This window comes from Zingiber officinale, chromosome 2B, assembly GCF_018446385.1.
Source record: "Zingiber officinale cultivar Zhangliang chromosome 2B, Zo_v1.1, whole genome shotgun sequence".
Lineage (NCBI taxonomy): Eukaryota > Viridiplantae > Streptophyta > Magnoliopsida > Zingiberales > Zingiberaceae > Zingiber > Zingiber officinale.
In genome coordinates this window covers 82,304,271-82,376,359 of record NC_055989.1, presented here as the reverse complement: position 1 = coordinate 82,376,359, position 72,089 = coordinate 82,304,271, and the positions used below count along the sequence as shown (strand labels likewise).

The 72,089-nt window shown below is 36.3% G+C and overlaps 3 protein-coding genes across 6 annotated transcripts; 2 read left to right on the top strand and 1 right to left on the bottom strand.

Annotated features, from left to right (window-relative positions):
* The first annotated feature begins 12,053 nt into the window (after positions 1 to 12,053).
* Positions 12,054 to 12,962, top strand: LOC122046048. Its single transcript, XM_042606541.1, has one exon. The coding sequence runs from the start codon at positions 12,314 to 12,316 to the stop codon at positions 12,755 to 12,757; it is 444 nt and encodes a 147-aa protein (XP_042462475.1). The 5' UTR covers positions 12,054 to 12,313; the 3' UTR covers positions 12,758 to 12,962.
* Positions 12,963 to 14,692: 1,730 nt separating this feature from the next.
* LOC122046047 (vacuolar cation/proton exchanger 3-like) lies at positions 14,693 to 34,947 on the bottom strand. 2 transcript variants are annotated; one of them, XM_042606540.1, is made up of 13 exons: positions 34,640 to 34,947; positions 34,251 to 34,512; positions 33,446 to 33,706; positions 33,207 to 33,274; positions 33,110 to 33,138; positions 32,795 to 32,991; positions 32,493 to 32,705; positions 31,364 to 31,495; positions 30,278 to 30,394; positions 30,145 to 30,198; positions 29,481 to 29,597; positions 28,992 to 29,085; positions 14,693 to 15,042 (listed from the first exon to the last, which is right to left on the bottom strand). In XM_042606540.1, the coding sequence occupies exons 3-13, from the start codon at positions 33,704 to 33,706 to the stop codon at positions 15,035 to 15,037; spliced, it is 1,290 nt and encodes a 429-aa protein (XP_042462474.1). In that variant the 5' UTR covers positions 34,251 to 34,512; positions 34,640 to 34,947; the 3' UTR covers positions 14,693 to 15,034. The 2 variants fall into 2 exon arrangements, with proteins under 2 accessions (XP_042462474.1, XP_042462473.1); XM_042606539.1 differs by lacking the exon at positions 34,251 to 34,512 and having other exon boundaries at positions 34,640 to 34,945.
* Positions 34,948 to 43,852: 8,905 nt separating this feature from the next.
* On the top strand, positions 43,853 to 54,201 carry LOC122046046 (1-phosphatidylinositol-3-phosphate 5-kinase FAB1B-like). 3 transcript variants are annotated; one of them, XM_042606538.1, is made up of 12 exons: positions 43,853 to 43,999; positions 44,956 to 45,408; positions 46,809 to 47,534; positions 48,149 to 48,302; positions 48,382 to 48,738; positions 49,048 to 49,956; positions 50,053 to 50,384; positions 50,478 to 50,601; positions 50,690 to 50,833; positions 50,943 to 52,364; positions 52,747 to 53,013; positions 53,402 to 54,201. In XM_042606538.1, the coding sequence occupies exons 1-12, from the start codon at positions 43,890 to 43,892 to the stop codon at positions 53,723 to 53,725; spliced, it is 5,322 nt and encodes a 1,773-aa protein (XP_042462472.1). In that variant the 5' UTR covers positions 43,853 to 43,889; the 3' UTR covers positions 53,726 to 54,201. The 3 variants fall into 3 exon arrangements, with proteins under 3 accessions (XP_042462472.1, XP_042462471.1, XP_042462469.1); XM_042606537.1 differs by having other exon boundaries at positions 43,867 to 43,999; positions 44,404 to 45,408; XM_042606535.1 differs by lacking the exon at positions 43,853 to 43,999 and adding an exon at positions 44,098 to 44,246 and having other exon boundaries at positions 44,404 to 45,408.
* Positions 54,202 to 72,089: the final 17,888 nt, after the last annotated feature.

Here is a 72,089-nt window from a genome sequence, read left to right as displayed (position 1 = left end):
ATTATAATCTCTAAATCTATCCAACCTTTTAAATTTTCAATAAATTTATCCTCTTTTTTTTGTTTTTTTACTTTGAGCAAATATATAACATCACTTCTAGTTTCATAATAAATATGATATCCTCATGTTTTCACCAAATTCTTACGCAATTATTCATAATAGCATTATGTGATATTTTATATCTCATTAAATTTTTGTTGATCAAACATGTCATACAATTAAAAATTATTCAAACTATATCGAAGCTTAATTCTTTTTTTTTTAATTTTCAAACAAATTATCCTTAGAAATATTAAATCAATACAGCTAATACACCATGTGTACGAATTATATTCATGGCGTGGTCAATTCAATTTTACATTATTTATTATTGAAAGCAATGGCCACTTTGATAAGTTAGAGGCCACAAATCCTCCAAGAATGACATTTCTTGGCTTTTGATGCAATAATGATCAATTGTGAGACTTTAGGCTCCCAATATTTTAACATTTTCGTTAAATCCTCGTTGAATATCGAGACAATTTCTTCTTCTTTTTTTTTTGATTTTTTTTTATCAATGCTAGAGTGTCTCTATTATTTAAACGTAACCATAAAATTATATTGATGCAATGAATTTATTTATTTATACGGCCATCATATATGAATAGGTATAAATTAGTACTTCAAACCTATAATTAGATTTGGTGAGGGTGTGTCAGAACAAAAAATTAAAATTATCGGCTAAATCTAACTTTGAACAATAAAATATTTAAATTTACCGGTAAAATTTAACTTTGGTCAATCAAATTTTAAAATTATAGGCCAAATATAATTTTGACCTATAAAAAATTAAATTAAAGTTACTGGCCAAATTTGACTTTGGCCATTAAAAAATTAAAATTACCAACCAAAAATTAAACATTGTTGGTCAAACTTAACTTTGGCTAGTAATTATAATTATTTACCAACAAAAAATTATTTTAGCCGGTAATATAAAATTATAATTGCATCTTAACTAACAAGTTGAGAAGGATATACTTTCTAATATTACTAGCCTAAGATATTTATAGAAATTTCTTCACTTATGATTTATCAATCTTAAAATGTAGAAATAAAGAAAATTATAATAGTACATACTTTTTTATATATAAAACAACTGAAAAAAATTCCTGTTTAAAATTATTTTCAATATGAAAAATAAAACGAATATTAATGTAATTTTATTTTAAGGTTCATCAAAAATAATTATTAAACGGTCATATTCTAAATAAAATAGTAAAATAGTAAGATTCTAGTGAGGATTTGGTATTTATAAAAAACTTTAAATTTTATAATGGTGTATTTGCAAAGCCAAAATTTGAAAGGGTATATGGGTAAAACATGTTTAAAAGATGCATATAAAACCTTATAAAATCATGTCGAAATTAATGATATACGTGTATTTTGATGATTTATTTACGATGGAAAAAAAAAAGAAATATTATTACATGGCTTGCGTTTTGTACCTCAATCATTGTACCACGCTTTATTTTTAAATAAGAAAACTAAAGAATTAATCAAATAAAAAGAAAAAGAAATACTCATATCGGAAATCACAGTTTGGCTCATACGTCATGCCATGTCATAAGTGATGCATGTTCTGGTGTAAAATTGATCTATATGAATTGAGGATCTAAAATAGTTTGTCAGTGCCCTGCTGATGAAAATTGAGAAGACGAGATTGATGTGTCCCCAGCGGGCCTGTAGAATTGAATTGTCGTGTTGCGCCCTCCTTTCGCATTCCATGAGTCATTGAAAGAAGTTAAACATAAGTGTGTTCATGCCACTGCTCCCCTCCGACGTCCTATTGTATGTGCCTAATCTACCCGTGTAAAGTAAAAGGCGGTTGTGTTTAGGTAAATGCCCCATGATTTATCTATTTTCAAAATCTATGAGACCGTAGAAGAACTGGTAAGATGAATCAATATACTTTTAAAAACATCTTTAATAAATTTATGTTCTCAAATGTACAAATTTAGATAATGAATTTTTAAATTTGTAAAGGCTGAATAAAATTTGTTACAAACTCATTATAAGACTTAAGTCAATAATACTCAGGAGGCGGTCTACAGGTTAACAACTTGCACATATATACATTAAAAAAAATTGGGAATACCAACAGAATATTCGGTGGTAATTCCGTCAGTATATTGATTTAGTGACGGAATTACGATGACAAAATGGTTGTCGGGAGATAATGTGTAGGAAACAATTTTATCGACGGAATTTATATTCTATCGGTATATACCGACAGAAATTAAAATTCTATCGATATTTCTACCTATAGAATACAGTATCTATTGGTATTTATATTAATGGAATTACAAATTCTATCGGTATTTGCCAAATAGAAATCCGACATGTAACGGTGTTTATCGATGGAAACAGGATTTCGTTGATGTTTATCAATGGAATAGAAGTTCCCATCAGTAAACACTAAACACTGACGGAAATGTAGATTTTTGTCAGTGTTTACAAACGGAATCTTATTTCCGTCTGTGTTTACTAATGGAATATAGTGTTTTTGTTGATAAACACCAATAGAAATCCATATTTTTGTCGGTGTTTACCGATAGAAATATATTTCCGTCGGTAAACACCGACATAAAGCCGATATTGATATTTACCAACAAAAATAGTGTTTCCATTTCATCGGTAATAAAAAAATTACTAAGAAAATTTTATATTCAGAATATGTCATGTTTATAATTTTCATATCTATATAAAATCATTACAGACGATGACAATACAAACACAATCTATACATACGATCACATTTCATATAAACACAATTCATATATACAAACAAACACAATTCATCTAAACTAATCACAATCTAAATAAATCACAAACACAATCATATAAACAAACTAAATTATTCAAATGTCCATAATAAAGTATATATATATCCAAATTTGATAGAATTGGATATCTAAATCTATATCATGATAAAAAAAAAATACCCTAAATAACACATCCAAGTATAAGATAGTAATATAAAATCATGCAGAAAGTCAAATATAATAAATTATGATAAGAATGATGTATAATTAAAAAAAAATGTATCATATGTATAATTAAAATATATATATATATATATATATATATATATATATAAAACTAATTTTACATGTAATAAAAAAAAATCATAATAGAATATCATATGATGAGGATAATGATCAAAGAAATCAATAGGGACTCTTGAAACATATAGTAATACAATATTTAGAAATGAATAGATTATAATATCAAAATAGAATAAATATATTTTACATAGGTTATGTAAGATAAATAAAAAAAACTAAGTTACAGTTGAATAAACCTTAAAAAAAAGTTAATCAACACTATTTGATGGGTCTTGAGTCTCCTATAACTGAAAATCATGTAGTGTCGGGGTCCAAGAGATAATGGCCACTCACATATGGGCCAAAAGAGCATCTTGATTCACGTCCCATTTGGCCCTCCTCTGCTCATCATTGACCCTCCTCTGCTCCTCAGTGGCTATTTTCTAATCCATTGCGGTCATCCTTTGATCCATTGAGGTCAGTTGAGTGTATAGTTCTTGATTTTTGCATCTTAAAAGACTCTACCTCAGTAGCAAAAAAACTAGTACGGCCCTTAGGAGTCCTCAAACAATCAAATGCCACTTTGTCATGTGAGCTAAGACCGTAGAGGGTGGAGTTTTTTATCCTTCGATCGATAACATTATATTATATCTCATTTATTTCCTCGATGGATAGAAGTTGTGACTCCTCCTCTACTGGTGGCTGAGATTCCTGAGTCATCCTATTTGTCATTTCCTCTTGTGTGAAAAAAATAATATAATTAATATTCAATTTGATTATAATATTACTAAAGTTAATCAAGAAAAAATGATTAAATGTAATAAAATTAATTATTTTATGTGTATGGCCTAGGATCAAGGATCAACAAATATGTCATCATTTTTCTTGTGAGACTTAAGAAAGACCTTCATACAAGTGGATTGTCGTACTAGATCACTGATAAGTAACTATTTAATACATTATTTTGGGTTGATAGTTGGTATTTTCTATCCATTTGTATACTTAAAGTACACCTTAAATCATGTTTATGAGTTGAAGATTATTTTGAACATCATTGTATTTTCTTCCTTGATTTATGACAATAGTCCTTACAATTTAAATTTGGTCTTGTAGGACATTGAAATTAATACATGATTCAAGTGAAGTCAAACCAATTCAAGAGGAGACTTGGTTCATTCAACCAAGTGAAGAAGCCCAGAACCCTACTTGGGTTTGATTCAATCCAACACATCTCAAGGAGCAAAGCCATTGAGCTCAACCCAAGTCCAATCCCCTAACAAATCCCTAAAACCTCACTTGAACCAAACCCAATTCCATAATTGAACCCGGTTCAAAAGAAGGGTTAAAACCCAAATTTCTCGCCGATGAACAATGGCTCGAGTTATTGTTCATCCGCAGCCCCTAATTCCACCTCCAATCATCTTCTCAAGCGTCGATGTTAGAGAGGGAGCTTTAAGGCAGCTACTAGACCATTTTCCGACCAGCTGGAAGTTCGCCGACGAGAGGTTTCGATAGCAAATGTGTTGTTATCCGAATTCTCTATTTTCGCCACTGATGGAGCCGTTCCTCCCATCCAGTGATTCCACCTCACATCAGAAAGTATCGGCGGCAGTCCTCTAATGTTACTGAGTCCATTCTGACGTCCTTTCACCCATCATCAAATCCCCCCTGGAGTAGAAGTTCAAATTGGCAGATTCCAGTCTTGCATTTTCAAGTTTGATTTAATTCTTGCATTCATCATTGGAGCAGTTTGTGTGGTAAAGATTGCAAACTTTGGATTGATTCCAGAGTTCAGAAGCTACTTGTTCATCTTTTTCGATGACCAGAGTTGGATGTTTTCGTCTCCGACCTCTTGTTTGACGGCAAGAGTGTAACGTTTGTGTACTTTGGTTGCGAGTTTGGATCAGTTCCTTTTATTTATTATTTTTGTAGCTTAGAACAGATTTCGTTTGATGTTTATTGAATTTAATTCCATAGTTAGACTTCTTATATGTCTTGCTCTTTCTTTTCTTAGCTTATTCATTGCTTTAGATAAGATTTCATTTATGACTTGCTATTTCATACCGTAATTTAATTATGTTGATGGTGAAACTCATTGCGTAGAGTGACAATGCATTGTAGATTAATTGTTGGCACTTAGTTAGATTTCATTCTAGCATATTAGATTAGTTTCCTACTTGTTCTGCTTTTAATTTATTAGGTTTAGAATCAAAATCCAAAACCCCCCATTTCTATATCAAAAATCTAAAAACATAAATAACAAACAATCTTAGATTACCATCCTATCGTTAGATTCATTAGAAAACGACCTGAGTCATTTTTATACTGCATTAGTGTAGTTAGAGGGTTCAGTACTTAAATTCTTTTGGTATCATTTCATGACAAAACAACTTTACCAATCATGCTCCTACATACATAAATAAGTTGGGTTAAAATTATATAAGTTTGGTAATAAATATAAAATTTAGTTGTATAACTTTAAATTAAACTCGCCAAATCCATGACATGCTCAACAATAGAACTGGATCCTAATGTATGTCGAGCGATTTCAATGCTTGGGCCACCTGACTATGTATTTCTATTTGCTTTTGTTTTTTTAGAATTTGACTACCACCTTTATACAACCCATATGGTCGTTCATGCACCCCATATCTTGTTTGAAATATATGCTGGTTTGTGCCCTTCTTTCTCATATAGTAAAGAAGGTCTCTGTACAGTTTTGCACAATATATATTCCAAGTGTCTGAAATTGTGCCTCATGACCTTCCTCCCATGTACATTTTTTCTACAATTATAAGTTAAAAATTTAGTACATCAAAGAATAAATATATTATACAATACCAAATATATTAAATTTACTTACTACAAATTCATCATAATAAAAAGTCTTCGTCTCTTGGTCTACATGCCTCCATGTAGTACCAAAAGCGTAAAATTTGCTCTTTCTTTAAATTTTCTTATGATAGATGTCACTACTAGGTGGCCATCAAGAGTAAAAACTGCATGGAAAATATTAAGGTATGAGAAATATATTATAGATAAAGTTATATATAAACTTGAATTACTAAAAAAAACTGACGTGTCCCCAACAACCCAAGTAGGGATGGCAATGGGTCGGGTTCGGGTCGGATTCTATATCCTCCGTCCCCATACCCATCGGGTATAGGATCTCCGATGGGTATACTCATACCCATTAAATAATCGGATATCTTCTATAGTTATAATTTTTCTTCTTTCTATCCAACTATTATCATTCAATAAAAATATATTAAAATTAACCACCTATTAAAATATATATATATATATATATATATATATATATATATATATATATATATATAATTAAAAAAATAAACATCTATATAGTCTCCTCCTAATATCAACAAAAATAGTAAGTTGATTTTGGAAAAAGAAAATTTTCTTTAATATATGTATATATATTATTTAATCGGGTATTCAGGTCAGGTATCGGGTATTGATAGTCCCTCCATATCCTCCTCCATTCGGATCGGATGTCGGATCCTCCATCGGGTTCGGGTGAAATTGTCATCCCTAAACCCAAGCACTTTATAGCCATGGAGTGGTATAATATCTACAAAATAACATTACAACACATCATAATAAATTTTACTAACATAATAATATAAGCACAAAATACTATAGAAGCATAACTTAATTGATTAACAATAATACAAATATTTAATCATCATTAACATCTAACTAATCAACATTAACAGTTTGTAAGTCTTCATCGGTAAACTCTGTTAGTTCAACAAGATCCTCACTGCTAGATATCTCTCCATCATCTATCTCCTCGTAAATGACATTAACATATACAAGTAATTGAAATGTAGATTAGACTTGTGAATCAACTGAATGTCTCTCCACTTCACCACTCTAAAATGCACCATGGTTTTGAGCAGTGATGGTGTTCAATATTTCTATGGTTAAGAGAGACTTCATTCGATAAACAGATAATCATTTATTAGATCTTCTTCTGTTCATAGAATATTCAAGATAGAAAATTTGATCCGCTTGTATCCAAAAATGAAATGTTCAAACTTATTGAACCTTTTATTTGCACCTCAACTAAATTGTAGTTTAGATGTATTTCGTTATCTGTTATTGAGGTCGGATCATACCATGAATATTTGAACATCACATATCTTTTTTACTAGTATGCAAGATATTCAACCTCTATGATTTCATCAAGTCTATCATAGTAATCAAACTCAGTGCTACTGTTGTCCATAAATACTTTGACACAAACACAAGAATTACAAGTTAATTGTCGTGAATCTCGTTGTGCCACATGAAATTTAAGGTCATTAACATAGTAATTAAAGTACACCATTATTTTATGGAGGAGTCATAATGTAAAATTCATTATCCTATCATCTTACACATTTGATATTCTACAGTCTTTCACCTATAAAAATAGTTATGATATCCAATTAGGACCGGACTTAATACACTTGAACTAAAAAATTTTAAAAATTCTCTAAATTACATACATTTGAAACTATAATGTAAATTCGACTTCTAACTTTTTAGCTACTTCACTTGCACACATTAATGGATTTTGTAGATATAGTTATTGTTCGTACAAGCTACAAAAAAAGACAATTGGGATATCAAACAAACAAATTAAATGAGATAAATATTTGATTAGATAATTCAACTTAGTTTATGTAGGGTTTAACCTCATCATAGTTTAAGAGTATCTATGTTCTTGTAACATAGTATTCTTGTTGAGTTAGCCATCTAGAAACAGATGCACCCATTGATTTACCAAAAAACTCAAAAATAGAAAGCATCGATGGGTCTATCGGCTCAGCATCATCAGAATTTCTAGTACACTTACAATGTCTGATTTTCACATTATTAGAAAAACAACATAAGCAGAAAGAAGATGTTTCTTCAACTAGATAAATATTACATATTGATCCCTCAACTTTTGCTTTATTACGAACATTATTCTTTAATTTCCTCAAAAACTGTTTGAATAGATACATCCATCTATACTACACAAGAATAATTTGTACCTCGTATGGTAAATATACTAATAGATGTTCCATTGAATTAAAAAAATTAAGTGGAAATATGCACTCCAACTTACATAGTTTGAAAAGAATGTCTATTTCTAGCTGAAACATATCAACTGTCATAATACACCTCACTGTCAAATCTCTAAAAAACAGACTCAATTCCGTAAGTGTTTGGCAAACATTATTGGAAAGTAAATCATGAAAAGCTATTGGAATAAGTCTTTATATGAATACGTGACAATCATGATTCTTCATTTTAAACATCTTTAACCTGTTCATATCTATGTATCGAGTTATATATATTTGATGCATATCCATCTAGAAATTTGATTTCTTTCAACCAACTACATAAGGCTTGTTTACCATCTTTGTCTAATATATAACAAGCCTTTTGCAATTTATTGGTTGTTTTTACTTTGATACGATCTAGTTTGTTGACTAGTTATTTTAATTTCTCACATGATTTTGTAGTGTTTTTAATTTTTCTAGACACATTCATCAAAGTATTGAAAATATTATCGAAGAAATTTTTCTCAACATACATCACATTTAAATTATGTATAATGAGTAGATACTTTCAATATGATAGCTCCCCAAAAATGCTCCTTTTCTTCCAACTACACTTGAATATCCTAACAATGTATTTATTTATCTCATCAGAATTTGCTGAGATACTTGTAGAAATACATATTTGTTTATTTGTCCATTGATTTCTTCACTTGTAGCATAGACTGTTGGAGGAAGTTTTCTGACTACAACATTCTTTAGATTTTTTTTATTTTGCCTAAAAGGGCAATCAACTAGTAAAAATTTATGGTGATTATCAAACCAAGATACATTCCCATTACAAGGTAATGAAATACATCAAACTCTGTCATGCAATGTAGGAAAGCTAATTTACCAACCGTGTTCCATCCCAATAATATTGAGTATGCTGAAAAATCATTGATCGTCCATAATAATGCAACATGCAATCTAAAATTAGTTTTTTTTTTACAATATCATAAGTCACCTACCCTACACTCCATAATTCATTTAACTCGACAATCAGAGGTTGTAAGAAAATATCTATCTTTTCTTTAGGATTGGTTAGACTACGAATAAGCACATCTATGGTAGTAAATTGTGCGGTGTTAATATAACTAGTCAAGATGAATATTGTTGTCCCGACCAAATGGCTAAAATCCATCTACAGAAAGTCTCAATCTCGCATTACGTGGTTCAATTGCAAAGGGGAGAAATACAGTATCAAAATGTTTCCATGCAGAAGAACCATAAGGATAACACATTATATCTCTTTCATACTCATGCCTATGATATCACATCATGTGGCAAGTTGTAGGGACAGATTTATACAAGTGTTAAAGTCTAGCAGTTAACAAAAAGTAATACATCACTTTCCAAGTAATATTTTCTTCTTCTTCTTTAGTATGTGAGTATGATGCTTATAACGAGGGTGAATATAAATTCTACGTTCAATCAGTTTGTTATCTTCATTTCAAAATATCATACAATTATTTATACAACAATTAATTTTCTCTATAGATAAACTAAACCTCTAACTATTTTTTTTTGTATTGTAGAATCTATCAATCATTATGTTATCAACATTGAGCAACTCTGACATCAATTGACATATGTCATCATAATATTTTTCTAAAAAATGATGTTCTACTTTCATATTCAATAACTTTACAATAGCTGATAGTTAAGAATGACTAGAAGGAATATCTTACCACATTCCTTTTTTATTAGTCTTTTAACATTTTATATAATTGCTAATATTCAAATGTTGGTATTTCATCTATATTGGAATAATCAACTTGCATTCATCGCATCGTGAACCATTTATTACATTGTAATATCATTAATTGATGATTCATGCGTAGTAATAGTTGTGCCAGATGATGAACCACCATAATGTCCAATTGGTTCATACAAATAAGACTCTTAGTGATAGTATCAATTGTAGTATTTTGGCATAAAACTATTTCTACATATATGTACTTTCACGGTATCTTCATCACGGAATATTATATTTCTACATTTGTAATGATTACATGAACACTATAACTCAACATCATTCATACATTATGGATAAATCTTAGTAAAATTCACAAACTGTTTAAGTTCAATAATAAAATCATCTCTAATAAATTCATTTTCTAATTGATTGTACATCCAAGCTTTGTTTATATACATTGTTACCTAATGAGAATATAATTTCATACAATTTGTTATAAAGTATATGGGCTGCTAAAACTATTAAATTGAGAATTAAAAATATAATTTGTTTTCCTATATATTGAACTTGTAGTATGTATCAACCTAAATCACAAAAAACCTAGATACCAAGATTTCAAATAAGACACTATCTTTCATGTTTCAACTAAAGATAATGAGCTCTAAAATTAACATAGATGTAAATATACCGACACTAAAATAACAAAATGACTATATCATATTATAGATCAAAATAATAATTTAACTAACATCTAATTCAACTATGTCAAATAACATATATGTATTGTTTAATAAATTATACATGAAGATGAGTTGTCCAGCCGGAGAAGAGCAATAAATACAGTATACTACAAAATAAAAAAATAACTAAAATGAATCATAAACAATCACAACAAAGGAACAGCTAAGCTTGTGGTGGACCGAACTTGTAGCCCTGAGCTGGCGGTAGGCCGAGCTTATAATTGCAAGTTGGTGGGCAATAGGACCAAGCTAGTGGCAGCAGGCTCACAGCCGGCCAAGCTGTCGGTTGCATGCTAGCGGTTGGCCACGCTGCTAGCCGCAAACAAGCTCGCGGCCAACAGTTGGTGGTCGCCCAAGCTACAATCGGCCAAGCTACCGATCGCAAGCTGGCAGTCGGCCAAGCCGCCACCTATGTTGCCAGCGGCGACCATGTTACCAACTGCAACCAAGCTCGCTGTCGACAATTGTGAGCTAGCAGTCGATCAAGAAGTCGTGCACATAAGAAAAATCAAGATTGTATCCTAATTTTTCAATTGGACTTATCAACGAAATGTGGTTTCGTCAATATTTCCCGACAGAAATATAATTCTATCAAAAAAAATACCTATGGAAATAACATTCCATCAGTAGAGCTCCTTAATTATCCACCTAGCTATGATAATTTCTCAATGGAATCCCATTTCCATTGCAAAATACCGACGGAATACGATTCCGTCAGTATATTCTAACGAAAATAAGATTCTGTCGATAAATACCGATGGAAAATTTTTATGTCAATATATTCTATGGATATTCAAGGTATATACACACACATTCAGAAAGGTTTAAAAGAATATAATAATTTAGAGTTCTATAATTTTGTTAACTAGTTTCGTTCAAAGTTCCTTATTGATCATCGAGAAAGAGGGGAGTATTTTAGAGATATGATAAGTGATTTGAATAATATAAAAGTAGAATTTCTGATTTCGATAATATCGAAACTTGCGTATGTTTAGTAAAATGTTAAAATTTTTGTATATATAAAACTCTCATTTTCTCAAGTGAGTAACTTGTAATTTATCATTTTTTTTTACACAAAAATGATTAATCAGAGTCAATTTATTACCGTGTGGGATCCGTACAGATATGTCCAGCTGGATCGGTCAGCTGACGTGTACCCATCCCGCCGTGTGGGCCCAATGCATTGCCCCCAATCATTGGCCTCTCCTCTCTCTTCGTCATCCCACGTAATTAACAAACCGAGAAAATTTTACTACGCCCCCTGAAATTCAGAATTTCTCAATGTAACTGCATCTTAACCCTCCAAATTAACGAATGAAAAAATGTGATTTTTGAACGTCTAGGGCAGAAGTTGAAAAGGTTTGAAAAGTTTAGGAGCAAAGTGAAATTTTGTATAGCAAATAAAATGCCCTATTCCTTTCACATATTACCTACGCTTCTTCAATCCCCGCTTCCGGATTCTAATAAGGTCTCCTCCTTCCGGCGAGGCGGCGCCGCCATCGGAGGCGGCACCGTTCTCGAGCAGCCACCTCCCTCGGGCGAGGAGAGCGGCATCGTAATCGCCGGCTTCCTGTTTGCTTCGTCTTCCAATAAAGTTCCCACCTTATACCTTTTCCCCCTGGATATTTTCCGATTCCGATCGCCGGTTTCTCTTGTTCCGGGGTTCTCGATTCGTGGTCAAAGGTCGGATTTTTAGGGATGTCGGACAAGTCGTGGCCCGGAGGAGGCGAGGCGGAGACGCGGACGGAGGTCATCTCGGCGGCGTGCGCGTGCTGCGGGCTGACGGAGGACTGCACGCCGGAGTACGTCGAGTCGGTCCGGGAGCGGTTCGGCGGGCGTTGGGTGTGCGGTCTCTGCGGCGAGGCGGTCGAGGACGAAATCGGCCGCGCCGGGAGGTGGATCTCCACCGAGGAGGCGCTCAGCCGCCACATGAGCTTCTCCGAGAGCTTCCGCGCCGCCGGTCCGCCTGTCGACACCGCGGAGCCCATGATCGCCGCCATGCGTCAGCTCCTCCGCCGGAGCCTCGACTCGCCGCGGGCCACGCCGAGCAGCCCTCGCCGGGATGTGGAAGAGGGCGGCGGCACCCCCAGCCGCCGGTCACTCGCGCGGCAGAGCAGCTACCTCTCCACAGCGGCCCGGTGAAGCTCCGCCACCGCAAATAAAACACGAAGGTGAGCGAAGGTAAGCGTAAGAAGGAGTCGCCGGAACCCAAGCTTCAACCTTTGTACTCAAATAAGACTAGCCATTGTTTAGCAACCATTTTGCTTCTTAATCAACTTTCGCAAGAAATAAATGAATCAATATTCAGATCAAAAAAATTTATAAAAAAAGAAAGAAATTTTGACCAGTTATGAGATCTTATGCTAGTTCTTTCTCTCCATAATACAAGCAATGTTCTAAGTCATTGTTCTGTTCACTCATCAATGATTTCAACCCTTAATTAAAGTATATCATGATCTAGTTCAAAATCACCCAAGGCACTGTTTGTGTGTTGATTGCATTCCAAAAATGTTGTTTTGTTTTCCAAATTGTCTGAACAGGTGTGGAGGCATGAGTTGGACTTGGAGATTATTAATGGGATTGCTTCAATTATAGAGGACAGACAAGAAGGGAAAACCCTTCCAATTAAGTTTGGTGAATAGTATTAATATTTAGAGCTTTCCAAATCGATTAATCCTCGAGATAACCGATCCAGTCGGTCAATTAAGTTTGGAAAATAGGGTAAATCTTGAAGTGCCTGAAGTGATCAGTGTTTGTAGATCTACTTTTTACTGGAGGAAAAATCCTCAACAGTGTTCCGTATCTTAGATTCAACCTTAAATTTATCCTTTGATTACCGGGGCAGTTTGGAGAATTGTATTGTTGCAGCGTTTGGTGGTTGAATGCTAATAATGATGATTAGATTCTTAGTCAATAATCCAATTAGCCAGCTGTTGCCATCAATGCTTCCTACCATTATGTTGTCTTGTAGTTGTAGCCAAGGCTTTGCCTATTCCAAAGCTAATGGCTTATCTTGAGTTTAACCTTGCTAGGGTTCGTGATGGAGCACGAGATGAAGTTGTGTCTTTGTCGGCGTGCATGGTTGTGTGCAACCGAGTCTTATGAATCCAGTTAAGAGGATTTCACTTGAGCCAACATATCCTTACTAATCACACTATACATCGTACCATTGCAATGTCATGTTGTAGTTTGGTAAATCATGAAGTGGCTAAAGTGATCATTGAGAATAGTTAGTTTATAATGAATGCAACGCTCTATGAACTCAGAGATGCACCATGAACTTGCAAATTTGTAAGCTTGAGTTTGGATCGAACGGGTTAGCTCGTCCGAGCTCCATAAGTCGTCGAGCATTCTTAAGTGCCTAGCAATACAATCATTTTTATAAATCTGTTATTTCTTTGTATATCCAAATTTTTAAACAAATAAAAAAATTAAGTGTGCTCATCTGATTTAGACTCGATAAATTGGATCCCGAGGAAATTGATTAATCAAATTGTATTAAATTAAACTACAACTGAAATTTAAACTGAATTATAAAAATGATTTAATTCGTTTTGAGCTGAATTGAATTTACATTAAAATATTATAAATTTATTAGCTTAAAGATTAGATTCTAATCATATAAATTTGAATATCCTATTATTATCTTGGATTAACCAATATGCTTTCTGTAAAACTAATCTAATTTAGATTAATTTGAATTTTATTCAAATAGAGCATAATTGAACTAAATAAATCAAATTGAATTTCTTATAAGCACATATCAAAAAGAACATAAACATATTTACATCAATAAGACACAATTTTCTAAATAAAAATCATTTTAGTGGATTGAGTCTATCTTTTGGTATTTTATTTTTATATAATTAAATAAAAAATTACATTAGCTCTGTATAGGCAGCATTCTTCTGCCAATAATTATAAAAATTAAATAAAAAACAGAATCACTAATTTACTATTCAGATTAATGAAAAATAATTGGGCAAACTACATATCAAATGAAATTAATCCTAATTAAACAGCCTAACTACTTAAATAAATAAAACTGTAGAGGTAAATGAAATTCGCTAAACCGTCTAGAGAGAGAAGGATTAAAAATCCCTTAATTTTAGTCACAGTAAGGTCTTTCCACATGAACAGAATCAAACATAAATCCCATACAAATGGTACTTACATGGCATCAGGCAAAGAAGAAAATATGAGGGAGAAGAGACATAATCTGCTGACTGATTTCTTCAAATGAGTTTATGGGAGAATATATATCTTTTGATAAATGGTAACCCAAACATGAACTGATAAAGATTGAGTGAGCAATAGAATTTACCTCTATCATACTCTCGGTTCAGCAGCAAATGACTTGGCCTCCAGTGTGATGCAATTAGTTGGTTAACTGTGTAATTAGATTAGCTTCTCTTCCGATTAGTCACCTGAAAATGTAGTCAAATTGTGAACTTGGTGCCTTAATATCGCGATTTTGTTGATTGAATTGTAAAAGCATTTGTTGTTAAATGTCTCTATAATCCGCTAATCTGTTAGGATTTATTTTCCTAAAGTTATATGAGAACTATGAGCAAAAAGTAGGGAAGCTTGGTTCATGGAAAGGGGGGTTAAATCTGTTTGGATTTGTTTTCTCAGTTGTATAAGAACTAAAGGCCAAAGGGTTTAGATTGATAGTGCAGATGTCTCTTTACTTCAATGGACAAGGAAGTTGTGGGCTCTTATTTTTGGTGGAAGGTAGAGACGGAGCAGAAACAATGTCGAAGAGTTGATTTTGCATCAGGCACTTTGCCTTCCCAGCGCCATCCTCTCCCTTGAAGTGGTGCACAATTGCATCCTTAAATCTCGAGGAGGCTTGTATCGCTGGTTTACAGATGCTAAGGGCAGCACGCCTTGCTGCTGAGCTTGCCATCCATGTCAATGTCAAGATCAACTAGAACTGTCCCAACAGGCGCTTAAGCATGTAGAGGTCACAGATACTGGATTATGATGCCTGAGTGCCCAACACCAGTGGCAACAAAAAAGGAGAAGTAGAAGGGGTGGCAGAGGTGACTTGAGTGGTCGTTAAAAGATGATTAGCCTCAAAGCCGTGCATTGGTGGCCTAGTGAGAAGGAAAGGGAGGAGATGAAAAAGAAGATGAATGGATAATTTAGTCATTTCTCTTCCTCCCACTTTTCCCCCTCTTTCTCTTCACATTACCAAATAGACAAATATTGTTCCTATCTCCCCCTACACTTCTCCAAAGAAAAAGGAGCACAAATACTCACGACACTTTTCTCTCCAAACATATTCTCTCTCTCTCTCTCTCTCTCTCTCTCTCTCTCCTGTGTAAATTTTCTCATTTGACATCAAATATCACTTCTCTGCTCCGGCATCTCCTTTCCTTTAAAAAGTAAATATCAAAATTCTATTTCATACTTCTTATATTTTGTTGCCTCTTTCCTCACTTTTAGGCATGAATCTGTAAAGCCATAATTTCTACCTTTCAAAATCGACCTTCATCCGTACATCAATCAATTTCACTATTCATGCCTAGGGTGCTCTTCAATTTCACTATTCATGCCTAGGGTGCTCTAAAGTTATAAAAGGACAGCCCGGCGTACGAAGCTCCCGCTATGCGAAGTCCCAGGAAAAGATCCATTGTACGCAGCCTTACCCTGCTTTTTACAAGAGGTTATTTCCAGCTTCATATCTAAAGTTGTCATCTAATTTTTTTTTAACTCAATTAAACTTTTTTATGTTGAATCGGGTGATGGTACAATCTGAGCGCGGACAAAATAACAGTATAACACCACTTTGATGAAGTCGATGCTAGAGTTGGATTCTATCTCTTTAAGACAAATTTGTCCTACACGTGGTGCTCACGGAATACGACAATTGTCTCCCAAGATACAACAACTTTATCTTATGATAACAGCATTGCAAATCACAAGACCTCCGAACTGAAGAAACTTCTCGAACTATCCAAATGCAAGTATAGAATGCAATGCTTGCCTTGCTTTGAAATGGAATAAAATGAGAATGTGAGGATCAAATGAGGGGGTAGAAGAACCTCTTGATTCAATTAGATTTCATTCACATCAATTTTTCAACAATACTCACGTGAATAAAAATTAATGATGCATGTATGCTAACATCAAATGAGAGTTGAATCGAAAGATTATTGTTTCAAAAGAGGTAGCTTGTGGCTTTGAACCTTCCTTAGTAAAATACCATCAAATTTACTAGGCTATTTAATGAACGTGATATCTTGAACTACTCAATCGTTTCGGTAAACAAAGACAATGGTGTCTACACAATAACATTTCTCATTTCTTAATAATTCTTATTGTTTTGGCCATTTTGGTCATGGACAACTTGGATTCATAAGTGTTTTATTGAAGCGGCCCTCTTCACTCTTATATAGGTGACCTCCTATAAAGAATATTCTACCATATTCTATTTTTTCAAGTATAGGAGTCGGTAAAAGTTTATAGCTTAACCCCATTACAGATCGTAGACAGCATTTTTTCATCCTAGGAATGAGAGGGAAACTAGTCGAACTTTCATAACTTTGTTGTCCCATTGAACTAATATCTTGGGATCTCCAATTAACATGATTGGGTTACCACTATAAATATTCTTGTTTGTAAATTTTTAATTTCATTCCTTTTAATGTGTAGTATATTTGATCTCTATTCAAACTTTTTATAAACGAATCTACTAAGCTATCTTTCGATTTGACATTTGACATAGTTGATAGAGATAACTCCATTAGAGATCAACTGCCTAATAGTATTGTATCATCAACAAATATGTCGTCACTTACCATTGTAAGTGCTATTTTGTGCCCTTGCAATTACCAATTGATTATCACAATGTATCATCATGGCAGGCGTTGGCTTTGCCCAACATGGGATATCCTCTAAAAAGTTATGAAGTCATTCAACTTCTTCGCTTTATCTAAGGCTATAAACTCAAATTTCATAGTTGATCGACTTATACATGTTTATTTCATGGATTTCCATGACACCACTCCACCACCAATGCTATATACATATCCACTAGTTGATTTAAAGTCGTTTGTATCAGATATCTGATTTGCATCACAATAGCCTTCTAATATCACTGGATATCTTGTATAATGTAATTCATACTCTAAAGTGTATTTTAAATATTTAAGAACCCTTATTAATGTCTTCCAATAGTCATCATTTGATTTACTTATAAATATACTTAATTTGTAACCGCATAAGTAATATTCGGACATGCAGTTAGTGACATATATCAAACTGTCGATTATTCTCGAATATTCCAATTGTGATATAGGTTCACCATGGTTCTTCTTAGTCAAATGCAAGCTTAAGTCCATTGGTATTTTTACACGAGGAAGATTATATATATTAAATTTCTTTAGCAATGTCTCAATATAATGAGATTGCGAAAGGACAATTCCTTCTATTGTCTTAGTAATCTTAATCCTGAGTATAACATTTGCTATATTCATATCTTTCATATCAAAGCTCTTGGTCAACATCTTAGTAGTCGTGATTATATCATGATTACTCCCCATGATGAACATATCATCTACATATAAACACATGATGACAATGAGCCAGGTGTGCCTTTAACATATATGCATTTGTCACACTTGTTTATTTTATAACATCATAATTTTATCAAATTTCTCGTGCCACTATTTTGGTACTTATTTTAACCCATATAGTGGCTTCACGAGTCGACATACCTTATTTCCTTGTCCTGGAGCCACAAACCCTTCAGATTGCTCCATATGTGTATATTTCTTCATCTAATTCACCATTTAGAAAGGTTGTTTTCACATCCACTTGATGTATGATATCTCAAGGTTATGTATTGCAACAATATAAATGGGTATTTGAATGGATGTGATCCTTATTACTAGTGAATAGATATCAAAGAAGTCAAAACTTTCTCTTTATTTGAATCCCTTTGCCACTAGTCTTATCTTCTACTCATCAATAGTTTCATCAGTCTTATATTTCTTCTTTAGAATCCATCTAAATCCTAAAGGCTTAATTCCATGTAGAATATCCATCAATTCCCAAACATAGTTTTGCATGTTGGAATTTATTTCACTATTGATGGCTTCTTTCCAAAAGAAAGGACTTGATAAGGCTTCGCTTATTGTCCTTAGTTCATTTTCCATCATACAAGTCATGAAATCAGGACCAAATGAATTTACTATTTTAGTTCATTATTTCTAAGATTATCCATATTCGCAGTTTTATAAGTTCTTTTATTTAAACTTTCTTCTTTCTTCTCTTTGCAAGGAAAGATATCTTCAAAAAATACAACATTTCTAGATTCAATTGTTGTTCCAGCATGTACATCAAAAATTGTTGATTTGTGCATCAAAAATCGATATGCACTACTATTATTGGCATATCCAATAAAAATGCAATCGATTATCTTTGGTTCTATTTTGGTTTGCTTTGGCTTAGGCACTTCTACCTTAGTCAAACATCCTCACACTTTCTGATATTTATAAGAAGGTTTATGACCCTTCCATAACTCATAAGGAATTTTATCTTTCTTTTTGTAAGGGATTTTATAGAAAAAATGATTTGTCGATAAAATAGATTCCTGACACTGTTGGTGCAATATTCCCTAGGTCAAGGTTGACCTGATTGACTGAGCTTGAATTGGGTCAAGCTCGAGTCTTGATGTTTGGGTTTCGATGTTTGACAATACATGGAGACGAGACATGGAGATTGCAGGTGCAATTGTTCATGTGGTGAGATTGTGAAGGAGAGTCAAGTAGATCAAGGGATTGACCGGATACTTAACTGGAAAAGTCCTGGGAGAAGTCAGGCAGAAGGGAAATCCTAGTGAGTGAAGCTAGGCAGAAGGAAAGTCCTGGTGAGTGAAGCCAGGTGAAAGACCTAGTGAGTGAAGCTAGGCAGAAGAGAAGTCCTAGTGAGTGAAGCTAGGTAGAAGGAAAGTCCTGGTGAGTGAAGCCAGGTAAAAGACCTAATGCGTGAAGCTAGGCAGAAGGGAAGTCCTGGTGAGTGAAGCCAGGCACAAGGAAATTCAGATGTATCAAGATTGATCGGACATCTGGTGCTGGGAAGTCCAAGTAGGTCAAAGGGATTGACCGGATACTTGGCACAAAGAAATCCAGATGGGTCAAGGTTGACCAGACATCTGGTGGAAGTCCAAGTGGGTCAAAGGGATTGACCGGGCACTTGGTGAGGGCGTCCTAGCAAGCTAAGGGTGACCGGATGCTAGGCATGATGAACCAACAGGTCATGGTTGACCGGATGTTGGTGTAGGGGACTTTGGACTTGTTTTTGGGCAAAAACAGAAGCTGAATCGATCAGCCGATCGATTGGCTCATGCCCAATCGATCGGTTGATCGATTGGGTGAGTCCCCGCGACAAGGCTCCTCCCAATCGATCGGTGGATCGATTGGGGAGAAGTGTCGCGCAAACAGAAAGCCTCACAATCGATCGGACGATCGATTGGGAGCTGCGATTTTGTGCGATAAGCCCTGGATCGATCAGCCGATCGATCCAGGCAATTCCCAGGAGCACAGAGGCGCTCTAGATCGATCGGCCGATCGATCCAAAGCCTCCCCAATCGATTGGGAGTAATCTGATCGATTGGGATTTGACCGTTGGCGCAGGATATAGCTGTTGGCGAGCGTTTCTCTCGGAAAAACTTCCTCGATTCTTCTCCACGCGACACGGTTATCCTCTCCTGCTCTCTTCGCCAGATCTTGAAGGATCTTGGAGGCTAGTGCTAGTGCACATCCAAGTCAAGAGGCGAATTTCAACAAGAAGAATAAGCTAGGGTTAGGATTTTCTTGTGCATCTTGTAAGCTTTTGCTTGTATTGTATTTCCCTTCTCTTTCTTCTTGTACTGTGAGCTAATAGGGCTTCTCCGCCTTCGGTAGTTACCGAAAAGGAGTGTTTACATATTGAAGAGTGCATGAGTGTGTGGATCCTTGGATTAGTCACCTTTTCTTGAGGTGGATACCAAGTAAATCTCTAGTGTTAGCGTTGAGTGTTGTTTCTTTGTATTTTCCGTTGCACATCATCTCAAGAAACAAGCAACGACGAGCACGAGATCGCGCCGAGCTATTCACCCCCCCCCTCTAGCTACATTTCAGTCCCAACAAGTGGTATCAGAGCAAGGCTGCTCTTCACTGGAATCATCGCCGGAAGGGACAACAAGGCTAGAGGGTGTAGAAGTTGAAGCAAATTCATCAAAGTCAAAGATTTCATCAAGCTCAACTTCAAGATGGAATTCCAAGACGGACTTAGATTTGATACAAGGGTGCCTCCACCGTTCACAATGATGAGCTTCGATCTTTGGAAATCAAGGATCGAAAATTTCTTGATGGTGGAGATAGAGCAATGGTTTGCTCTTATGGAAGACTTCGAAGCTCCAAAGAATTCAAAGGGCAAAATTCTCAAGAGGAGCAAGTGGAGCCAAGAACAAATCCAAAGGTGTGAGGCTAATGACAAAGTGACCAAGCTTTTGGTCAATCTATTGCCGAGCAACATCTTGGAGAAAATTGGAGAATTTGAAGATGCCAAAGAGCTTTGGAGCAAATTGGCCAAGCTTCATGAAGGCCCCTCCACTATATCAAATCAAGACAAATTCAAAAAGGGCAACTCATTGGGGCAAGACCAAGAGCAAGAGGACTCCGAAGTTGAGAGATGCTCAACTTCCGAAGAAGAAGAAGTCCAAGAAGCCTCATCTTCAAAGGAATACAATGAAAAGGGCAAAAAGGGAGCATACTCTTTGTTCCATATACAAGATGAAGATGAAGAAGCCTCTACCTCTAGGATTGAGGGGGAGCGACTTTCAGTGACGCCGGATCAAGAAGAAGGAGAAGCTTCTACATCCGAGTCAAAAGAAGAAGAAGATGATATATCCTCCAAAAATCAAGAGACATCAAATGGAGGATCAAGTGTCATCCCTATATGTGAAGGTATAAATATTTCATCTAAAAATAAAGATCATATCATATGTTTTGAATGTAGGGGACATGGGCACTACAAAAACAAGTGCCCTAAATTGACCAAGAAAAAGGGCCAAGTGGCACCAAAGGGCAAGGAGAAGCCCAAAGAGACCGCTCCCGGAACAAAGAAGAGCAAGGGGCACATTGTGTGTTTTTCTTGCAATCAAAGGGGACACTATCGGAGTCAATGTCCCAAGGGGAAGAAAGCGGTCAAGGCTCAAGGAGGAAGCACAACTCAGGGGGAAGCCTCCAAGGTAAAACGCAAGGTATCATTTGTTGAGCCTAACCCTTTAAATAATGGTAAAAAGCATGCTAATACCAACTTTTATCATTTTAATGCTATTTACCATAAAAATAGGAAGCATGATAGCATTAAAGAAAAACATATAGCTCTCTATGCTAAGACTACCACACCTAGGGTTAGGAAGGTAGGCAAAAGTTTAGGCAATAATACTAAGGACCATAGTTATAAGCCTAGAAATAAAAATGCTCAAGGATTTAAGGAAAAATCAAAGTCTAGGGATTTATGGAAAGAAAATCAAGTCTTGAGGTCAAGGCTTGATAAAATAGAAAAGACCCTAAAAAGGATGGAAAATATCCTAAAAGGGCAAAAAGAGCAAAACCTAGGTTTAGCACAATAAGGGTCATCCAATGGCCATAGAGGTTTGGGATACAAACCTAAAACTAAAAAGGATGTGTCTTCTTACCATATGGTTCCATATAATTATGGAACCAACCCTAGGTCGAATGGTCAAGTCAAAAATACAAGAGAAGTTATCCCTAGAAGTATTTTTGCAACAACAAACGTGACTAAGACTTCTAAGAAGTCCAAGAAAGTCACTAAGAAGGTCACAAGGGAGGCAATTCCTAGAGTTGACCTAGAAAATGTGACCAAGTCCCCTAAGAAGCCTAACAAGGACACTAGGAAGGTATCTAGGGAGGCTATTCCTAGTGAGTACCTAGAGCATCCAAGGAGCACCAATAGGTTTTGGGTTCCTAGGAGCATTTTCTCTACTCCTTAGATGGGATAGAGAGTGTCAACTCCTATTAGAAGGGTAGTTAACCCAACTTTGATGAAGTTGACACTCGGAGAGCATTTTTAAGGTTATTATTAACCTTTGAAAATGAAAAGGATGAACGGTTACTCTTGGAGAGAGTAAAATGTGTCATATTTTGATAAATTGGATATAATTTTAAGTGACACAAATTGAGAAAATCATAAGAACTACCAAGTTGGGATTTTGGTATGTTTTTTAGGGAATTAAAGGCAATCTAGGTCTTAACTCAAATTGTTATTTTTTTTAGAAGAGTAAATTGTGTCAAAATTTGAGGAATATGCTTAATTTAAATTGGCACAAAATTTATAAAAGTGTAAAGAAATGTCAAGATGGGATTTTGGTATTTTTCTTGGGAAATATTGGGCAACCTAGGTTTAAAATTTGAGTTAGCTAAGGTTTAAGGATACTTAGATAGCTATTCTAGGTATTTTATTTATGCTAATTTATCATGCGTTGTTTGCCCATCATATGTCATGACATCATATTTAGCATTCATGTTTTATTATGAAAAACACAAAAATACCATGTCATGTCATACATACATCATGTAGTTATAGGAAATTTTCTTTTGAAAATTATTTATCGTTGATGTATGCCATAACACATCATGCATTGTTTTTAATTCCTTGCAAACTAAGGACAAATGGCATTTATTAACAAGTAACATCCTTGGTGGATGTTCATAACCTCAAAATGCCTAGATAGATGTGCATGACCCTTAGATTAGGGCAAAACCAAAGTTTACATCTCACTAAGAACTATAAGGTGACTTGTATGTGGTTTCGTACACATTAAATACAAGTGAGATGTTAGGATGATGAACAAAACTCAAGATGTTGATTTAGTGCATTTTTATGAGTTTTAGGTTCATCAAAACACATAGTTATGTGTTTTCCAATCATTGGGAAAGCTAATGTATAAGTCATGTGCATTAAGCCCAAAGAACATGGTTGGAAATTGGTTTTGAAAATGGTTTTAAAATATTTTTGGAAACCCTTGGTGAAGACTATCTTTTGATAGTAATCATCATTGAAAAGTTAAACACAAACTAAAAGAAAACACTAAAGTTTTTACAAGTTTTCAAGTTTGTGTCAATTTTGGAAAATAGAAAGTATTTTCGTAGAAAACTATTTTTCCTTGATAATATATGCCCTAAGGATTGTCTACATGAATTTTCATGATTTTTCGATTTTTGTAGAATTTTAGGGGAGTTTCTGAAATTCACTGAAATAAATTTTCATTTTTTCAGAGCTCCAATCGATCACCCGATCGATTGGAGTGCCTCAATCGATCGATTGAGAGGAGTTTCCCGCGAGCAGAAGCTCGCTGGATCGATCAGCCGATCGATCCACGTAGTCTGAATCGATCAGTGGATCAATTCAGCAGGGTTCAATCGATTGGGACCCAACTCATGTCTTTAGGGGGAGTTACTCTTTAAGGACATGAAAATCTATTTTTCATACACCTTGGAAGGTGGTTAACCTTCTTTAGCAAAAATACTCAAGGTTGGGCATTTGAATATAATGGAGAGTGAATATCTTCATTATTCAAGTGATGTATGCTCACGGATGAGCATTTGATGACAATGAAGGGTATGGGACCTTCATTTGAATCATGTGTGAATATACCAGGTCGTATATGCTCAAGGAGGAGCGTTAAGAATAATGAAGGGTATGGGACCTTCGTTATTGTGTTGTGAACAACGAGTTAAGTTGTAAACAACGTTGGGTAACTCTTCAGGGGGAGAGTTTTTGATGTGTGCCAATAAGGGGAGAATGTGTGGTTAAGTTAGGCCTTCATTACTTGAAGAGGGATTTTGCCCTCTAGAAAAGGAGGAGAATGAAGGAAACCATCATTCTTACATTGGCATGAAGGAGAGTTGAGGCTATGAGATTAGCCTAACTTAAAGGTATTGTCAAACATCAAAAAGGGAGAGATTGTTGGTGCAATATTCCCTGGGTCAAGGTTGACCTGGTTGACTGAGCTTGAATTGGGTCAAGCTCGAGTCTTGATGTTTGGGTTTCGATGTTTGACAATACATGGAGACGAGACATAGAGATTGCAGGTGCAATTGTTCATGTGGTGAGATTGTGAAGGAGAGTCAAGTAGGTCAAGGGATTGACCGGATACTTGACTGGAAAAGTCCTGGTGAGTGAAGCCAGGCAGAAGGGAAGTCCTAGTGAGTGAAGCTAGGCAGAAGGAAAGTCCTGGTGAGTGAAGCCAGGTGAAAGACCTAGTGAGTGAAGCTAGGCAGAAGAGAAGTCCTAGTGAGTGAAGTTAGGCAGAAGGAAAGTCCTGGTGAGTGAAGTCAGGTAAAAGACCTAGTGCGTGAAGCTAGGCAGAAAGGAAGTCCTGGTGAGTGAAGCCAGGCACAAGGAAATTCAGATGGATCAAGATTGATCGGACATCTGGTGTTGGGAAGTCCAAGTAAGTCAAAGGGATTGACCGGATACTTGGCACAAAGAAATCCAGATGGGTCAAGGTTGACCAGACATCTGGTGGAAGTCCAAGTGGGTCAAAGGGATTGACCGGACACTTGGTGAGGGAGTCCTAGCAAGCCAAGGGTGACCGGATGCTAGGCATGATGAACCAACAGGTCATGGTTGACCGGATGTTGGTGTAGGGGACTTTGAACTTGTTTTTGGGCAAAAACAGGAGTTGAATTGATCAGCCGATCGATTGGCTCATGCCCAATCGATCGGCTGATCGATTGGGTGAGTCCCCGCGACAAGGCTCCTCCCAATCGATCGGTGGATCGATTGGGGAGAAGTGTCGCGCAAACAGAAAGCCTCTCAATCGATCGGTCGATCGATTGGGAGCCTCCAATCGATCGGGCGATCGATTGGGAGCTGCGATTTTGCGCGATAAGCCCTGGATCGATCAGCCGATCGATCCAGGCAATTCTCAGGAGCACAGAGGCGCTCTGGATCGATCGACCGATCGATCCAAAGTCTCCCCAATCGATTGGGAGTAATCCGATCGATTGGGATTTGACCATTGGCGCAGGATATAGCTGTTGGCGAGCGTTTCTCTCGAAAAACTTCCTCGATTGGGAGTAATCCGATCGATTGGGATTTGACCGTTGGCGCAGGATATAGCTGTTGGCGAGCGTTTCTCTCGAAAAACTTCCTCGATTGGGAGTAATCCGATCGATTGGGATTTGATCGTTGGCGCAGGATATAGCTGTTGGCGAGCGTTTCTCTCGGAAAAACTTCCTCGATTCTTCTCCACGCGACACAGCGATCCTCTCCTGCTCTCTTCGCCAGATCTTGAAGGATCTTGGAGGCTAGTGCTGGTGAACGTCCAAGTCAAGAGGCGAATTTCAACAAGAAGAAGAAGCTAGGGTTAGGGTTTTCTTATGCATATCTTGTAAGTTTTTGCTTATATTGTATTTCCCTTCTCTTTCTTCTTGTACTGTGAGCTTGTAGGGCTTCTCCGCCTTCGGTAGTTACCGAAAAGGAGTGTTTACATATTGGAGAGTGCGTTAGTGTGTGGATCCTTGGATTAGTCACCTTTTCTTGAGGTGGATACCAAGTAAATCCCTAGTGTTAGCGTTGAGTGTTGTTTCTTTGTATTTTCCGCTGCACATCATCTCAAGAAACAAGCAACGACGAGTACAAGATCGCGCCGAGCTATTCCCCCCCCCCCCCCCCCCCCTCCTCTAGCTACATTTCGGTCCCAACAGACACAAATTCTGAGGTAAGCTTGAACTTATCAACATAGCATTCATCATTTCTTTAAGAGTTCGGTTTATACACTCGGCAATCCCATTTGATTGAGGAGAGTAAAGAGTTATCGTTTGATAAATAATGTCAGATTCTGCACAAAATTCATCAAATAAATCATCATATTCTCCTCCTAGATTACTTTGAATTCTTTTAATTCGTTAACCAATTTGATTCTCAACTTCATTCTTATAATTTTTTAATGCTTCAAGACTTCATCTGTGCCATTCAATAGATACACAAAACAATATCTAGTGCAGTCATCAATAAAAGTAACAAAGTACTTTTTGTCTCCTCTAGCTTGCACGAATTTTAAATCACATCATTATGAATTAACTATAGATGGATCGTGCTTCTTTCCACTAAATGGAAAGATAACCTTAACATTTCCGCTTCAACATTTATTTCACATTTAGATGTTGAATCAATATTAAATATTAGCAATAAATTTAAATTCACAAGTCATCACAAAGTGTTATAATTTACATGTGTAAGTCTAACATATCATAAATTCGAACACTCAATCAAATAAGCAAAATTTATAATTTTATTGTCATTGAAGTCACGGTGTACAACCATTACATTCATTTTGAATAAATTGTTCTCCATGAACCCTCTTCCCATAATTGACCATTTTTTGTCGATACATATTTATTCGACTCAAACACTAGCCTAAAATCAGCTTTGACAAGAGTCAACTTGACACTAAATTCTTCCGAATTTTGGAACATGATGCATATCAATTTGTGTCACTTCTTTGCCTAATGTCATCTTCAATACCACCTTGCCAAGACACCAACAATATTGAAAGTTGCAGAATTGTCCATGATTAATTTTCTCCCATTAATTTGGGCATAAGTTACACCAACAATATTGAAAGTTGCAGAATTATCCATGATTAATTTTCTCCCATTAATTTGGGCATAAGTTGAAAGCTTAGCCTTTTCAGAGCAAATATGTCATGTAGCACAAGTATTGACCCACAAGTGTCTTCTATTGTCCACCAAGTTGTCTTTAAATACAACGACAGTCGAGTCTAATGCTGACACTAACTTATCTTCGATCATGTGCACTTGAGTGACTTTCTTTGAAAATCGATAGTCTTTGGCCTTGTAATTCAGTTTGCCACAATTGTGATAAATTTCTTGGAACTTCTTAGCCCTCCCTTGACTCTGCCCTTTGTCGGGATACTTTCTCTTCTTGCCCGTGTTTGGTTCCATTAGATTTGCCTTTGCAAATATATGTATTTTTGTTGATTCTGTTTGCTTGCGATTATCTTCTTCAATCCACAGTCTTATCCTTAAGTCTCATCTCCTTTCGTTTGTGCTTTAAATAATTTTTAAATTCCCTCCACAAAGATGGGAGTTTCTCGATTATCACAGCAACTTGAAAGGACTTATTCATTGTCATGCCCTCGGCATGCAGACTATGTAGGATCAATTGCAACTCTTAAGCTTGAGTCGTACGATTTTGAAATCGATTATTTTGACGTCTAAGAATTTGCCGATAATAAATTTCTTTAGTTCGGCATCTTCTATTTTGTACTTCTTTTCAAAAGATTCCATAATTTCTTTGCAGTTGTCATTGGAATATACATATTATATAGCGTATTGTCCAAGTCATTGAGGATATAATTTCGACATAAAAAGTCACTATATCCTCAAGTATCATATGTCGTCCTTTTTTCTTTATGAGTCTCACCTTGAGATATGGAAGGGGCATCTTCACATAAGAACCTCGCAAGATTCAACGTTGTTAGGTAGAACAACATCTGTTGCTGTCACTTCTTGAAATCAGTACCTATAAATTTCTCAATTTCTCGCCATGCGCCGGTGGAAGAGTCGTCGATGATGAATCCATCATGATTGCAAGAAAATTCATCTTAAACTTGTTGCATCTGGTGGTGATGCAATTTGAACGCGAGCAAATAATGATATAACACCACTTTGGCAAAGTCGAGGTTAGAGTTGGACTCTATCTCTTTAAGACGAATGTGCCCTGCACACGGTGCTCACAGACATGGCAATCTCCCAAGATACGACTTTATCTTGCAATAGTAGCACTATAAATCGAAGAAGCTTCTCGAACTCTCCAAATATAAGTATGGAATGCAATACTTGTTTTGCTTTGAAATGGAATGAAATGGGAATGTGCGGGATCTTATTTATTTCAAATGAAGGGATAAAAAAACCTCTTGGTTCAATTAGATCTCATCCATCCAACTTGAATTAGATGATCTAAATTGCATCCCTTCCCGAGGAACACAATGCCTCTGCATTTGGATGCCTTCCATTTTGAAATCGATGTTGTGATTGGGTCGAGCTAGATTTGTTCATCTTAATCCAACGATCTATATTTAATTTCTCATGCACACCAGTTTTCCAACATTTTCTGTATACAACTGTTTCTCATACTCTGTGCCTAGGGTCAGTGTTGAATTCAATAATGTAGACCCACATTACTATTTAGTCAAAGTTGGAGTCCTATATAAGGTTGCACTATTCCTTTTAGTATCAAATAATAATATTATTATTATTTTCAATTCTTGCAAAACAAACAAAAAAAAGTGTTATATGAAGCATATGTCGAGCTTCCTTTCACTTACTTTCTGTTGGATCAGTGTGGAAATAGAAGCTAGCAGCGACAATGAAGTAGCAGAGTATCAACATTAAACCTTTGAAATAGTTTGCCGTGCCCTCCTGAAAAAGCAAAACAAGCATTAACGGACCTAAAATTGGTATATTGAACTCACAGCAAGGTCAGAAAATATTACCAATTACAAGTCTCGACACAAAGTGCGAGAAGAAGCATACATTGACTACTGAAACTATGGCAGTGAAAAACATTTTCTTGGTGCAAGGATTGCAAAAAATAGATGCATAACAATTATACAAAGTAGGAGGAGTGTTAAACTCTTCCTACTTAGAATTTTTTTTCAGAATCTTAGCACAGTGCAAGAAGATGCATATATGTACTGAATGTTTGGCAGTGAAAGATATTTAATCAGTGCAAGGATTGCATAAAAATATATAAGAAAAGTTGACGCCGCATCTACACAACTTAAATAAAAAATATGCTTGATTTGAGAACCAACCTGTAGCATAAATGCCACAACCAACACTGTTATAAAAAGAGTTGCAGTCTCAAATAACTGAAAATTTAGGTCCATCTGTGTCCCCATAACCCAACCAACAACCACAGTGAAAGGAATCTGCAATTGCCACCACAAACAAGATGGTAATCCACATCAGTAATATAGTATAAAAGGAGAAAACATGAATGTCTAATTGGAAACCACAGGCAGGTAACTGGAGTGTAAAGGTCCAGAAGTACTTGAATTAGAAATCTGTTATTGGTGTGAAACTATAAAAATGTTTTACTTTTGACTCTGAACATGGGAAGTTTAGAGAGTTTTAAGACCATAGTGCAAAAATTATAGCATATTAGACTTGAAACTTTTCCATACTTCTCAAATCTTACTGCAAAGCCTGCAGCTACAACTTTTATCAGACAATTTGTGCTATTCCATTTGGAATCAATTGATAGAAAAGTGAGATTGATTTATTAAAGTACATAAATGATTATTTTGGATGAATGTTGTTTTGTCAAGATTTTCAGGAGAATTGCTCTCGTGGATGTTGCAATAAAATTCGTGATAATTACATGGGACTCTATATATGGATAATTGGCTAACATATGTCCTTGTAATAAAATAACTAAAGGAACAAATGCAAATAGATAGGTTGTCGAAGCATTACCACAAACATGGATATTTGAGTTGATGATCCAATGGCAACTCCCAGAGAAATATCCTACAAGAGAGAAGAAAACAATAACCTGATTGCATGTGGCATAAGGAAATCAACATTAATCAATGTTCTCCAGATTTACAAGCTTATCCTTCATGGCAAACATAATTGCACTAGCGTGTTCAGCAGCATTTCCAACAATAGGAAGTAAAATGACACTGATAAAGGCCAGTGGAAGGTTCAATGCATCTGAAGCTCCCTAAACAATAATAGCAGATAGGAAGATAATAAAGTTAGTATAATTTTTGCCATATGAAATTTGGCAAATCTTACAACATTTAAAATGCGGAATAATTAATAAACAATAGTTTTTCACCAAATACTGTAGATTAGAACTCCACAACTTGCAGAAACACATTAAACTAGGGATTGACACAGCGCAGCAAGGTAAATCAGTAATCCTTACATGATAGCTATTCATATCAAGCCCTTTAGTTTATCCTCATCATTACCTCCAGTGTGTCAATACTAAAGTCCATCAAGACTAGGATTCATTTTTTACTACAGATTGGTACAAAAGAAGGAATCAGTAATGGTTACATGATAGAATCAAGATTTTTTGTTTTGCCCTCATATTAAACTAGGATTTACTTGTTACTAGGGATTTGCACAAGAAGGCAAATCAGTAACAGTTACATGACAGAATCAAGATTTTTCATTTTTTTTCCCCTCATCATCGATCCCTTCAGTGAACCAGTACTAAAATCAGTCAAAACATGTGGATCTTAGTGAAAGCATCAATATGCCAAATCTCACTCTGACGTGCCACCCAAACCCAACACCAGAACTAGATCTTAGGCCTTGACCAAATCCCTTGCTTTTGGTATTTCAAATAGTTTTGAAAGAATAGGAAATTCATCATCTCATATGGTTAAAATGACCGCCAACACATGGCAGTTAATTTGTTGCAAGATACAACAGCGTGCGTAGCATTTGTATGGGAAATTTTTACACTTGGATAATCCACAAGGTGAAACATTCTCACAGGAAGTTATCAATTACCAACCACAGAAGTGTGGCTAAGAGCCACACAGCCAATCAAGGACTGTTTGACCTCATGCATTGTGCAGTTACACATTTACACAATATTACAGAAAACACAGCCAGAACAAAATACTTTCAGAGGAAAAAAAAAATGTTCAATATAATGAATAAGAGATTAGTATACCTCTATGACATCAACAAGGTACTCAGAAAGAATGGAAATCCAAAGTGTTAAAACTGCAAGCCATGATATTGATTCCCATTGGCTCAACTCTGGAGGCTCATCTTCATCAGAGTCCTCAATATGCCCCTCTCCCTAGAAGATATAACACTACTTTATAATTAAAATAACATAAAGTGCACAAGTCAAGTAAAAAAAGAATGAAGCAAACAAGAAGACATGTGCCATTAGTTGGTAACATAAAATCTCATTTGACCCTTTGCTCTAAAAAAACACAGAAAGAGATCAAAGACACAATTACCATTTTAAGTTACAAAATAATACGGAACAAAAAAGGGGCATGAGATTTGTGGTAAATCAGGACAGGAAAGCATGGAAGAGTTGAATCTATTTATTAAAGATAGTATGCGTGCAGAACTTCACTTCTGATAATCAGCTTACTACAGGGAAAAAATAGTTTGGGAAAAGAAGTAGGAGGAAATGGACTGGAAAAGATTTCCTTTGTGATTCGTTGAGTGGGAAAAAAGGAGAGAAAAAAATAATTTCCTAATATTCATAGCTCAAAAACACACAAATGTTCGAAAATAAATATCTACAAAAGATTTGGATCCACAATAAAGCAGATATACAATTTAGGTGGAAACAAAATAGGTGAAAATAAGATAGCATTTCCCTAGTTGCTTTCTTCCATCCGGTGCATTTCCCTAGTTGCTTTCTTCCATCCGGTCATTTCCAATGAAGGAAACAATAGGAAATAGTGCTTGAGGAAGTTTTTCCACAGATATTTTTCCTTCTGCCAAAGGAAATTTGACCCTTAATCTCAAATCTCCAAATGAGGGATCTTAAATTGTGCTTAAATGCCAGAAGCCCCCCACTATAGAAGTCCCCACCTAAGGACCTTGGCATTTTTTGTTGGATTGAGCTCCCTCTTGTACTTTAAAACTACTACACACTGTTTCTTTGTCAATTTTCTACACCAGTCAGGAGAAGCATATGACACGGATGCAGAATTCATAGGCTTACTACTGGTGTAAGATCAATTATTCATTGTCCTACACATCAATCAGGGGAAAATATGACAAACAAAATAATAAGTTAGCTGTGCGATCATTTATGTTGCCTAGTAACTCACATCTGAAATTGGATGGTAACTGTTTTGATGACTCCTGAGTTGGAAAAAAAGGTAACTAGCATATGCCACAAGCATAACGCCACTGCTAAACCTTGAAAGGGCAACCTCTGACTTTCCATAGTGCACCTCTGATCTTGTAAAGTGGAGGACAGCAGGAAATGTTAAACCCATAACAGCCATCAACAGCAACCCCGAATTCACAACAGCAGCAGCCTAGGTGGATTTGGTATAACATGTGTCAGCTATCATACTGCAACCATCCTAATTTTGCAAAATGCAAACATTCTCAACCAAAAGAATACCTTATTGAAGAATTGATCTTTTTTGTTGTGAACAACCCCACCGGCAAAAAAAGCACAACCAAGAACTAGTAGCATATTTGATAAAATAGAGCCCAAGAGTGATTGTTGTACAACACGGATCATTCCACTTTTTAATGCATATATTGCTATTATCATTTCAGTTGCATTACCAAAGGTTGCGTTCAGCAATCCACCAACTGCAATTTCAAAGCAAAAGAACAGTTAACGTGATACATCCATCCGGCCCAAAAAGACATTTATAGAGAAACTGGAACATATTTGATGGCTGGATAACATATAATTAGATCAGCTCACCTGTATGACCAGTGTAAGTAGCAAGTTGCCTGAAAAATAGAAATATTCAGAATAAATTGAAGATAGGAAACAATATTATAAATACGGATTAACTTACTCTGTTGCATATCCTAAACGTTCAGCTAAAGGAATAATACCTACCAAATTGAAGAAGAAAACTAACCCCTGAAACGAGCAGAAGAGAATAATCAGAAATGACATTCATTTTGTCGAAATGGTAATCCTATAGTTGACTGTCAGTTCAACATAAGCTTGTCAAGAATTGCATAGGACAGAAATAAAAAGTCAAAAAGTAAACAGAAGTATCAGGTACATACTGTTTCAACTTTGACTTACATGATTTTTAGTAAGAAAGTGGAGAATGATTGACAGAGGTCCAAATGGTAGTAGAATATTAATTTTTGCACTGAAAATGACAACTTTAATGCTCTTTGAAAATCCTTTGAGTATTCCCCAGGGGATCCTCGAATAGGCAACATTCGAAAGAGACCTACTATGAAGTAACTCAGATGAGACAATCTTTGTGGACGGTGATGATGGACTAGCAATTGTCTCCATCTCCATTGCAAAACCTTCCCTTTCATCCGCAGGTCTCATCTGTATAATTATCATATCAAATTCAATAAAATTTTGGCAGCTTAAGGAATACAATTCACTAACAAAGATTGTTCATGTAAAAAAGAAAATATGTACAAATGTTTTCTTAGGAAGTGAAAGTTGGTTCGGGTAGTTCTGAAAAGAAAGCAGTCCAATAGTGCAACCAGACACTGCAAAGTCACATTATCTCAAGATAGGATTAGCCGACTTTGTGAAGCATGGTCACAAAGTGTATACTTCTATCATACTAGGATTAGTATCAAGTGGATGTAAGTCCAATTATGATATCACTGATGGAAATAAATCATTGACTATGCACTAACACATTCCCAAAATCAAAACTTAGGTCGAGACAACTAGCTCAGGGTATCAACTATCAACTCAAAATGAGTCAAATGAAAGATGGAGTTATCCAGCAAACAACCACTCCACGATGCAAAATGCTCAAAAAGAAGAAAGAGAAAAAAAAATAGAATGGTAACATAATTAACCACATTATTTAACAATTAACGCAGGTCGTGACTAGCTAGGCACAAGCAGAGACCTTTGTAAACAGAAAACCTCATCCTCACAGTTAAGGCTTGAATTCTCTGAGGCTACTGCTTAAGCTCGGAATCTGCAACCGGCAAGACCTCGGAATGCCTTAATTACTAAGGTGTAAAAAATTGACCTCATCCGCAAACAATCTCTAACTGAGGCCCAAGATATTGAGTTGAGATCTACATTCTTAGTGTCAACGTAGTCCGATATCTTGCACCAGGTTTCGGCCATCCAAATAATACTTGCAAAATTCAAAGGTCGTAACGCTGTACATCAATATCAAAGATGATCTTAAATACTAAGGAATCCTTATCCAGAAGTGATCAATTCAAGTCCAACAGAGATCTACAACAACGTGGAGACAGAGATCGGAAACAGAATGAGACAAGTTACCATTTTTTCACTCCTTGCGTCGAGAACGAAAGGGATTGAAGATAAGGTACAGCAATCGAAGCGAGAGGCAAATCGATAAAACTAAGACGAAGCTTGATCTCCTCCTCCTTTGCTGCTCATCTAGAATTTTGCCCTTTCGTATCTACAAATCCGAAGATTTTTTGGAACGTCGCCTTCCTTTTAGGGATTCGATTCAACTCCATGAAGACGGCGGAGATCGATGCCTCACCAAGTTAAAGCTTCTAGGAAGCTTCGCAGTGAACCCTATGGCTATGGTCGTCTCGGCCGCAAGTCGGTCCGTGTCAGATCAGCTGCCGTTGACTCAACTAGGCTCTATGTGTTTCGGCCAAGTCTGACTACAGCAGAGTGCGTCGATTAACAATACCGATCTGCCATTCGCTGAAAACAGGGTTTCGTACTAAAAATATACAGCGGATGGAAATTTCTGTTCGCGTCCGGTTAGCGTACGGTGACATCTATTTATGGAATTGGTGCGTTGAAATAGGATGCTTTTAACCAAATATTCAAATAGGTCCCTATCAATTCTAGAAAATACTCGGGCACAATTTTCATTGAGCACTATCACTATGAAATACACGCCCTCCAGGGCTCCACCTACGACCACCTCTTCGACATCGATCTGCTCCCGGGGCCGGCTCCCCCCGGGCAACCTCGGATACTGCAAGGACAATCTCGGCGTTGTCTCCACCTCACCTCCTCTCCTAAGAACACCGCGCTCCGCGAGGTTGAGTTATAGTCGAAGGAGGCTGCTGCAGCGGTTCCTCATGGAGGGGCGAATCCGAAGATAATTTCTGACGAATGCTAACATATTTTTTTTTTAACATAATAAATATATTTGATAATAAAAAATTTAATTCAATTACTATTAGACTATTCTTTATTGAAGTATTGATTAACACTTGATAATCTCATGATTATAAATAAGAAAGAGGAGGTAATTACATCATATGATCTGGTATCTTTTGAAAATATTATAATATTTATTCATTTTTAATTGTTAAAAAAATATCCTTGTCGAGATATACGACTAGACTGTCATTCATCCACTCGTTTCTTATTTTATTATGTAAATCAATCTTTATTTTTTTTATCGTAAAAAATATTCTTTCAATAGATACAGTCACAACTGGTAAAACTAATTTCATCTCAATCAGACTATAAATCAATGGATAAGTTTTATTTTTTAAAGTTTTAGTAATTTTCTGAGCAAGACTTCCCAACTCTTCAATTCTAGAAAAATTTAAATTTTGTCGTATATTATGAATAAAATTCTTAAGTTGTTGCTCAATAACTATATAATTATTTGTTAAGAAGTCCAAATCACAAAATTGAACTAGTTTTTGAACATTAAATTCAGAACAAAAAAATTTTGGATGAAGACATGTATATAACAAAGTAATTTTGTGTCAACTTATGAAAAACGAGTATTCATCTCTGGTATAACTTAATTAACAACCTTAATTTGTAACAATAATAATTAATAAATAAATAAATCTTATTGGGGAATATAATAGAAATAAAATAAATTTTTTAGAAATAATATGTGATAGAAAATCTCACGATAATAAAAATTAGTGATGATTTACCTTCTATGCCTACTATGACCACCACTCAAACAAATTGTATTATATTCCATATCCAACACTGAGATCTAATTCAACTCACAAAATGTATTGACTTTACTTGTAATTGTATACCATCTTTCTTCCCTAAATATTTGAAATTGATCTTTCACACTTTCAATCGAACTTATGGCTTAGACAATATTTTTATTCTTTTGTTGTAAGACAAGTGACAACTCATGTGTCGTTTCCTATATCGTCTTCATCAAATGCAACATGAAAACAAACTCATAATTCCCCATTTTCTTATTCAAACTTTTGGCAATCCCTCTACTATCATAAGAACTATAATCATCACAAATATTCCCCAACACTTGTATCACTGAAGGTCACGTGGATAATAGATGAGCCAATGTCAAGTAGTATGATCTCCAATGAGTATCTCCTTACCTTACTAAATTAGTCTTGATTTTTGCCACTACTAGTATTCATCTCTCCACTCTCCAACATTGCAACAACCCGATCATGTTCAATTTGAGTTGATCTCTCCTTTTGCCTGATGCTCTAGCCATATTCACAATCATAAAGACATAGTTAAAAAAAAATCATTTACATCGAGATTACTCTTGACAACATCAATAAAAGTAACTGTAATTGGTGAGAAAAATAATGAATATATTTTGCATATGAATTTTCTTGCAAAATGAGAGATTTTAACCCATTGAATTCACCATGCATATTTAAAACTCTATTATATCCTTGACCTCTCAGTCTGGATAATGATAATCCATGTTTCACAAATAAAACATCGATAGCATCATTTAAATAATGAGAGCTAGTGGTAGATACATGTACAATTGCAAGTAATCGTTCAATTGCATGCCCTCTTTTGTTTACATATCCCAAAATAATTTTCATTTTCTCCTTCACTAAAATGTCTCAAGACTCATCAATCATTAAGGAGAAAACATTGTTTCCAATATCTTCAATTATGAAAAGTGTGATCTCAGAGGTACAAGCACGTGTAAGATCTTTTTGAATTGCTAGAGAAATCATTGCAACCTTAGAAATTACCTAATTTCATTGACTATACCATTGAAGCAATTCAAGAAAGTTTCCTATATTTAAAGACCTAGTTGACTCATCATGTCCACCGAAAGATAGTCTTTGCTTCAAAAGAAATTGTGTAATATCCAACATTGTTGTTAAATGAGTGTGATAAGAAACCTCCATATCTCACTCATGTGCTCGTAATATATTTGAAACGCTATGTTTTTTATCTTGAAAAGATTCAAATTGTACTCTAGTATGATTGTGACAACTATCCACAATACCAATATGCAAATTAAATATTTCTAATGTATTTTTCCAATTAATGAATCTCATTTTTACAAAGGCACCCTCTTTATATCAACCTCCTTTATTTGATGATTTAAAAAGATAACACTATAAGTAAAATGCCGCATCTTTTGAAATGTTATATTTTAGCCATGTATATATTTTATACTGGCTATCTTGGAAACTCCTTTCTTGATTACCAAAAGATCTTTTTGGATACATATGCTCAATTGGTTGACAAAGTGTCCTAGTCAAGTACTCTCTTCAGACTTTATCTCGAATAGAAACATCAAACTCTTAAATTGATTTTTATAATCCTGAATCACTAACAATATTATTTAAATCTAATTCCACACGAGATTGACTTTCCACAGCTTCACTAATATAAGGATCATTACAAGAACCCTCACTACGAAAATGTTTAGATTTTCAAAACCTCTCTTTAATCTATATAAATAAATAATTAAAAATAAATTCATGTACATTATGTAATTAAATCAATATTCACAATTAATTTAAAATTGAATTAAATAAATAATATATAATGGTCTAAATTATACTTCCCTAATTTCAAATTTAAATTTTTTCAAATACAACAACTAAAAATTTATATATTTTAAATTTTAATTTCTATATTGTAGAATTCAACCCCTATTTAAATTGAAATAAAAAAATAAAAAATTAATACTAAATTTCTAATAACCATATATCCTAAATACTCAAATACCCAAATTGATTATTCTCGGAGCTATAGTGTCATAGTAGGGCATTCAAGTTATCACCCAATTATCTACGATTCGATCCTCAACTATGACGTATTTGTATGAATTTTTTCTCCAAATTATGGGGGAGGGGGCATAATAAAAAGATACTAGGCTTCTGGGTTGGTCGCGCAGGTACACTTTCTGATTTATCCTGATGACCGATGAAAAATTTTCATAGAATTAGATCGGTCATCCCAAGAACAGTCAATAACGCTAACTAAGATTATCATTTTTTTCCAAATACCCAAATTGATTTTATGTTTTTTTAAATTTAAATACACAATACAATTATTTAATTAACAATATCAAAATGATAAGAATGGTACAACAATGGCCAATGGGAAATAAATATGTTATTTTTTTTTACTACTGATTGTATCTAGGTAGACTGAGCACTGAGTAGTCTAAGCAGCGATAATTGGGGCCGTTAGGCAATGGATAGAGTTGAGAAGCGAAGAGGGAGAGCACCGGAGAGCAGTTGAGTAGGGGTTCTTAAATTTGTTTTTGGAATGATAAATCAGTCAAATATGGAAAGGAGAGATTCATAGAAGAATTGAATTGTTAGCTTGTTGGACTTGGGTTGTAGCCTGTCAGCTACCAAATTAATAAGATGGCCCCTTTTTTATATAAGAAGTTAGTGGAACTAGAGATGATAATTTTTCTCGTGGATTCAGTGTCTCGCGGGGAAAATATGAAATGGGGACGAAGATCCCCGATTTATTTGGGGATGGGGGCAGGTTCGGGGATTTTTTTCAGGGATGAAGCAGATTCGGGGTGAGTATGGGGATATTGTCCTCATCCCCGAACTCACCTCGAAAATAATAATAATAATAATAATAATAATAATAATAATATTATTATTATTATTATATTTTTTAAAAATACTAATAATACTATTGATAATAATATTATTATTAAAAAATTTTAAATATTAATAATAAAATTATTATTATTATTAATATAAAATTAATTTGGGAATTAAAGCGGGAATGAGGTGAGGATGGGGATTTGATCCCTGATGATTCGGGTTCGGGGATTCCCCGAATCCGAAAAAGTGGAGATGAGACGATGATGAGGATGGGGATGAAATTCAAGGGCGGGGATGGGGATGACAAACCCGTCCCTGCCCCGCCCCATTGCCTCCCTGGGTGGAACGATCCACTAACTCTTGTATAAAATAAAATAAAAAAGGATGAAGATAATGAAGATGATAGACATTTTTTTTCTTCTCATTTCCCAAGACGTTGGTCATGACTCACCACTTACGTCTAGGACTTCATCTCTCGATGAGGGTTGAGCACAATTAGTCCCATCGCAACCTCCATGACTTCTCCTTCTCCGATAGATCTTAGCGAGAGCTTCAACTCACTCCGGCCCTCACCTAGATCCGCCCTATCCCCAAGTGGGTGTCGCCGGAAGGAACCCAGAGACTAATATTACATATGGACTCAGAGTCGGTGGCTTGGGATGAGAATGGGAAATCTTTTACGGGTGAGGGAGGCGGTGGCGGTCACACCACCACTGGAGAGCCATCTTCTTAATTTTGATTTATTTCTTTAATTTTTTTTATAATTCAAATGTCCAATGGATCTGACTAATACTAATAAAAATTTTCTATAAATCATTAGGACAAATCGTACAAATGGATTATCGTAAATCAAGGCCTCAAGGGTATACTCAGGATTTAAAATTACTTAAGTCTACTGCCAATTATAATTGATATAATAAAATTAATTAATTTAAAAATATAAATAAAATAAAAAAAGTATGTAAATATTAATTTTTGGAAATATGTAATACAAGTTTTTAATATTTAATAATTCAAAAATACGGAGCAAAAATATTATTGAAGTTGCGTTCTTTGATAAACAATCTTAAAATCAAACTCATTATCTTTATATTGTTATCAATTTTTTTTAACCAACTTTTGTTAAATACATATGACCATAAAATTGCAAAAAACTCTTTGTTCATCTTATTATGAATAAATATTTTAATAAGTTTCATAGTTGAAAATGTTTGTTCGTAGAAACATAAAGAGGTAAAATAAGAGGAATCAACTTGACAATTAAAAATATATATTAGATTAAAAATTCCCAACTAAGGGATTATTTTCCCACAATTCTTAATAATAAAATTTTAGACTAAAAATCCAAACTTGAAAATTCATAAACAACATCGTCCAATATTATCGTAACTCAAATAATTACAACTAAATATTCGACATAATTTTAGAGTTGTCAAATTTTATCTCAAAATCCCACAATTTCAGAACTTATAACAATAAATCTAACCTAAGAAAAAAAAAAAACAATAAATCAATAAAAAAAATAAAATTAGCAATATATATGAGACAAAAATCAAACTAACTTAAATAAGTAAAATTCTCACTCAAGGCAAGTCGCAAATCGACCAATACATGTTGGAATTGAGCTTCAAAACTCTTAAAATCATAGCTAAATTGAGCGGAAAATTTGATTTGGAATTTAGTTGAAACTCCTAAAAAATAAAATAAAATTGATTTGGGTCGGAGTTGTAGAAATTGACGCCTAAGAAAAAGTAACCATCTTAATTTGATGAATCTCAAAAGTAATTTAGAAATAAATAGTACAAAGTCTTATATAGTTAATTATAAGAAAAATCTAAATCCTAAATTGAAAAGTTAAATAACTAAATTACCTTTGAGGTTATAAACAAATAATTCTAATAAAATTATAAATCTAACATAAAGGTGGTCACGTGGTGATTTTCCCCAAATTATTGTTAAAAGCTCGAACGGAGGTGGTGATCACGATTCACGACCTAAACTCTAGAAAATTGTCAGCAAAATAACAAAAATGGAGAACAATTCACATACAACCTGTATGAATTAGGGTTTGTTTTCACCATTTCTTGCTTAAATATTTGGTTCAAGCCACAAATCAATGCAATTGGACCTGGATTAGGTTGGATTAAGATTGGATGTCCTTTTCTAGTAGTTTTCCCGTGACAATAGGTTAGAATTGGAAGGGTAGGGAGACGATAAGAATGATCAATGAGTTAATGAGTGGGGCTGGAAAAAAAATCCAAAGACATGCCAAAAATTAGTGGGACTAGATCTCACCTTAGCCATGGGTGGCTCTGTCCCTTGTCAAAGGGTTTGACATCACAAATAATTATAATTTCTCATATATAATATATGGTTCGAATCTTTATTATCGTTCATTTACGATCACATCAAAATCCTGGGTTCTTCATTTATGATGAACCAGTAATATTGAATATAGAGTGATCGATTCAGTTTCATAGAATTTTTTATCGGCTACTAGATTAAATCGTGAAGCGCACGGTAAGCAGCTTAGAAGCTCAGTATTTCATGATTATGTGTCCTATTTGAAAGAAAAATTTCTACAAATGATCCATAGGCGAGAATCAAACTACATATATCTAGATGACAACTTGATGCCCCTCCTCTGCACCACTAGGGGCTTTTGTTTTCCTCAATTTGACCTCAAAGAAGCTGTTGAGCAACAAATTCAAACATTAGTTTTTACTGTATTTAACCATAAAAATCTAATGCAAGTTAAACAAATCAGTTGCATCAAAATTCAAAAGAAAATGTAGTCATAGATTAATTCCCTTAAAACAAAGAAAGCTATTGTTGAAGCGGAAGAAGGTTTAGGTACCTGGGGCAATGAGAAGCGGTATACTACAAATGATTTTCTCTCTAATGAGAAATAAGCCTAAGAATGTTAACTATCTGGATGGGCCTTCATGAAAGTTTCCTGATTTATCCTAGTAATCAGTGGAAAATTTTCATAAAGCCAGGTGAGTCATTGCGAGATTAATTTGTTTGAAGAATTGGATATCTGAAGTAAACTGAAATAATAATTAATTAACACTCAGTCACTCTGATGTTGACATTTGAAGAAGTAGACAACAATTGAAAGAAGCATGGAGGAGAAGATAAAAAAACAAGTTCACAGATTTAACTCATTTAAATATATTCATAGAATCTAATTAAATTTAATTCGACTATAACATGGTTAAATAAAATTTAAATCAATTTAAATTTTAACCAACATATTCTATCTTTGTACCTATATGAATTTTATTCCGTCCCAATTCAATTTTAAATAAGCATCTTCAATTTAATTTGTTTATTTATTTATAAGTAATGATTCGTAAGGACAAAAATCTTAGAGAGATAGACATATATATTCATGATTTATCATTTTAACTTTTGTAGCCCATCAGTTTTTAGATATTTATCTTTGAGATTTTTCCTCTTATATATCATTGTTCTTTATTTATTTTATTAAAAGTTTAATATTTAATAAATTCATATAGATTTAACTAGATGAATATTTCTAGAATGAAAGCCCAAGCATTCACCCTCCATTTCTATATGGGCAATATTAAATTATTAAAATATGGCCCGCTAAAATATACTTTTAACATCATTATCAAAGTATTAAAGTAAATTTCTCTCTTCATATTAATAATTAATTATAACTTAATATTACATGCATTGCAATTCATTTTCTAATTGGTCAGACAACAAAATTTATTATTTCTATACCCTTATCTCTTTTTATATTAAAAACTTTGGAGGGGTGGCCAACGCCATCGCCTCTAACTCTGACGTCACTTGGAGTCGTTTCCGGACATGGCGGTGACACAGAACGAGAGCGGTAAATCTTCGACGGACGGGGGAGGCGGTGGCGCCGTCATCGGAGAGCCACTTTCTTAATTTCGATTTATTTTCCTCAACTTGACAATCAGATCAGTCACCGAGCAACAATGCTACTTCTCCAACAGAATTTGGATGGCAAATTTGTGTTTTTTAATATCAAAAGCAATAGAATTAAACAAATGATCAGTTACACAAAAGAAAATGTTGCCGTAGATTAATCATTTTAAGTCACATCAGTGGACATTTGGATGCTCAACTCGTCCGCACACGTATAAGGATTATTAGTTCTAATACTAATGACTAACACATGATTTAAATTTAATAAATCAGTTACGTTCATGATAAATTACGCATACATCACTAATCTCTCGAGCTCACTGATAAACATAAGGAAAAACGACATAGTCGATCACATCAAAAGGAAAGGAGTTTTAAGATAAATTTTAAACTAAAATAAATAATTACAATTATATTGTTATGACTTTCATAGCTGTAACCACAGGTTGATTTTATGTAAATAATTAAATATTACGATTAAATTATATTTTAGATGCTATTAAACTTTTAAATCGTATCGCAAACGTGGCGGTTTAACTTTCGAAGAGTAGTTAATAAATTTGAAAGTACTTTTATATCAGACTGGAACGGCGGCAACGACAAACATAATTTATAATTAGATTCTGTTTTAATTATTATAATCAGTATTAGCGTTTGAAATAGAAGCGTAATTAAATTAAGTCGCTTTGGGAGAAATAAAATTAATTTGAAAAGTTTTGGAGTGGACCCGTTAATGGAGACAAAGTGCGTCTGCCTGTAACTCTATGGGACCTGAAAGATTCGGCTAATTGGGGAGCGGGTAGGAAGGTAGGTATTTGCGACGATAAAAGAGGATGAGAGAAAATGATGTGGGCTTCAACTCTCGGTCTTTGCATCCACTCCACATGAAACCCGAAGCAGGGAAGGGCAGCGGAGCGGAGAAAGGTGGTCGAGGAGGAGAAAGGTGCGATTTTTCGTCTTTTTCTGCGATTTTTTGTGCGCCTTATTGGTTTCAATTTCCGTGATTTCGGTTGGGAGATCGATCCGATTCCACTCGGAAGCTTCCTGAAACGAGGAGAGGATCACGTGTGGCGGCCGATCTCTTCCACTCCAATTCGTCTTCCCTGGTGTCCTTTGAAGAACTCGAGTGGATTGCAGTGTTTCCGTCGAGTTCTTCGGACGTGGATCGTCTCCGATTTTGATATTTTGGGGTCCTTGTTGTTCCGCTTTTGATATTTTGGGGTCCTTGTTGTTCCGCTTTTGATATTTTGGGGTCCTTGTTGTTCCGCTTGTTGCTTTCGTCCCTTCTCCGGGTGATTTTTTCCCCTAGGAAATTGACAAGATTATATATTTTTTTTCTTGTTGCAGATATAGTTTCTAAGGTGTTGGTTTGAGTTCTTCATTTCGAGTTAGGAAGTGCTATCGGATTGGTTTGCATGATTGTATCAGAGTTTTGTATCGCAGTGCATGTTTTGAAAAGAAATCGGTTGTTCACCATGAAGTGAGTTAGAGTGTTGTTGTTGATTCCTCATAAGATAGAAAAGAGGCTTCTTGAAGGGGGAGTTCGGGTCTTCTTCTCTTGAGTTGGACAGGGTTACTTGTCGTCATAAAATTTTGTAGGGAGTTTGACTGAGTGGCCTAAAGTTTCTCTTGGGGAAATCTGAATCAGAATTGGTTGCTTAGTGAAATTTTCAATCGTTTTGGCTAGCAACAAATGAACAAATCAGAATGAGAGGGCTAGGAAAGGCCATCGTCTATGGAACCCTTTGGAAAGAGGTTCCCTAATCTGTTAAAGTTAGCGAAATCCTGGATTACTTCAAAGACCGAGCCAGATTCAATTTCAAGGGCCTTTTGGATGCCTGATGATAGTTGTATGGTATGTTATGAATGTGATTCACAGTTCACAATTTTCAATCGCAGGCACCATTGCCGGAAGTGTGGGCGCATTTTCTGTGCTAAGTGCACCTCAAATTCTGTCCCTATAAATTTGTATGACTCGGAGAGTTTCCAGGAGGAAGGGGAGTTTATTCGTGTGTGCAATTTTTGCTTCAAGCAGCGGGAGGATGTGACCACCTCAAGAAATGAAGCAGAACCACCAAACCCAATCCTTACTCCTTCCCTTTCAAATGCAAGTTTTGATAGCACAAAGTCCAGTGGTGCTGGTAACAGTAGCTTGTCAACAGCAGTTTCTTTCACATACTCAGGCGGAGCTTACCAGCAAGTGTCCTCTGGCCCTGCTCTCAGTCCCAGCCATTCTGTTCAGTTGGAAAATTGCTTTGACAAACAAGACTTACTGATAGGAGAGGGTTGCATGGATTCCTTGGTTGACAAGGGCGACCATTCACCAACTCAATTCGAACTTTCCTTAAACAGGTGTGTTTATCTTTTTAATATCACTATCTCTATAGCAGCATGCTATTCACTTGCCAATGGAATTGATAATGTCTCATGATATTCATGCATGTCCATATGATAACTTTCTGCTTATGTCATTGTATGCCATAAAATCCTCATATCATTCAATTGTGATTGGACTTAGGGTCCTATCAGATTCTAAATATGGTTGCATATTAATCCACGAGATTAGAGCAGGTGACTATATGTTCATCTGACGCTTAACCTATACAATTCGGCTCAAAATGAATTAAGTTAGATAAAATTGTACCTTTAACAAACACGTCATAATCCAAAAGGGGCTGCCACATTGTTTTATTTTTAAGCTTGTTGAACTCGGAGGAACTGGCTGTAATTCATTATTTCTGAAATAGCCAAAGGGAAATACGCTACTTCTGCTATTATAAATAACTAAATTTTATTTAACCAAGACCTAACCTATGCAAATTGGTGCATAGATGAGTTAAAATTGTGCTACATTTAACAAGGCAATGTTATTAAAAAAAGGCCATCTTGTTGCTTGTTCAACCTGGTGAACTGAATGAACTTTACTTTTTGAAATAGCGAGTTGATGACTTGTGTATTGAGCAACCTAAGTGTAACTATAGTTCAACGTACATATATGAAGTCTAAATTAAAGAAAGCATTTTTTTTAATCTTTTGTTTCTTTTGATAAAGTAATACATGAACTTTGAAACAAACATGTTAATTTATCCAATACTTCTGGTTTCCACCTAGCTCTTGCTTTGGTGTTTTAATGATTCCACTTATTTATATCAACTTAAAATATTGATTAATTAATTAGTGTGCATTGAATTGAGGAATTATCCACGAGCGAATATGTGGAATCAACTTTCATGAACACATTGATTTTGTTTGAAAAGAGAAACAAAAAAAAGAAAATCTAAAATCAAACTAAATAATTTAATAAATAATTATTAGAAGGTGTGCTAAGATTTAAATTTATTATTATTAGTCAATTATTGAATTTGATAATTAATTTGAGGAACAACTATATAAATTTTTATTAGAAGGCGTGTTATATAAAATTTATTTGCAAATTAGATGCCTTATATTAAAAAAATCCTGACTAGTTTAAAATTTGTAAATGATTCTAAATTTAGGTTTCTGTTGTAGACAAGTTTTGCTCATAAAATTATTTTGAATGATAGAACTTTGTCTACCCGACCCTACCTATGGCATAAGGCTTGATTGTTGTTGTTGATAGAACTTTGTCTACATTTTAATCACTGTCATCAGGATGTCATATTTTCTTCTTCCTGAAATTTTATGGCGTTCTTATTTATTGGAGATTCTCTATCTTCAAAGTTATTTCGGAGAATTAAACTTAAATTTGTAGTTTTCCTCTGGTTATACAGGAGTGATGATGATGAAGATGATTATGGAACATGTCGGTGGGGTTCAGAAGAACAAACATATGTTAACTCTAATGAATTCTATGGGCCGCTTGAATTCAACGAATCTGGGAAGACCTGCGGATCACAGAAAGCCGCTGAAGGAAATATTGGTACACATGAAATCACTGTTCTGTTGCCTGACAACAGAAACTGCCAAACTCATTTAAGCACTGATAAGGTAGAAGAACATTGTACAGTAAATAATGTTGAATGTGATACTTCATCTTCCATATTTGGTGCGGATGCTACTGATGCAGAACCTATGGATTTTGAGAGCAATAAACAACTTTGGCTTCCTCCAGAGCCTGAAGATGAAGAAGATGAGAAAGAAGCTGTTTTATTTGATGAAGAAGAAGATGATACTGCAGGAGAGTGGCGCTATATGCGTTCATTAAATAGCTTTGGAAGTTTTGAACACAGAAATAGAGACCGATCCATTGAGGAACATAAGAAAGCCATGAAAAATGTTGTTGAAGGACACTTTAGGGCTTTGGTGGCTCAACTTCTTCAAGTTGAAAATTTACCTATTTCTGAAGAAGAAGACAAGAAAAACTGGCTAGATATACTAACCTCTTTGTCATGGGAAGCAGCAACACTTCTTAAACCAGACACTAGTAGTGGTGGAGGAATGGATCCTGGATTATATGTCAAGATTAAGTGCCTAGCTTGTGGGCATCGCAGTGATAGGTACGCTGATGTTCAATGCTTTGAAATGCTGATTAGACTTTTAGGGATCATTTGGTATGGAGGTTCAAATTTCTAGGAATATCTTTCACTAAAAAATTATCCATTGAAATGTTATGCCCTTGAAATTTATTTCTAGCAAGATAATAAAATACATTTGGATATTATCGTGTAAGATGTGACCAAAACATTGTTTGTGAGTGCATAAAAAACTAAAATTTAATTAAACTTTGGACGACTAAAAGACCTAGATCTACATCAGTAGACAACTACATTAACAAAAGTAGAAAAATATAAATAGTTAGTTACTACTAATAACTGCTACACATCAAAGTACATTAAATATTCAAGTATTTAAAGTGTTTCTATTTAAAATATTCTCACCAATTCTCATGCCATGAGTATATACATATAGTCCATGATGGTTTTTTTAAGTTGACTTCACTAATAATTGCAAATGATCCTTCTCCATAATGGGATGTGCCCCTCATGATAGTGAAATATAAATGGTGCACATTGTTGTCATAGGATCAGTTATCATGATTTTTGATTTGGTCTGTGTATTGCTGGATGTTTCCTTGATTCTTAACATAATTTTTTCCCTTGTTTTCTTTTAGTATGGTGGTGAAAGGAGTTGTGTGCAAGAAGAATGTGGCTAACCGACGCATGCTTTCAAGGATTGAGAAAGCTCGTTTTCTACTCCTTGGTGGAGCTCTTGAATATCAGCGAGTATCTAATTTGTTTTCTAGTATTGATACTCTGTTGCAGCAGGTTTGTTGGGCCGTTATTCTTGACATACATGTTTCATGTAGATGCTTAACTAGTATTTCATATTTCATAAATTATTCAGGAAATGGATCACTTAAAGATGGCAATTGCAAAGATAGATGCTCACCACCCCAATGTTCTTTTGGTTGAGAAATCAGTTTCACGTTTTGCTCAAGATTATCTTCTTGCTAAAAATATTTCACTTGTTTTGAATATCAAAAAGCCGCTTCTAGAGCGTATTGCACGCTGCACTGGTGCTGAGATTGTCCCTTCAATTGATCGTCTTGATCGTCTTTCATCATCTCCTAAGCTAGGGCATTGTGACATCTTTCATGTGGAGAAATTCATTGAAGAACATGACAGTGCCTGTCAGGAGGGGAAGAAACCCATAAAAACATTGATGTTTTTTAGGGGATGCCCAAAACCCTTGGGGTGCACGGTAAGTGCTCAAGTTTCATGGTTTATTTCTTACTTTAGTTATTATGTACATATAGTTGCAAACTCAAACATTATTGTTGACATTTTTATTGGGCCAACTCTTGAAGAAAGCAAACTCAAGAGCAATTGATTTTACTGGTTCTTTAATTTCTGCCCCCTTACTTTTTTCCCCCTTTTAATATGATGTTGCTTCCTCAAGTTATTTTATGTTTCTGAAGACAGCTACATTGATGCTGATGTTTTCTCATTTGAGTTTTTAAGACACAAGGTCCTTAAAGATTTATCTGAGTATCCTTTTTTTGTTTTACAGATTTTACTTAAGGGTGCCAGTGGCGATGAGCTGAAGAAAATCAAACATGTTCTTCAATATGGAGTTTTTGCAGCATATCATTTGGCATTGGAAACATCTTTTCTTGCTGATGAGGGGGCATCTCTTCCAGAACTTCCGTTGAAATCTCCCATTACTGTTGCACTTCCAGATAAACCCTCAATCATAAACCGATCTATATCCACAGTTCCTGGCTTCATAACCTCTCCAGCTGATAAGTCACAATCTAATAATCTTGTTCAAACTTCTGGTAAATCAGATTCCAATTTAGGAGCAGAAACTGGATCAGCGTTACCACTTTCTTCTGAATATAATATTTCTCAGACCAATTTGTCTCTCCCTAACTCTAACAGTACAGCTGTAAGTAGGCATGATCTTTTGGTTGACAGAGGCAACCAACTGAATAACATGGGAGAGCAACGCCTAACTCCTTTTGTTTCTTTGTCTCACCCAGTCCCAGATCCAAGATATTTCTTTGGCCATTCTGCATGTCATTCTGGAGAACAGAATAACACAGGCTTTTTAAGGGGTAATGAACCTGGATGCATGGAAATTCATAACGAAACAACTCTAATTCATCCATCCCAAACACCCAACTTTCACAAAAGCATAGGAACCTTAAAGGATGCTAGGGGGACAAACTGTGATGTGCAAAGAGATGACTTAAAAACTATAAAAATACAAGAAGATAATGTAAGAAATGATGACCTGATTACAAAGGAAGAATTCCCACCATCTCCATCAGATCATCAGAGCATTCTGGTTTCTCTATCTTCACGTTGTGTTTGGAAAGGTACTGTTTGTGAACGTTCACATCTATTCCGCTTCAAATACTATGGCAGTTTTGACAGGCCTCTTGGGAGATACTTACGAGACCACCTGTTTAATCAGGTTTCTATTTTTTATTTTGTTTTATTTCCTTTACATGTGTGTTTCCTAGAGTGATTTATCTGAAGTAGCTTTCTATTCTAACACCATGTACTTCAGAGTTACAAGTGTCGCACCTGTGAGATGCCATCAGAAGCTCATATATATTGTTATACTCATCGCCAAGGTAGTCTGACAATATCAGTTCAGAAGCTTGAAGAATTTGTTTTACCAGGAGCACATGACGGAAAGATATGGATGTGGCATAGGTGCCTACGTTGCCCACGAGCTAATGGACTACCTCCTGCCAGTCCAAGAGTTGTAATGTCTGATGCTGCTTGGGGTTTGTCTTTTGGTAAATTTTTGGAGCTTAGCTTTTCAAATCATGCCGCTGCAAGTAGAGTAGCTAGCTGTGGTCATTCACTACACAGGGATTGTCTACGATTTTACGGGTACTTTTCTTTTACCTTTATTTTCTTTTAACACTTGAAAAGATAATTTGTACTGTTCTTGTTCATCATTGATGTTTGTCCCTACATGACCAGATATGGGGAAATGGTTGCTTGCTTCAAATATGCACCGATCAATGTACACTCTGTCTATTTGCCACCTTCGATTCTGGACTTTAACTACCAACATCAAGATTGGGTGCAAGAAGAAGCAGATAAGGTCTCATTTAACTACCAGCACTAATGGTTAGTGCAGAATTATTCAACACTATTGGTGGTTAACTTAATTATTTTATATAATTTGACAGCTGAGTGATATTGCACTTGATTTCTTCACTCAAGTGCAAAAAACACTGCACCAACTTGAAGAGAAAATGTTTGACGTTGGTTCTCATGATGGAAACATAAAAGTCCTTGAAGGGATTTTGAAGAAAGAGAAAGAAGAGTTTGAGGTGAGGAAACATAATTACTGCCTCTTTTCTTTTATATAATTTTCCATGTCTTCATGCAATGACTTCTTTCTCATATGGATGAGGATATCTGCTACTTTACTGGTTTCAGGAATCTATTCGGACAGTATCTAAACAGGAGGAAACAGATGTGCAGCCGTTTGTTGATATTCTTGAAATTAACAAGTTGCAAAGGAAATTGCTGTTCCTGTCCTATGTATGGGATAAACGAATAAAATTTGCTGCTACTGCATGTAGTAAAGGTTTGCCGATCAGGAATAAAGAGGATCTAGCTCCTAGGGTAGGAAGGAGCTTCACAAAGTCAGACTCTTCAGTTTCTATAGCCTCTGCTGAATCCCATAATGGGAGCGGAAGTAAAGATGAAAATGATCAATGCAAGCAACCTTCAGATCGTGAGAAACTAGATTTAGAACATGAGAGCGCCAAAGTTCTCTCTACTAGCACAAGTGCAAGCGATCAGATTGATTCTCTAGAATTGAAGGTTGGTCCATGTAAGGTTGTTTCTGATGGGCAATTTCCTGTCATGGATGAGCTCTCTAACACCTTGGATGCAAAGTGGATAGGTGACAATGGCCCTACATTAGTTGATTCAAGCAAATTGAATCCAGAAGACCTAGATGAAACAACTCATGTGATTTCATCTTCCAAAAATTTTGAAGAAAGCTGTCACATTGATTCAAATTCAACAGCATCTTCAAATACTTCTAGAGCAGGGCCATCAGGCGACCATGCTGAAGATGCATCTGTCTGTATCATGACATCTATATCTGACCTCTATGCTTCTTTCAACAAGGATATTGATGGTGCCCTTGGTGCATATCATCCTGAAAATATACATATATTTAAGGAGTTATTGCAGAAGGGATGGGGAAGTCTGTTTCTTCCCCTCGGCGTTAATGATACTGTCATTCCAATATATGATGATGAACCAACAAGCGTCATAGCTTATGCTCTTGTTTGTGCTGATTACCAATCTCAAATATCTGATGAGGCTGAGAAGCTAAGAGATGGCAGGGAGTCTCCAATTTCTTTTACCACCAAGGATTATGGAAACTCTTACATCTTTCAATCATTTGATGATATTCCTTTTGAAAGTTTTAAGAGTTTCGGGTCCATTGATGACAGCACCTTGTCGATAGCGGTTAGCAAGGGCCCCCTGACCGTAGATCCACTTGCATCCACCAAATCAATGCATGTTAGGGTCTCTTTTGCAACAAGGTATAGTGTGACATGCTACTATGCAAGACAGTTTAAAGCATTAAGGAGAATTTGCTGCCCATCTGAACTAGACTTTATAAGGTCTCTTAGTCGATGCAAAAAATGGGGCGCACAAGGTGGGAAGAGCAATGTCTTTTTTGCTAAGTCTCTGGATGATAGATTCATTATAAAGCAGGTTACCAAGACTGAATTAGAATCATTTATTAAATTTGCCCCAGAGTATTTCAAGTATCTAACTGAATCCATAAGAACTGGGAGTCCAACATGTTTGGCAAAGATTCTCGGCATTTATCAGGTATCTAATCCTTTCATCCTCTTTTCATATCTGATTTTCCATATTTCTTACTGAAGCTGGTGGCAGTGCAGTTACCAAAAATCCTAATCTGTCTAAAATTTGTCCTCTTATGCTTCTTAGATTGCTTTAGGGGGAAAAAGTGTGCCTATTCACTATATCAATCACACTTCTTAACAATTGACATCACACTTCTTGAAGCATAAACTGAAAGCATCAGATTTGCTCTTATTAATCCCTCACTAAAACAGCCTCCTTTATTTTGTATGCTGACATGAACATGACCACCAATCTGGATAGATCTTTTTCTTATTAACCATTTTCATGTGCAAGCAGTACTTTATCCTTTTCTAAGACAAACATTTTCTTTTTATTGTAATATAAGGTTGCAGTCAAAAGCTCGAAGGGTGGAAAAGAAACTAAGATGGATGTTCTTGTAATGGAGAACCTTTTATATGGAAGGAGTGTCAAGTGGTTGTATGACCTTAAAGGATCTTCCAGGTCTCGATATAATGCAGATTCAAGCGGTAACAATAAGGTGCTGCTTGATCAAAATTTGATCGAGGCAATGCCTACTTCTCCAATTTTTGTTGGAAACAAAGCAAAGAGACTTCTGGAAAGAGCAGTGTGGAATGACACTGCATTTCTTGCGGTAAGTACTGTTTTTATAGGCCTGCTCCTTACATTACAAATATTGTCCAGGAAACAGGTCCTTTATGAACACACCAATTTCTGCAAATTATTGGAATTGTGAAATATAAATCTTATATCTACTTGGACGGGGTAAAAACTGAGAAAGTAAATGATGACTAGTTCCCACATGAATGCATTCTCTCTGCTGAAAAAAATTTACAATTTGGAGAAAGCCTACTTCTCCAACCTATACAATATTTTTCTTAACTCAGATTATATGATAATTGTTTGTCAACTACTAAGAATACTAAAGTGATTGAAACTGCTAGCATTGAATGCTCCCCATCCTTTCTAATTCCTTCTGTTTTCCCAACTCTTTTGTTGACATTTTTCATGTTTTCTTGTAGTCTGTTGATGTGATGGATTACTCTTTGCTCGTGGGGGTGGATGAGAACAAGCATGAGCTGGTTCTTGGGATCATTGATTTTATGCGGCAATATACGTGGGACAAGCACCTCGAGACATGGGTGAAAGCTTCAGGGATTCTGGGAGGACCCAAAGACGCATCTCCTACTGTGATCTCACCCAAGCAGTACAAAAAAAGATTCAGAAAAGCAATGTCAGCGTACTTCATTGTGGTTCCGGATCAATGGTCACCACCCACCATTATACCAAGTCAATCACAGTCTGACCTTGGCCAAGATGATCAACTAGCTGCCTTACCAAATTAATAAAATGCCAGTGTCAACATATTTTTAAGGTTTGAAATGGCTACACTGATCCTACCATGACACCAAGCTGGTTGCAGCCAGCCCGATCGGTCTTTGCCAAGTGAACCTGCTTTGCTGCTCTCCGCACCATGCTGTTCATGTGAATGCCATCAAAATGTACAGTGGGTGATTGCTCACATTTTTGTGTCATTTCACACCAAATCTACCCTCATATATAAAATCTTATAGTGTTCTTAGATTTCTGCCTCTCTCCTTGTTTTCTCTACACATGCCCCATTTATGTGTCTAAGGTATGAAACATGGATAGTGGTCTCCAAATCCATAAACTTGCTCTTTGTCTGCCATTTATTTGTTTTTGTGTCCATGAACTCGATTGTCAGAGGGCAGTAGTGTATGTGATACTGGAAGTAGAGGCAGCACTAGAATAAGTATGTACATTTCAGCCATCGCAATAAATCTGATTGCATGTATTTCAAGAGCCCAGATCATAGTGATGGAATAATCTTTTTTCTTGTTGCAACAATGACATTTATTGGCAATTAAGTTGATTAGTGGCCACTTTTAGGCAATTAATGAATAAATTAATCATAATATCTTCATGATTTGTGCTCTGTATGTGATGTAAAGTAATATATTTTTACCCAAATAATCTGGATCAATCGAGCAGATGATGGAAACTTTATGATTTATAAAATTGAAATTCTCTGAAATTGTCACACTTTAATCAAATCGATTTTGATTTTTAATTCAAATTGGATATGTATTGTCCCACCAATTGAATTGAAGTGATTTGAGAAGCAAAGTTGCCCAAGTTGCATTGTCCTTGTTGATAAGAAAAGGACATTCTTCTTTTTCTTTAGTGGCTATGGTACATTGCATCCAGAGGAACACTGTCTTCTTCTTCTACATGGAAAGCTTTTGAAATCATAATAGCCCTACCAATCGAACCGATTCATTAGTAACCAAAGGCCATCGATTGGTCTTATTCGATTAAGCTAATCTAGTTAATTGAGACAACCAACTACTCCCATATTTAAAGAGTTGTCTTCTTTTTCTTCTTCTTCAATTGAGTTAATTTAGAGAGTACACCTATTGATTTAGTAGATTTAATAAAAGGAAATGACAATGATAACATAAATAAAAATATTTATTTAGAAATAATGCAAATGGATTAGTAATGTTTTATGCACTATAAATAATTAAATTTAATCATCTTATATGTACATAATTAACATCTTAAATTATAAAGATGTCCCAAAATCTAACACATATCCTTTCCACAGCAAGACAAATCTAATACATCCACCAAATTAGATATCAATCCATCCTTGATGTTGACTTTTCTATTTCTATACGTCAAATCATAATTTCAAAATAAAAAATCGATCCAACGTTTTGTCTCGAAGCACTGAATGTGTTTTATGTAATTTAATTACTGAGTTTTGTCCCGGGTATGGTACTATGATACGATATTTAGGTTGTCATTTAGGTATTTTTAGTTTGATCTCCAATTATAATATATTTGTAGAAATTTTTCTTTAAATGAGACGCGTAAACAAAAGATGCTGAGCTTCTGGGTTGGCTATCGTGCTCGCTTCCCAATTTACTTTGATGGCTGGTAGAAAACTTCCGTAGGGTCGGGTCGGTCACCTAGGAATAGCCAATGAGGCTATTAATCTATATATATATATATATATATCTATATATCTTCGTGTGTAGATTCGTCCGGACTTAACTTGGAGCGCTTGGAATTGATCCAGGCGTCTGTGGGTGACATGACTAAGACATTTGGAATGAATCTAGGTCCCTCGACTCATTTAGTATTTATTTATATTTTTTGTTTTATTTTAGGGTATATTATATACATTTAGGGTTCAAAATTTTAAGATTTAGGAGTTGAGGTATAATATATCTAAGTCAATAAGATTTTCCCTCTAGGGTTCAAGCTTTCTTCTTATGTTATAGTGTTTAAGATTAAAAAATTTAGATGCTCATGGGGTATATTATATGTATTTAGAGTTTAAGATTTTAGAATTTAGAGGTTGAGTTATAATGAGTTTAAGCTAATAAGATTTTCTTCTAGGGTTTAGGTTTTCCTCTTGGATTATAGCATTTAAGATAAAATCTTTTAGGTACTCACGGGATATAATATATATATTTAGGAGATTTGATTTTTTTTATTTTTAAAAATAAAAAATTAAAAAAAAAATCGAGACGTCTGAATTTAATCCAGGCGCCTCGACCAAAAAAATAAAAAATAAATTGTCGCGGATCGTTTCGCAGCGAACGGTCAATAGGATATTATTACTTTGGTTATATGATTATATATAACTAAGATTATGTGTGATAACTTGAACCAAACATGTCCAAAAGGTAAAATCTCATTGGCATAATCGGAAGCTATATATATATATATATATATATATATATATATATATATATATATACACACACATGTTTAGTTAAGTTATCACGCATAACCTTAGTTATATAATTACCTAGTAATCATATAACTAAAGTTATGAGAATGAAATATAACTAGGATATTTGGTGCAATTTAGGTAATGTAATAAATCCTTATTTATTTGAAGGTTTAGTACATGTGTGATATTTTATTATATTATCCTTAGTTTAATAATAATAATAATATTATTATTATTAATAGTAATATATATAATAAACAAATATAGATTTTTTTTATTATTTTAGATTTTTAAAGATAATTTTATTAACAATTATATCTATTTAATTTATTCCAACTATACCTAGGAGTTAATTGATTTAACTAACTAAAGTTTTAATCAAATAACTAAGTTCTAAAATAAAATAAAAATAAAAAAAAAACAAAACATACCATCGTCATCTTCCTCCTCTGCTGTCGCCGCCCACTTGTTGCCCGCTATCTACCGCTGCTTGCCACCCGCCGCCCACCATCTGTCGCCGCGCATCGCTGTCACTGTTGGTCGCCGCGCTGCCGTTGCCACTGCTCGCCCGCTGCCGCTGCTCGCTATTGCCACCTTTGCCACCCATTGTCGTTGTTGCTACCTTCGCCACCCATTGCCGCCCGCCGCCCACTGTTGCTACTGCTACCTTCAGCTACCACAAAGCTTTGCGGCGATCTGCACACATTAACGAATGCAGCTCCACTATACCTTGTCACCTCCGCACCGTCCCCGTTGCCGATCTGGCACCGCCGCTGCCCACTGTCGCTCGTTGCCACCCACTGTCGCTGGTCGTCGTCCACTATTGCCGTCGGTCACTGCTACCTCCGGTCACCGCTCCACCGCAACCACATGAAGCTTTGCAGCAAACCTCCGCACCGCACTGCCCTGTTATGCTTCAATCCTTCCGAGGGTAATTTTAGAAAAAAAAAAATCTTAACCTCTAGAATTGATAAAAACCTTGGATAACCTATTGTTTTCTGATTTCAGGTTCGATGCCAAGATTGATGACATTTACTGACGTTTCGGAATCGAGAAAAACTTAGGAATCCAAAAAAACCTTGAACCAAACACGATTGTCCTGGATTACAATAGCCGGATAACCTTGGTTATCTGTGATATCCCTGAACCAAACACACGGTTAGGGTTTAGGTGTTGCTATCACCATTTTTTTATTTTCCTACTGTAGCAGTGCTCCATCAGATTAAAAAAACCCTTAAATCCTTTGTCTCCATTTCCTTCTCAAAAACTCAAACATTTCGAACATATCTTCAAACACCCTCATCTCCCTTGGTGTCGCCTCCCCTCGTAGAGCTGCTAATGACCCTCTTCGACGATAAGCTCTCTCTGTGCCACATTGCCTCACTTAGCCTGTTTGTTTCTATTCATTTGTAGAGCTGATACCCCCATAATGTGCCCTAAACATCTTTCTCCTTCGTCCAAATGCTACAGTTTTGTAGTAGATATAGAGTGTTCCCCATGTACATGCCGTAACATCTTTCTCCTCCATCCAAATGCTATAGTTTTGTAGCAACAGTAGTGTGTTCCCCCATGTACTACCTTAAACATCTTACCACTCCATCCAAATACTACAGTTTTGTAGCAAATACAATATTGTAGTAGTTATGAACCCATAGCTACTACAATGTTCTTGTTTGTGATCCTACCACATTGTAGCAACTATAATTTTGTAGTTGCTACAACATTCTTAGACCAGCAATCAATCTTCTGGTCTTACTTTCTTTGCTACTACAACGTGCTGGTCTAGCCACATTGTAGTAGCTACAATTCAATAGCTGCTACAACATTCTTATTTATGATTTTACTATGTTGTAGTAGCTACAAAATCATAACTGCTACAACGTAACGTGGTAGGACTAGAATGTAGTAGTAGCTTTGATTTTATAACTGCTACAACGTTCTGGTTAATATGTCCATTTACAATATTGCCAGAGAAAATTACTTTGGGAAGAATTATTGGATCGGATTTTAAATTCTTTAAATTGCAATGCTTAAGCAATATCTTTAATTTTTGATAATTTGAACCATATATGAGATATGTTATTGTTAAGTCTACAATACCATGTATTGTTTAAAGCAGATTGATAATCCAGAACATAACCTCTACTCTGTTTAATAAGTTTAAATCTCTGTGCTACAACAAGACCTAATTGAGAACTTCATATAATTGAAGAATTTGACATTCTCTAGCAATGGAAGAAAATAGCAGCGAGGGGAAGCTATACATTCTCCAAGTTATAGATGACTGAAAGCAAAAATTAGGATGAAATTCTCAACAATATAGTATGTATTTTTATTCTATAACCAATATGCATGAGAAATTGGATTTAGTGCAAGGATAAATAATAACAAGAAAAATAAAAGGACAAATGAAGTTGTCTGGAACACATTTGTATGCTTCAAAGAAGGACATACAAATAAAATGTGGTAAATAAACATATAAAAGGTGATCAAAGAACAAATGTTAGAGCACGCGGTGAAATTAGAACTGGTTGTATGTCAAAGATTTCACTTGTCAACAACAAACTGGACATAATTGGGTTGTCACTAACTTCATTGAAAGTCATAATCATCCACTCTATACTCCTTAAAAGTGCATTTACTACGCTGACATCATAATATTTCGGTAGCAAAGAAAACTTTGACTTAATAGTTTCCAGAGGTCAATGTGTCAACTTGTCAACAAATATGATTATTAGAGATAGAGTATGGAGAGCTTGAGCGAGTAGGTTGCACCAAAAGAGATATTAAAAATTTTGAGAAATAACTAAGGGATCAATAAAAGGATATTGATGCCGAAACACTGATAGAGTTATTTGTATCTGAGAAAGAGAAGAATTTAATTTTTTTTTCTTTGATTATGAGATTGATTCATATAATAAATTTAATAGGTATTTTAGGGAGGATTATGTATCAAGGACGACGTATAGTGTATTTGGTGATGTAGTTATATTTGATATGATATATAATATCAATAAATATGAGTTGATTTTTGCACCATTTGTAGGAGTTAATCATCATGATTAGACAATTATTTTTGGTTGTGGCTTTATAAGTGATAAGAAAACTGAGTCTTTTGTTTGACTGCTTAACAAGTTCATAGAAGTCATATCTAAAGGTGCACCAAACGTGATCATCATTGATAGTAATTCTGCTATGACGAAAGCCATTACCCAAGTTTAGCCTGAGATAGTGTATTGATATTGTTTGTGACACACTTAACAAATTCCTAGATAAATTGAACTCTTTGATTTTTCGTGACTACTATCAAAGCATTAAGATTATTATTTGAAAATCTACAATACTTGATGAATTTAAGAAATCATAGGAAGAAGTTATCAAGTGTGCTAATTTGGAGAAAAATAATTGGTTGTCAAAAGTGGATATCAACATATTTTAGTCATGTATTTGTGCCAGAATATTAAGTAGTCAGAGATCTAAAAACTCACATTCATTTTTCAAAAGGTATGTCTCAAATAAGAACTCATTAATGGATTTCATTACCCAATTTATAAGGGTACTAAGACACCAAAGACACAATGAGTTAGCTATTGACTATATTGATATGAATGAGTATCCCAGGATTAAGATAAACTGGTCAATACAAACTCAAATAGTTAAGCTATACATGAAAAAGAAATGGGTGGAGTTTCAAAGTGAAATGAGTGAGAGTCATAGTTATTATGTGCAACAAACATCTATACGAGTTGAGTTAGTAATTTACCATATGGTGAATTTTCAAAGTTGTTCTTCCTCCAAACCATGAGTCTTCACACATGACAAACAAAGGGACTACATATCCTATAGTTCTAGGAAATTTGAGGTCGATGGCATTCGATGCAGACATATGTTAGCTTTTTTTTGTATCAACCAAATGTTTCTTACTTGATAAGTATATACTCAAATGATGAACACGAGATTCAAAGGTTAGAGCAATATATGCTTTGTGAGATCAAAATTTTATTGATGATCCACAAACATTTTTGATGTTACGACACTCAAGGTTATCCTATAAACTTCAATATTAATTGATGATGCATCTTTGACTGATAAGGGGATAAACTTCTTCGGTGAACAATTTGATTGTTTCTATAGAAAAATTCTATCGGTGTAGTTGGCACCAACGATCAAACCTAAGTTTTGATGAATGACAAATAGATTAAAGCTAGGTCTGTTGTGATCTAGCCTTTCTACCAAGTGTGTAGAACTTGACGAGTCTAACATCAGGCTAAAATCTAGTTAGATCTAGAGGACTTGATAGTTGGTGTAGAAGTTTAGATAGGTCAAGAAGTGACCTATATCTAGCGAAAAGTCTGGCTAAGTCCACATGACCTAACAACTGACCAAAGTCCAGTTGGATCTGTGAACCTGACAACTGGCGAGAATACCTGGTGGGTCATAAGGGAGTCAAGAGATTTTGCGTGCTAAGTAAGGTAAGTCTAGGGATGGCAATGGGGCGAGTTTAAACCCGGCCCCTTATTAAACTCACCCTATTCAGGGCAGGTTGAAACCAGGTCAAACGGGTTATGGGGCGGGTCTAAATTTATTGACCTGGTTTAGAAGTGCGTTCAGGGTGGGTTACGAGTTTCAATGAACCCTCCCCGAACTCGTCACACACAAACACACACACACACACACTGATCCTGTCCGAAAGCGGGAAGGTGGAAAACTAGGGATGTGGCGGCTTTGCTGACTGATTGTAGATCTCGTTCCGCTCTACAAAATAATTAACATCAGTACCGAGCTAGGGAAGGGGTCCCAACCTTGGCCCTCTGACGCTTAAGTCAGTCACCGGAACTGTAGAAGAAGTGGAGCAACAGTAGAATTAGGGCAAAACAGTAATCACGCATATCTCCGCCAGTGATGGACCCCCTTTATATAGAGCCTTGGTAGGCGACGTGCATGCTTCTCGAGGCATGGACACATTCTCCAATATGTCCTATGAAAGGATCATCAGGAAAGTACCTCCGACACCATACCTTAACAGGACATGCATATCCTTGACAAGACAGTAGAAACTTCCGCTGTACGATTCGTCTATCGACTATGCCTCGTGTCAGCGACATTATCTCCCAAAAAGATGCCGAGAGATACTACAGTGGTCTCGTTGCTTGCCCGAGCGGGGTAGCCGCTCGGCCAGGACTCCTCCGCTCCCTCCATGGCCAGGTCCCGCTGCTTGGCCGAGCGGGGTAGCCACTTAGCTGAGACCCCTCAGCTCTGTCGACCTCAATTGCTTTTCCGTGCGGTGACTGTGCAATAACATACCTTCCCCGTTCGAGCAAACTATCCGATCTCCTTTGGTGTCCTGTTGCTCCGTACTGAGCGTCGGCTGTCTTACGTGTCATCCCGAGCTGGATGAGTGGTATGCTCGGACATGTCTCCAGCCGGTCGGGCCCTGACTGACCCGACCGGCCATTGCAATTGTTCTCCATTCGAACCTTTGACACCTGGGCATTGACCACCTTGACTTTGACCTTCACCTTGGCAGTTGACCCCATGCCAGGTGGCCCTCCCTTTATCGCGACATTACAAACCTCCCCCTCAAGTCTATTCAAAGGAGGTTGCAAGTCCGACTAACTGGACCAGTAGAGTCTTTGGAGACTTCCATAGTTTCACCGTTAGGCTTCATATCGCTAGGCTAGGTCTGTAACTGCCGCTCGGACCACACTTTTCAAAGAAGATTGTGTCTTGATCGTTCGACTGTGTGATAATCCCTTATCTGTGCCCGGTCGGGACGATGAGTGACAACACTTGGCGAATTTTCTCCTTTCTTTACACCTCCTTGGCTGAACGTCCTGACGTCATCCAGATTTCTTGAAGACCATGCAAATCTCCGATCATTATGGCCGAGCACGCGGTCATACCTTTTAATTAAGCCTCATTAATGTCTTCCATTATCTGAACGTCATGTGTCCCACTTTCTACTGCCGCACGCTTGACGTGATAGGCGGATATCCACCAACGATGTGATAGGTATCATTTCAAATTCAACGGTTAGATCTTCTCCTAGTTTTTTCATAACACTGGATTGGATGGCTCAGGTCGATCGGTCATGAGGCTTATAAACCCCTCGTACATCGCCGTCTTCTTCCTTCCTCACGCTTTCATCTTCAAGCTCTCTCCGCTTCTTCTTCTTCTCCGACGATCTTTCCTATAAGGTCCTTCACTTTTTTCATTTGAATATGTTCGTTGTTCTTCCTCGACCCTTTTTTCGATGACCAATTCCTCGTAACCCCCCGTCCTCATTCCTGGGCTCTAGTATACTTTCACCGAGTCTAGGTTCGATGGGGATGACGTTGAGAGCTAAACATATGCTTATCAATTTCCTTCTGGCTACCAAATTGGTATTCCTTCTGCCTTTGATCGGCCACATGCACTAACGTCAGGTTTTTTATGTTTCTTTAGGGATTAGTTCACCGCCGGTCTATGGTTCCTTGTTCATCCATTATTCTCCACTATTTGTAAATATTTTCATATTTCTCTTAATCAATTGGTGTCAAACTCCTTTCGGCTGCAATGTGAGGTTGTAGTTTTGTTCCACCTGTACGACATTCCTTTAACTTCTCGACTCTTCCATTACTTTTATTATCCAAGATTGTTCGAGCCGGGGAGCTTTCTGCTCTAAGCCCGAGTGAGCTTGGTCTTCTTTGATAACTTGTTGTCCTCCAATAAGCATTGGAGGGACCACTACTTCTTCGTTCGCTTTTCCGAGCCGTTAGATTTCTTGACCGGCTGGCAGCTAGAAGTGACAAACCCACCACCACTCAAGAAGTACAAAAGCCGATCGGACTATCTCTAGGCAGCTTCAAGCTTGGCCGGTCAAAATTACCATATTTATAAGTTACTGTTGGAGGGTGTCCTTTACGTATTCGGCTTGAGTTCGATCCACACGAAGCTTCCGTCCATCCTAGGTATGTTTTTTCTTTTCCCAATCTTTGAATCTAACAGATTTTTCTCCTCTTGTGTAGCTCGAATTATGTTGCGAGCACATTTGACTAGCAAGTGCAAGCTTGCGGATGCAGAGATCAACGTTACGGTCGTGGCCAAGATGGAGAGTCGCGACCTGCTGTCGGTCTGCTCCCACGAGGATTTGTCGACGGCCAGGCGGGAACGCAAGTGCTAGGGAGCGAAGGGGGATCAAGCCAGATTGTTGCTAGTGGAGTGGCAACTACAGCGGACCTTCCGCTCAAACGACCGTCGATGATTTCGATCATGGTGGCTTCGGAGTCAGCTACGTCCGGCGAACCTCTGAGACATCATAAGAGACATCACGCGAAAGCGTCCTCCCGTCCTGCCACTTCTGCATTGCATACTCCAGCAAGAGGCGATTCACGACCACCTTTCGAGCGAGGAGAGACATCTACATCCAGAGGGAGTGCTTCACACCTTCCTTTCATTTGACCAGACACTGTTCTTGTCCAAGCTACCTCAAGGGACCATTTGTGCATCGCTGGTCACCTTCATGTCGCCTCCATCCTTATCAACAACCCAAGTGTCCCGCATTCGACCAATTTCGACGTCTCGGTCTTCGGCCAGGGCGACTTCAGACACCTTTGGCCCGAGTAGCCAGAGGCAAATAACTGCGATTATCTATTTACCGATCGACGAGTATCGTGATGTGGATGACCCAGTGTCCCGCACCCCTGAGCACCAAATAAGGATCCAAGAACTGCTCACACAAATATAGGTCGATGCCAGGGCCCGTGCGGAGGTCATCTCTCCGGGGGAGCTCGCTAACAATCACACCCAGATGTGCATTGAGGTATGTATGCTGCTTTTGCATTTACTCTTTATCTATTCGACATTTATAATTTTCTTGTTGCTGCAGTTCTGGGTAGAGAGTCTAACCATGTGCCACAGGCACGCCTATTTGGAGCACAAAGTCAAGCAGATGCAAGCTCTGAGCGGCCAATTAGTTGCTTCATAGGCGCGCTTGGAGCAGATGGGCACCGAAGTGGCCCAATTAAAGGTCGGCGTACAGATGAGCTCCAAGCTGCTGGAGGCAGAAAAGGGCAAGAGTGCCGAGCAAGTAATGCAGCTAGCAAGGCTCAACAAGCAGGCCACATCCTTCGAAGCAAAGATCCATTCGGCTAACACTAGGAAGCTCCGAGTCATCGAGGATTTAGAGATCAAGAACAAAGAAGCTCAGGTCTTGATTCAGAGCTTGAAGGAGACGGAGATTGCCCTAAATGCCGAGCGGGAGGGTCGGTCAGCCGAGTGATCCGCAGTGAGGGCCCAGCTCGACGCAAAGGATGAGTAGCTAGCCACTCTGATGGCGGACATAGAAGCATCTCGATCGGCCTTGGAAGTTTACCAAAGCGTGGAGTCTAGCCAGTTGGAGATGCAGGAGCAGGCTTACCTCTGCTTGGACTCCTTCAATGACCGACTCATCAATCAGGCACTTCGCCTCTTCAACCTGACCATTGATGGGGCGCTCGACCAGTTGAAGGACAGCGGTCATATCCTTACCACTCTGAGCAACCAGGTCATCAATCGGGACAAGCTGACCGAGTCATTGCCCGATGACGTGTTGGATTACTGATAACCATGATTTTGTTACATTATTTTGATTTATAATACATGTTTTTAATGATCTTGTTCATAGATGAAACCAATATTTATATCATATTTCATGCATTACATTTATTTTGGACTTAATTGTAAATTAGCTTATAATTATGGTATTTGATGCTAATAGTTGATATATTCTTTGTAGGTATCAAAAGGATCATGATCCGATCAAATCAGATCAGAATTGTGATCAAATTTAGGGCTAAACGAGGTGATCAAGCTTTAAAAGCACTATGGACCGTTCATCCAAGATCGAAGCTGATCTAAGCCATCAGTTGAAGATTCGGCCCATCCAACCTAATGAAGAGCATATTTCAGCCGTTGATGAAGATCCGAAGCTTTTGATCCAGATTTGAAATCAAGTCGTTAGATGAAATTAGAGCATTCTCAGCCGTTGATCAGATTTGAGGTTGATTTAAAAGGCTCGAGAAGCTACAGTGTTTTGGGAGCTCGGTTTTCTTCCTTGCGATTCTTTTTCCACTGTTCATCCTTCATCCCCAATGCGATCTCTGAGCTTCCGACATTCATTGTCCGAGGTCAGAGAGTGGCAGAGGGCATTCCCTAGTCCGTAGTTGGATCTCTATTCCCATCCGCAATCAAGATCAGTGGGCGTTCCCCGATTTGTGATTTCCATCAACCAATGGAGCTTGAAGGGCGTTCCCAAAAACTTCCGATTTCATTTCGACTTTCATTTCATTCGTTGCACCTGAATTGATCTGATTAATCGATTGAGTTTAGCGATTTCCAGAATTTAGCATTTGATCTCTGTGCGATGAGAGTGCCAGCCAGTCCGTGAGTCGAAGGGCATTCCCAGAAGCTGTGATCAAAAGCTGCACTAACTGGGAGCTTGGTTCTTCGCCGATGATTGCTCGAAGGGTGTTTCTAGAGGCAATTCTATTTCACAACAGAGAGGAGAGGTTTGGTTTCGGAATTTGGGTTGTGGAATGCAATTTATTCTTGTTTTTCTTTTCATTTCTTATACCTTTGCTCAGATCTTCAGATTTGATAGGTTAGATTGCAATTTAGTTTCCATTTGAATTCTCTATTTCGGTTTCTTCAAACTAGTGTTAAGTTTCAATTCAAAAATTTAGAAAACCCCTTTGTTTGATTCATTGGATTTGCACTGAATCTGTTGTTGCTATGATTGAGTTTAATTGTTGAATACTTAACTTGAGGTATTGCTTGTTTACCTCTGTTCATTGTTATTGTTAATGAGCTTTTAAGTTTAATTGTTGAATTAGAGTGTAATTGTGAATTGGATGACATTTCGATACCTGCAAGTTTGTTTGAACTTTTGAGTTTCCTTGTTATTGTGATTGGGAATTGAAAATATAACAATTGAATTATTTGATTTAATGATGCATTAGAATCCGAATTCAATTGTTGTTAACTTGATGAGGTGGAGTTTAATCATGTTTAGATGAGAATGAACCTTCTTTGATCTTATTTTTGATTGTAGAAGAATTCAATTTGCAATGTGAATCAAATGGAAAAGCATTAATTGACCTTGTTGATGTAATAATTCAATTTAAATCAATTCTAGAATTCACACACATTCATTAGTTATTCTCGGAAAAATATGACTTGGGACTTGTTGCTACATCACTTATCTTAAGTTTAGTTGAGTTTCCAATCTTTATTAACTTGGAGCGCCTTGTGACATGCAAAAATGGCAACTACTAAATTTTAGCGTCATTACCGGGGAGCATAACTAGTAGTGTGTGTTTATTTTGGATTGCGCATTGATTGGTTTATTTTGTTAGCATCTTTCTTGATTTGATTGCTTATCTTTTGTATTTACATAGTGGCTTATTTCTGAATTGTCAAGTTCTTTAATTTTCATATATTCACGTGTTTGAAACTTTATGCTCTTGAGTCTTCTAATTTTGATTGTTAGTGTTGTAGTGTAAAAATAGGATTTTTCTTTAGCATGGATCCATATTGTCAAAATTTTGGAGGTGGAATGGAGAATCAGTATTTTCAGCCTGAGCATCATTTTTACCGAACCATGAATCAACAAAATAGGTATGCGTCATTTTATAATGCTTATAATGCTAATTGGATGGATCATTCACATTTCAGGTATGGAAATGCACAAGGACAATTTATTGAGCCATATCTAACCTACCAGAATTCATATGAGTTTCAAGAGGTTTCAACATCTTCTTTGCCACATCCTTTTCAACAGAATGATCATCAATTTGGAATGTCAACATGGGAATTCAATGAGGTTATGCAACAAATGAGAGAGCATCAAGAGCAACAATTCTCAAGGATACAGAATATACAGATTCAGTTAGATCAAATTGCATCATCTATCAACCAGTTACAAGCACAAAACTCTAGTGGAGAGATGGAAAGTAGAGATTTTGTCAGGTCAGACCCTACTTCCATTACTTCACAAGATTTCTCTAGTTTTATTTGTGATGATGATGTAGTTGTTCAGATTTCGGATTCTACTAATATTGTTGCTTTAGATGTTGTGAATGATGCAGGAATTGAAGAATTACTTGATAAAGACATAAGTGTAGGGGATTGCTTACTGGAAACAATACCCCAAGGATCACCTAAATTTGATGATGATGATGATAAGAGTGTAGAGACTTGTGTTATGGAGGTAAGGACCCAAGAATCACTACCTGTGATTGAATTTTCACCCGAGCCATTACTTGATAAAGAGGAGGTAACAATCACAATTATAGAACCTTTAGGTACCTTTCAACACGATAAGGTTAGTATTTCTTGTGATTTATCAGAAAATTTTATAGAGGTACTAGTAATTGAATTTGTAGAATGTGATGCACATTTCTCTTTTCATGAAAGTGTTCGGAAGGTATTGTCTATCTTTGCTTTTGCAGGACACAATAGATGTTTGAAGTGGGTACTTAAACTGAACTGTCTCCGACCTCTAGAAAGAAGTTTCATGGGAAAAATGATTAATAAAAAGAATTTGAGTGCAACCAAAAGTACTCCACTACCGGCGTGGATTCTTTTACTAAATCTTCTTTAACTATCCGGAATTAAGGGGAGTTTGTTCCTTATTTTTATTTTTGCTTTATACATTCCTTTAGTTTAATACTTTACATTTGCATTTTACTTCCATAATTTGCATTCTGTTCAGTTTACATAGCATATCATTTTGAATAAATTCTCCATAGAATTGTTCTAGTAATATTTTTAAGATGGTAAAAGTTTCTTAAATTTGACCATCAAATTTTAGGTCATTTGACATGATTGGATGCTTTACTTGCATGATATTGATTAGTGTGGTGGTGGATTTTATTTTGATCAATTGAGTTTGATTGCATAAAAATTACCTAAAGAGGACCACTTTAAGCCTATACTCTATTATATTTTTGTGTGATATGTACTCATAGCAATTAAACTCTAAAACTTATTTTGCTTCTTTTCAAAGTCACAATAGCATATGTATGCATGGAAATGAAGGATTTTGTCATTCTTGTTCCATCATAATTTCCAAATTCTTTCCCCACAATTTTCTTGAAACATTGTCATCTAGCATTTTAACCATTGATCATCTTTGCTTGTCATATTTCTATTGAGAGTTTTGGTTGAATTCTTGATGAGTTAGATTTTGCAAGATGGATAAAGGATAAGTGTGGGGGAGGATTGGCATATGTTTGAGGATGTTGCTGGGAATTGAATGGAGTCATGAAGCCAATGGCAGGAAGTTTGTTCAAGAACAGTGGAGTAGACAGAAATGTAGAGGGCTTATAAGACAATCCGAAAAACTGTGATGATTGGAGCTGTACTGGAATTCAATTGTGTGCCAATTTACTTGGATCTGATTTCTACTATGAAGCTTAGTTCATGTTTTAAAAGAATTCAAGAAATAAAAATTTGAATCTAGGTTCTGTTTGCTGAAAATTCAGAGAAGATCAGGAAAGAAATAAATCCAGAAACAGAGCAGGGTGCGAGCCACTTACCGTTTTGCGGAAAATTTCCAAGTGTGGCTCTATGGACTATCGATCAGCGACATTATATTCATCGATTATCTTTATTTGTAGTAGACTTAGCTTTAGAGCGGTCAATCAACCGTTTTTCATTATAGCCTCAGGTTTAAAGTCACCACTCGACTATTGACGAAGACTGAGATTTAATGTCGCCACTTGAGTTTAAGGTGGCTCCATAGAGACACAAGCTTAAGGTCATCGCTCGATTGTCGATGAAGGCCAGGGTTTAATGTCATCGCTCGACGGTTGAAATGCGTAGACATGAGTTTAAGGTCACCGCTTGACCGTCGATAAAGATGAGAGTTTAAGGTCACTGCTCGACCGTCGATGAAGACGAGAGTTTAAAGTCACCGTTCGACCGTCGATGAAGATGAGAGTTTAAGGTCACCATTCGACCGTCGATGAAGATGAGGGTTTAAGGTCGCCGCTCGACGGTCGATGAAAATGAGAGTTTAAGGTCGCTGCTCAACTGTTGATGCAGACGAGGGTTTAAGGTTGTCGTTCATCCATTGACATAGACGAGGGTTTAAGGTCGCCACTTGACTGTTGACGTAGACGAGGGTTTAAGGTCGCCGCTTGACTGTTGGTGAAGACTAGGGTTTATAGTCGTCGCTTGACTTTTAATTTAGCCAATTAGCTCAAGAGTCTAGAACACTTGTGATTTTATTCATATTTATCCTGCATCCAGAAGCCATACATGCACTTATATAGGTACATCTATATTTATTCACGTACCTCTCACACGATCCTATAAGGTTGGAGATGGTTCATGCTCCACGGTCGCTCGAGTTATCTTCCATTTTTGTCCTTCAAGTAGTAGGCTCCCGTGAGGAGTTTTTGTATGACCTTGTAAGGCCCCACCAATGGGGCTACGAGTTTGGTGACGTCGCCTATCGACTTTATTCTTTTCCACACTAGATCGCCGACCTAGAAGACCTCGGGATCACCCTCCGATTGTAGTATGCTTCATTCACCGCTGGTATGCCATCAGCCGAACTACAACCTTATCCCGCACCTTGTCCACTAAATCAAGCTCCATAAGTCTTCGCTCGGCGTTCCCCTCATCTTAGAGCTGCACCTGATCGGATTCTACTCGGACTTCCACCGGAATTAACGCTTCACCGCTGTACACCAGATGAAACGATGTTACACAGGTCGCCTCCTTTGGAGTCGTGCGAAGGGCCCACAAGACGTTGGGGAGCTCGTCGACCCAGCTGCCTCCTACGTGGTCGAGCCAAGCTCATATACCTCTAACGATCTCTCAGTTGGTGGCTTTCGCTTGACCGTTTCTTTGGGGGTAAGCCACTGAGATGAAAACTTGTTGAATGTCATAGCCTTCACACCACTCCCTGAGCCTTCGATGGGTGAACTACACATTGTTATCTAAGACAAGTTGGCAGAGGATGCTGAACCGACACAAGATGTTCTGCTAGACGAATTTGATGACCATCTATTCAGTTATCTTTGCTAACGGCTCGACTTCCACTCATTTTGAAAAATAATCCACTGCAATGAGTAATAATCTTTGCTAAGTGGTTGCCATTAGAAATGGTCCAACGATGCCTATGCCCCATTAGTTGAATAGGCAAGATACCGTGGATTCCTTCATCTCCTCAATCGGGCGGTGCAAGATATTGTGTGATACTTTTGGTAAGACAAAGGTGTAGCTATTGTCCGGACGACGTCTTCTTAAAGTGTGGACCAAAAATATTTGGCCAGAAGGATCTTCCAGGCTAGTGATCTGCCATCCGAATGACTTCCACAGGAACCTTGATGTACTTCTTGGAGGATGTACTCCATGTCTTCTGATCCACCACACTTGAGTAGTGGCCTCGAGAAAGCTCTCTTATAAAGTTGGTTCCCGATCAACGTAAATCGTCTAACTCTCTTTTTTCAATAGACGAGCCGCTTCCTGATCGGATGAGGTGCCGCCTGACTAAATTCTGGTCTTGGACAAACATGATCTAATTAATAAACTCTTATTTTATTATTGTCCTAACCTCATTTTGCAGGATACATTTTGTTTTTGGACTAACACATTTTACTGGACAAAAGGAGTAAAAATAGCCTCGAATGAACAGTGTCTAAGACACCTCTAAGGTGCTCTAAGGCGCCTCGAATCATAGGTTGGAGGCGCCCTGGACAAGCCAGAGGTGCCCTCAAGAAGATAAATCTATGGATAAGGCTTCGTGGCGCGAAGGTGCCCTGGAGGCGTTGGAGGCGCCTCTGAGGCACATTGGAGGCGTCCTAGCGCAGATAAAAACCACAATAAGAGTAGGTTATCTTAACTGAGGTTTTTGAGATCATTTTTGCACTTGAAGGTGCCTCAGACGAGGATGGGAGGTGCCCTCAACAGCCTATAAAAGGAAGGTTTGCCCAAGCTTTCAATACAACTCCTACAAGCGAACTTTCAAGTTTCCAGCTGCTCTGACTTCATCCTCCTGCTATGCTACGATGTTGCTATGCTCGATTACTACTGAGAAGCCGTCCAACATCGAACTCGATCCGATTTTCTTCAAAGTGTTGGGTAATGAAAGTTTTAATTAAAGTACTTAATTACTGCATAAAGAAAAGTGTAGGTTGTTACACTTGTTCTTGTTTTACTATTGTACTTAATTCCCTCTTCCGACAATTCTAGAAGAGAATTTTAAGTTTATTTCCCATCAATATGGTCTGAGGGATTGTGGGTCTTGGAGTAAGAGTCGTCGAAGTAACTCCTCATGTACTTATTTTTTTTATTTCTTTTTTATCATATTCTGTTGCATACCAATTTTTAAAAATAAAAAAAAGGTTTTTATAGCCACATGATTCATCCTCCTCTCACGTGCATAATGATCCAACAAATTCAAGAGATGAACATTAGTAGAAAATGCGACAATGAAAGTCAAAGGAAGAAATTCATAGGTGATCCCCTATTATTCTTGATCCTTCTTCAGTAAGAAAAAAAAGGATGTGGGAAGAGGTTGAAATCATCAAAAGAGAATACAACCTCAAAGTCCTGGCTATATCATGGATGTGATCATCGAGGTGTGTCACATGATAAACGCAACTACCCAATTTTATAACAAGGATATGTGCCAATTAATTCTACATTTGTATTATATTTTTATAAATATGATGATATATCAATTGTCAGGTCAACTATAGATAATCATTATAACATCACCGATGACACATATGAAAAAGATTTGACATTTATAGCTAGTATTATCAAAGTTTTATTTTATTAAATTATAATGGTTGAATAAGCAATTGAAGTTAATAATTGTCTTTATTGTTGCAAGTTCTAACAACATGCGCTTGGATGAATGAAGGTTTAACAAACATCCACGACTTGTTTGGAGTTGTATTGGTTGA

Coding starts and splice junctions, on each gene's coding strand:
- LOC122046048 (XM_042606541.1), top strand. CDS start 12,314: ATGTCGGACAAGTCGTGGCCCGGAGGAGGCGAGGCGGAGACGCGGACG.
- LOC122046046 (XM_042606537.1), top strand. CDS start 44,792: ATGGAACCCTTTGGAAAGAGGTTCCCTAATCTGTTAAAGTTAGCGAAA. Junction 48,739..49,047: donor CAAAACCCTTGGGGTGCACG/GTAAGTGCTCAA, acceptor TTTGTTTTACAG/ATTTTACTTAAGGGTGCCAG. Junction 53,014..53,401: donor ATGACACTGCATTTCTTGCG/GTAAGTACTGTT, acceptor GTTTTCTTGTAG/TCTGTTGATGTGATGGATTA.
- LOC122046047 (XM_042606539.1), bottom strand. Junction 31,496..32,492: donor GTTACCATCCAATTTCAGAT/GTGAGTTACTAG, acceptor TATATCTTCTAG/GGAGAGGGGCATATTGAGGA. Junction 30,395..31,363: donor ACCTTGTTGATGTCATAGAG/GTATACTAATCT, acceptor ATTATTGTTTAG/GGAGCTTCAGATGCATTGAA.